Here is a 72,089-nt window from a genome sequence, read left to right as displayed (position 1 = left end):
GTGAGTGAATTTGGCCGAAAGTAAAAATTGTATCGCTCTGTGGTCAGTGTAAACAGTGGTATGTCTGCCATAAAGAAAGTGCCTAAATCTCGTGAAAGCCCATACAACACATAATGTTTCAAGTTCTGTAACGGAATAATTTCGCTCAGCAGGTGACAAAATGCGGCTTGCAAATGCGATGTTTTTAATTACTGTAGAACCATCTTCTTCAATTTCCTGGAAAATATGTACGCCTAAAGCGGTGTTGGAACTGTCAGTGGCAATGGAAAAATTTCTAGTAAGATCTGTGTGCGATAAAAGTGGTGCATTCAACAGAGCCTGTTTCAAATAACATTCTCGTGAGCAAAATTTTGCGTGTCAAAAGTAATGTTTGCGTTACTGTAATATGCAATCTGTGCTGTATCTGGTTAAAATCTATCGTACGTCCTGTTATTTACGGGAGGATGCTGTGGCATTTCGACTATTTGAACTGCTCTGTTATTTCTTACTGACGTATTACGCTATAGATGACACCTATTGTTTGGATCATTCATGATTATTCGTTGTTGCTGATGTTCTTGCTGCTGAAAAGATCGACTGTTATTAAATGTACGCTGAAAATTGTGCTCGTTATTTTTACGTCTGTCATGATAGTAATTTCTATACGGCGCATTGCGATACGAGTTGAAATAGTGTGTTGTCTGTACGTAGTTATTTCTTTGCTGCCATGCGTTACTATTTGTTGGGGCTGGGACTATACGTGCACGCGGCGAAACATTAAAGTTTGGTTGACCTTGTAGACTGCATTGTTGGTTAGGTATGCTAAGCGGTTGACTTTCATGCTATTGTGGTGAAAAACATCTATTGTTACAAAAATGTGGTTCCGATTGCTCAAAATTTTATACATACTGATGATTACGATTTTATCTGTAATTAAAATTACGGCGGTAGTTGTCATCACGAGAGTGCCTACTGAAAATTGTCACATTCGGTAAAATATTTGTCATATCCGGTTTTCATTACTTGTTTCTTAATACTAGGTAGAGCAATAGTTAAAGAGCAGTTTTGATAGATATAAAGGATAGTAGAAGAAAAGGCAGCAGTGCAGAAAACTAAAGATGAAACAGCACTACTACAGCTCGGGGCCCTATGCTCGCTACGGCACATATTCATTAAAGCGTAATGAATCCCCTGAGGTCATTTACGCTCTGCAAATAAATTTTAGCTTTTGTGTTACAGGCAATAGCGGTAAAAATCCAAAGGCAAATTGTTGTATCCGTGCTAATACAAATTTCTGCATTATAGGCAATGCTGATGAAAATGCAAAAATAAATTGTCGCATCTGGTTCAAAGCTAGCTTCTCCATTACAGGTAATAGCGGTGAATGTACAAAGATAAATTGTCATATACAGTGCAAATCGTGTACCTGTACGCTGTCATTATCAAATTCCTTACATTTTCTTACAAATGCAAATTGCTTGAAATCTACGTTCTCGGCACTCGGTTTGATAACACGTTCGGGTTTGTGAGTGAATCTGTTCGTCTGTGTCATTTCGGATTTCAAGTTGCATAGCTTTTCAGATTTTAAGTCGCGTGGCTTTCCGGATTTTAATTCGCGTATTCTCTGTAAATTGTTCGCATTATACACGCTGCGTGAGTCAGACAAATGTTCGCAAACTGGCGGATTCTGTGACGTATTGGTGACTGGAATAGTTTTCAACTCTGTTACTGTAACACTTTCGTCAATTTGGTTGATCTGTCGTGCAAATTTCTCGTCAACTTCCGTATTCGGAGTGTGTGAAACTTCCACTGACTCTAAATTAACCTCGTCGCGAATCTGTACTGCGTTTTTACGGCATTGTTCGGTGACTGCATTAATTTCGTGTATCAATGTTGCGTTTGCCGAACATTGTTCGGTGACTGCAATAATCTCGTCTTTATGTGATTCTGTTGTGTCTACACGTGTGCTACTTAATTCTTGTGCAAAAGTGCCAACTTCTTTATTACTGTTTTTAGCACAATCCTCAGTATCCTCACGTAATTGTTCTTTATTGTCCTGACATTGAACGGTAACAGCTGTAATCTGTTCACTAACTTGTTTCTTCTGTTCATTAACGTTGTCGTGTTTTTCGTTCTGCTGTTTAAAATTTTCAGAAAATTGTTTGTTCCGTTCTATAAATTCTTTGTGCTGCTCATCAAATTTTTCACAAATTTGGTCAAGTCGTTGCAACACTAGTGCCAAAAATCGATCAAAGCCAAAATTAGCGTTTATACTCTCTGTGCTGTTTAGTGGTGGATCTGGAATTCTCTCGCTTTCTGTAACCATTTGGTTATTCTGAGATTTACAAAAAGGTTTGCCAGACGAATGTACACTGTCGGTCATTATTTCTGAATTAAATGGATCCGTCGTACTTTCAGAACACTTTCCATTTTCGTTAGACAAATTTGTCTGTTCCTCACGTGAATTTATTAAACCAGTTGTGTTAAGCTGGGCAGCGCTCATTACAATAGTGCGTTCCGCGTCATCGATTGTCGACAAATCAACAGAGGACATAACCGAGTTCGTTTGTTCGTCATTAAGACAAAAATCATCATTAGTGGTTGGAATGCACTGATTGTTAGTGAACGCAGGATTGTCATCATTACGTTGCGTATCACAATTACTATCGGTCACGTTGTTTAAGTCGGTAATTTCATTCACAATACTTCGCGATACACTATTCACAGTCTTTCGCGGCATTTTTACAATAGTCAAAATTTTTCACAAAACAAATCAACACAGTGCAAAAGCAACACACAAATACAACAAAGCAACAAACTGCCGTTGACCTGTAGAGAGAAAGTCACAATATTATTAACAGCGTTGCGCTAAATCCTAATTATATCTAAGCAAACAAGAGCAGATATCTGACTGTTGTTCAAAAGACTCTCAACGAAATACGATCCTGGACTGGGTGTCGCCAAGTGTAACCTCCCCACCGTAATTTTTAAAGAAAGAAAATGGACAATACTTAATAGAAATGGGGAGCCAAGTGTAACCTCCCCACAAAATTTTTAAAGAAAAGGACGATACTAATTAGAAATGCTGATGGAGATGGGTCTATGCGTAACCTGCCCACAATGAAATGTACTGACAATGCCAACAAAAATGTGAAATTCGCAATCTGACTCAAATATAAATTCTTCACAAAATTTAAAGTCCGTTCAGTGACAAGAAAATACAATTAAACCGAAATATCGGTCTTTGGCCCTGTGTAAAACAATCAGAATTAAAGTCTTACCTCAGAATAAATGGATGTCACATATCTGCTCTTGTTGTTGTGCACCGCTTGGAGGAACTGCATTGCAAATAATAATAATATTCTTTTTTTGTGATTTTACTAAAAATTTTCTTCAAAAGGAGTGGAATGAATTGGGAAGTGCAACGAAATCTTGAGTTCAATAAAAAATTAAATTTCTGAGAAAATGCTTTTGAAATAAAAAATTATTATTGGGGGACTTGTTGGAGAATAATTACAATAAATAAAATTTTACATTATCTAATGATTATATTAATTAATGGTATACCTTATTCACCATCTTGACCAGTGTTGCCGACCGCCTACATCACACAACCGCACTGGGCTGCTACTACTAACCGACCGCTCTGCATGACGACAATTAGCGTACTGCACGCGACGACTACTGACAGAGTACTGCTCTCAACTAGACAGAGCTACAGACTCGCAACGACTGAACTGACTGACTCGCAACGACTGACTGACCGACTGAGAACCGCTCGCAACACTCGCGCGGTCAAGCGCATACTCTCTGGTCACAGATGCTACAATGCCTCGCCATCGCTGCTATGTTACATACGTGTTTCACCTTCGACAACTCAAATCTATTCGTGATAAATGTGTGTTTTTGCTAGCTCATACTAACTTTCAGGGCATAATATCTAAGGAACCATAAGGGAGGAAAAAATCGTAGATGCAAGTTTGTTGAAGATTTTATGCTCTACAAAATTTATACAGGCTACTTCAAGCGATATTTCCACTGGAAAGTAGGTAGACGGGGAAAACGATTTTGTCGTGATTTCAGCAGGTTTTTTGAATGTGGCCACATGTACACGAGCGCTCCAATGTCGAGACCTTTAATTTTTCATCGGGGAAGGGAGGGGGGAAGGAGGTGAAGTTCATGTAACATACTAAAAAACTGGAACTACAGGAATATTTGCGATCGCGGATTTATAGTTGCACTGGGCTACAGGGTGTTCGGAAATTCCCAATAAAAGCTCCAAGGAGTTGTAGCGGGGACTGAGTACATAATATTTTGAATAGGAACCCATGTCCGAGAACGTTCCCTTTCCGTTCTATGACGGTTTCAGTACAGCTGTTTAACCCACCCACCTCTGCTTGAGGAACTGAATTAGGCGTCACGCAGGACAGTTATTAATTAACAGTTCGAAAGGAAATATAACGAAACATCCACTGATCACTTCAATATATTTGTATTAACACATTACACCTTGCCTGCACGTCGGTGATTGTATATCAACATCGGAGTCATGCTGGGTGGCATTTGCGTTGCAGCAACAATCTTATGCTGTAACTTTTTGATCGTTATTTACACCGCCTCTCAAAATATGGAATGTAAAGTACTTGCAGTAGAAGCAATTTGCTCCACAGTATCGAAGATGAAGAAGCGGTCAAAGATTTCAAGGTATGCGTTTTAGAGCACGCCTTTGCTGAGGCTTTTTTGCTTCGAATGATCGTTGCTGTAATATCCGTGAATATGGACCATTCCTCCTGAGACACCCCGTGCAATTGCATCCGTCAGGTACATTTTAGAGCAATGATCCAACACAAACATCAACCTGGCGGAGTCATTTCAGGGTTTAGAATGCAGTTCGCGGTTCTGTTGCACCAACTGGTTGTCACCAACCCGACACCACGGCACCACAGCTATCGTTTCGTTCCCTATAGTGTTTTCTAAACCAGAACGTTTGTGTGTCACACAGTGGAAGATGAATATAAAACTGTCGTCAGCGTCAAAGTAGATGCCATCAAATTCGTACCACGTATTTTCTGATTCGCCCATCGGAAAAACCCAAGCCACAGAAGGTATTCGAATTACTAGAAAGTCATGCTGTTCTGGCATTGACGGCAACAGATCTCACTTTTCTACTTGTTGCGGATGGTTGCTCTATCGGTTCTGCCTGTGAGTGATTGTAATGGATAGCAAGTCTTGTGGAAGACGGAGAGAGAGAGGGAGAGAGAGAGAACGCTAAAAACTACCTGCTTTTCGAGCACATACGTAAGTCATACATGTTAACTGGCGCAAGGCAAATGTCGCGAACAACATACGAACATTTCAGCACATTTCCCAGGTGATCTGGAAGCGAGTAACTCATAGCGCAAAAATTCACAACTGCGACTGGTCACCATCGCAACTCTCTACGCTCTCCTACTGACTGGTGAATTATTCTTACCTTTGTGCCGAGGAAACTTCCTTGTCCACATTGATAACTAAAATTGAAATCTTGTGTTACCAGTCTCTTTAAAGGAAAACTGGTAACTTCGAATCCTCTTTTTCTGCAGGTGTCCATAACCGTACAACCATGATAAATGCTGGGAAGGAGTAGTTAGATTTACTACGTGTCAGAGCCGCGTTTGTCGACCTTCCGACTCTGGGCCACACCAACTTACGTTTCAAATTTTCGTGACACCCCTGCATACGACCTGTTTTCCTACATGCAGAAAAGCGAACACATTATGGTCATACAATACATTTTTATTATAATGCGTGTAATAATGTATTTCTTACGAATTCGGCTATTCCAAGAAATGATTTGGCGATAAATTTTTAAGATGTAGATGTTTTATCTGCGGAGGATGGGAACAAAAAAAAAAAAAAACTCAGCCTGAACACACCCTGAAGGCCCAACCGTTCCGACCGGCCACCGTGTCATCCTCAACTCACAGGCATTACATATTTAGGGATGTGCGTGAGGTCTTCAAATCGTCTCTTTGACAGTAAAATAGAAGGACTGTTAATACATTTCACATAGGGCTGTCATTGCAAATCGATCTGCCAATAGCAGTTCTGTCTTATCACGGAAACAATGTAATATCGATGCTGCAAATGTCCTTATAAACACAGCCAACCTCTCGCTTAGGGGCATAGGCTCCATCACGCAACACTGATTGATTACTCTATCACAAGTTATCCGGCCATCCCTAAACGCCTAATCTTTTCAGGTGCAAAACCCTTCCACCAGTGCCCGCCTCGCATTTCTTTCGACAACGAGCGTAATCCTCGTCGGTTAACAGAGGAGCCGCTAACGATGTAGTGGGCCTGGATAAGACTTTTGAACATCCCCTTACGTCTGACCTCATCATACTCTTCCAACTTATATTTTCACTGGCGTCCGTAAGGGATTCGTACTCTACATTACTTGTTGACCTCTTCGTTTCGCAATACGAAAACACCACTAAGTTCGTTTCATTGTCGATAGTTTGCTCAGCGGAGACCATGGGTCTGAAACGTATGAATCTTGGAACGTACTGCAGACGTTCGTTCCGGCTAATAGAATCGATTAAGGTTTAACATGTAAACATGACTACAGAAAAGTGGTTTCCGAAATTTTGGTCATCCCAATGTTGTGTCCCGCGTGGTCGCCGTCTGTATCGCGCCGTTCGTCTTGACTGCTCAGTACAAACATGGAAACTCGCAGCAGGTATCCGATTCTGTTAGCCCACCTTGATGCAGGGCTAGAAGCAATATTCACCACATTTCAGTATTGTCAAAACAGTTAATAAGTAGAATAGTGTTTGCCTCTGGTCAGGAGAAGCAGTAGGGGCTATTTGGTTCCATGGAGTATCGTCCTTGTGTCCTAGATATATAGCGAACTAAGAAAGAGTAATCAATTTCACCGTATTCATGCTGCTCCGAAACATCACTTCAACATCATAGACGGTATAAATTTATTTCGTCTATAATTTTAAGCGCTTTGGCAAGGGACCGACCTGTTCTGTGGGGCCTCATACGTTGCCCTACAATAGCGTGACAGACACTCTTGTCCGACATTTCTGCGTCCACCATAGAGGACTTTTTGTAATCAAGAAACGTATTTCACGTCTAATTCAGTAGTGCTTCGTTACAAGTGCCACATTTCCTTTTACGTAGTTACTGTCTAATGAATTTTAAAATTATTAGTCGCTACCAACGTATTCCCGCCATTTTGCCGTTCTTAGCACTTTCTACCAAAGATTAAGTGTACTGGACTCGTGAGAATTCGAACAACAGAGCATCGTGTGGCATACACAGGGCGCGGAAAACCAGTCTGACGAAGACAGTATCAACTGAAGGAATCTGAGTATAGAAAATACAGGTCGCAATTAAATCCTTAAACCACTATGCCAGCATGAAAACGGTGGTCAGTTTGAACATTTTCTATACATACTCATGTTAACTAAGTGGTGCCTCATTTTTCACTAATTTTGACCTTTTTGAGATATATCCAAACAAGAAACATGGACATGTGGGTGTCCTCATTCCTGAAGAAGTACTAGACGTGTTAGTGATGCTTTAAATTTATCTTGTTCTCATCGTGACGACTGGTTAGTCCAAACATTCTGTTTACGTTTACATTTTCTGTAAATTACCTATCATTTTGAACAAGGATAAATTACCTATAATTTTGAACAAGGACCTCCGTATGTCAGATTTCAATTACGTCCCTGCAGCACTGAAAACATACATATACGACTTTTAGTTGCCATACACAAATTCCTATGTTACATGCTGTCCTTCCGCCCTGCAATCTTGGTCAAACGGTTTCTTCACGCCCTGTATATCGGTGCTGAATGGCAAACCTCGCTCAAACGGCACTGTGTAAGTTATTCGCTTCATACGTTCGTTACACGTATGTCACTGAATGACACGCAGCCACGTTGTCCCCCAATGTTCCGCCACATCTCTGGAAAGCCAGCACGCGATCTACAAAATCACGAAACCAGTACCAGATGCGCATAGTGACACTGTACTGATTATAAGCACATTCAGACATTAATCGCAAATGCATATGATAGTAATTTAGAAGCCGAGTTTATCTTTCCGTTAATTCTCCGTCTACTGCAGTCCACAGAGCTCTGTCGCTGCATCAGCGGTCGATTGTTGCTGTTGGCGCTACAGAATGAAGGCAGTTACGTCCAGAGTTACTCCGGAGTAACTGGGCTTCTATTAAAGCAATGAAAACAAAGAAGTAACGGACGGGGCCACTAGGAATCAAACAGTACGTGTCTGTTAGTTTAATGCGGTGACAATTTTGAACGATGAGCTTTGTGATGCGATTGAGTTAACAGCAATTACACAAACCCAGGTTTTAAGTTGGGCCCTCCACAGACAAACTCACTAAAGTTATCGTCCTTGCCAAGTTTCATTTTATACGCAACTGAATTACACTATTTCTTATGAACTACACATAACCGAGCCAGTAATTCATGACGAAGTTGACTATTTCTACTGCCACTCTCGTATTTTTCTTAGGTAAGGAATGAGCAAAATGCTCACACGAGACAGCAGTCTTGTGTCTATCATGCAATCATCCAGGAAATAATTCCTCCAGCCACAGCAATTCCTTTTGCGACACAGGAATGATTTTACAATTACCTGTGCATGTAATTGATACTGAACTTTATAAACTGAATATTTAGCAAAAGGGCGAACCGAATTACGTACTGCGTAGTGTGAATGAATGCTGCAATTTTGGCGGCAACAAAGAACAACGAGCACAAAATACTAAGACTCGGCTGCAGATGTCTGCCATCATAGAGCCGTAGTGGCAGCTGAGACGTCCGTCAAGTCTTAATGGCGGCCACAGCGGCTGATGTCCGTTACAGACGTAGCGGCAGCCCAGACGGACGTGTGACGTCACATGGCACCCCTGTCTCCCTGGAGCACGCGCCACGTGTTTCGCTGTATCTAATCATTTATTTCGCCTGATCGAGCATATCATCACATTCGAACACCAGTATATTTTGTAGGTGTCAATATAACCAATATAAACCATCTTTATAATACCTTGTTACGACCAGAACGATTATTAACAATTTTACATTCAGTTTTTGTCGGGTACTTATTCGTTAGTTCCTGTCTTTCCTCATTCTACGATGATGAGCCTACAAACCAATTAGCTTTGGAAAGAGAACGATTATGTAGATTATTGTGGCTTATATCAGTTAATATCATTTTCTAGTGATGAATACGGTAGGTAGTTTCTGTTGGAACGAACGACGACTTTTTCAATTCGCTTTCCACGTCTGCAATCGAGTTTTAACCGCTATTTCACAGCAATAAAACGTTACCACTGCATGTTAACAAACCGGTGCTCGAAGCTCACATTACGTATGAGTATGCCGACACGATAATTAAGAAGCGATAAATCTTTATAGTTCGCCCTTTACTACTGCGAAATATTGCAGTGCTTTTATGTGCGGACAGGGTGTGTAAAGTAGTACACAATCGTATGCTGTCGAAAGGTGGAGGTGTTATACAAGCAAGACACCACAAGTCATTAGTAAAAGTCAGTAGCATTTTCCATTGAAGAATACGACGCGTAATTTCGATTGGAGAGAACGATACCTTTTCGAGTTTGTGTGTAGAAGACCTAACTCTAAATGCTGGTTTGTATAGACTACATACAGTTAGGCGTGCCCCAAAGAGGTAATTTACGGTTTAAAAGTTTACTCGCTTACAACTTCAGTAAACGTAAAGTTTGACTGGTGATTGTGCATATGTTATATTTTTTTCCCGTTTTCATTTTCTCCATAAAACCGCCATCATTCGCGAGAATAGAATGTTATGAACTGCCGATATTGTGGAGCGCCAGCAGCAACAATCAGTCGCTGAAGCAGCGTCAAAGCTCTGTGGGCCGCAGGAGACGGAGAATTAACGGAAAAAAGAAACCCAACCTTCTATATTTCTACGGTCTGCGATCGCGATTAAATGCATTGAAAGTCAGTACCGTGTCCTTGTGAATCCGACGCTGCTTTTACGATTTTGTGGAACCCGTGCTGGCGTCCGAGTGGCGTGGAGTAACATAGGCGGACGTCTCTTCTACAAGTCATTCAGTGACGTATGTGAGAAAAAGCAAACGTGAGCAGTGTTGTTGGAGCGATGTTTTGTCATCCGGCACCGTTACACATGACGTGCTGCCCGCAATCTCAAGAGCTCCGCACTCATTCCTCGATAAAATGAATATGCTTAAAACGGTACACCGAACGAGGTGATGCACCGGTTAGCACACTGGACTCGCATTCGGGAGGACCACGGTTAAAACCCGCATGCGGCCATCCTCATTTAGGTTTCCCGTATTTCCCCGCATCGCTTCAGGTCAATGCCGAGATGGTTTCTTTGAAAGGGCACTGCCGACTTCCTTCCCCGTCCTTCCCTAATGCGATGGCCTGGCTGTTTGGTTCCCTCCCCCGTCAAACTAACTAAAACGGTAAACAAGGTGACGATGTCTGCGACGCTGCTTCCACCATGCTTTAAACGTCATCAGGTCTCGGAGATCCTTTGTAGCTTCTCGACGCTAAGACAACAGCCGGCGTGGCGGTAGAAGTCGCTGCCGCACATTGTCATCTCTGCGGCCTGTCTTTCACGGAACTGATGTCCCTTGGTTATACCTGAATATAAATAACGTAATTAATTTTGCCTAAAACACTGCAGCGAATATTTACATTTATTACTGTCTTCTCGCATTGTCGTCCTAAACATAGTCAGGTTTCGTAATATCTTCACCGTTTTCCCATGTGTTTTTTTGGCCCTCGGCAAGCAAATGCACCATTAGCAGTGCAAAAAACTCACCGCCGTCAGACCAGCATCTGAGACGAATTTGCTAGCCTAGAAAACTGGTTATTATAGTTCGCAAGTATTCTGGAAGCGACAGAGCTTGGTCTATTATTGGCCACACTAAGACAATACATTTAGCATCCGAGCAGCTCCGTCGTTGTAGGAAGTTAAGGAATTTCGAGGGCTTACTTTTCGTCTGGCTCTAGCTTCGATACACTCTAAAAACATCTCAGCCGTTTGTATGTAACCGTTTTCAACTCTGTCGCCTTCATGTAATTATTCTGGCCTTACTCGTTTTCTAGGAGCTGACTGCTTGATATGTTGTCCTTATTATGGCATTTTCCATTCCGACGCGAAAAGAAAAAGTTTTTATTTTTTTCTCTCGTAGTATCAAGAGTTTAGTATCTGTGCAGATTATTTTTATTTTATTTTATTGGATAGTACTTCATTGAAGCTTCTCACTAGAATAATAGATTAAGTAGACTAAAAATATTACGCTTTTCTGGACAGATTCTTTTTTCCCCATTTAATACGACTCTTTTTGTTAGTGCAGATATCAACACACTTTGAAAGCGTGTAAATGGTAGACATTGTCCGATCGTGTTTTAACTCACCGGCCTACAAGCGCAAAACTTTAAGCTCCTCGTGGCTTTGTGTTCGCCTCGACAAACGGATCACGTGCTCTCTGTTGGCAACATGCTAGTATTATTCCTGCAGCGTCACACATCTCGAAATTCTACCGTAGTAGGTTTCGGTTTCACATTCTTGCCATATGTTAAAACAAACCCGAAAATTTTATGATGACCAAGAAAACAAAATTGTCATTTTTATTTCCTCTTATTAAACGTGTTATCGGTCGTGTTTCAACAGTCGACATCGCAAAGCTGTACCGCGATTTGTATATCTGTTTTATTACGCAAACTCTGTGATATCGATCCTGGAAATGTGCTTATAACCACAGCCAGCCTCTCGCTTAGGGCCAAGAGCTACGGCAAACAGTGGCCGTTGACGAGACACCCCCTGACTCTGTGCACAGCGGTCTGAATGGGTCTTTAGTCTTTGAGAAGTCCTGTCGCCGTGCTAAACGCCTAACGCCTTTTGGTGAAATGTGTTTGCAGCAGTGCCCATCGCGCACTTCTTTCCACAACGAGCGTAATCTTGATCGCTTAATAAGTCAGCTATGAACGCTTCAATGGCCGTGCACGAGGCTTTTGAACATCCATCTACCCGCAGTCCCCTCCACGCCTTCCACCGCATCATGATTTCACTGGCGTCTGTCAGTAATCCGTACTCTGCACTATTTGTTGATGTCTCCTGTTCATATTACACAGAGACTGATAAGTTCGGTTCGTCAAGGACAGGTGGATTGGAGAAACCATGCGTGTAAAAATTATGAAGCTCGGGACGTCGACGTTTGTTGACCCTAGCGAAGACGATTAATGTTTAACATGTAAGTACATGATTAGTGAAAAACGGTTTCCAAAATTTCATCTGAATGTGGAGATCTGCGTTTGCCGTACCGATCATTTTGACTGCTCAGTACAAACATGGAAACTTGCAGCTGGTGTTAGATACCTACATAGAGGACTTCAGCCAAATTTCAGTACAGTCAAAACCGTACAGAAATAGAACAAATGAGGGTAACTGGGCACCATAGGTTACTGTGTCGCAGGTATACATCGAGGTACAGAGAGCAGTCGGTATCACAGTATTCACCGGTCTCTGAGTCTTCACTTTCACATCACAGAAACTATAAAATTAATTCGTCTCTATGATAGGAGCAATGCGACCAACGCCAATAAAAGTTGTGTTTCATTTTCAGTGCATTGGGAAGTGCCCAGTCGTGCACTGTCTCTCGTTTCATTAATACCGATGCTGTAGGGACTCGTAATATGTTACCCCATAATAATGTGACAGACGCTTTTGTCACGACATTTATACATTCACTACTTCGGTCGAGGACTTTTTGTAATCAAGAAACGTACTTTACATTTCAAATAGTAGCACCTTGGTTAAACGTATCGCATTTTCTTTCATGTACTTACCGTGTACTAAATTTTAAAGTTGTATATCGCTACCAACGCATTCCGTCATTTTGCCGTTTCCAGCGCGTTCTATGGACTCGTGAGAAGTGGACTATCGTTATTTGCTACGACATACTTACGTTAATTAAGTAGTGGCTCATTTTTCTTAGACATCTTGAAACATTAAACATGGACATATTACTGTCTTCATTTCCAAAGAAGTACCGTCTGGTAGGTCGGCTAAGTATGATAAACGTATATGTGGTGTTTTAACTTTATCTTGTTCTCATCCTGAAGACTGGTTAGTCGAAAGTCTGTGTTCCAGGTAGATTTTCTGTCAATTACCATTCATTTTGAGTGAAGACGTCCCTATGTCAGATTTTAATTACGTTCCTGTAGCGCCGAAAATACGCATTTGCGACCCTTAGTTGCGTTACTCAAATTTCTATGTTTCCCACTGTCACTCCACCCTGCACGTTTGGTCAAATTGTTTTCTTTCACCCCGTATAACGTCGCTCAGCCAGCACCGCTTACAGTATTCACTTTTTCACATACGCTACACATACGTCATTGCTCGACTCCAACGCCCATCGTCCTCCTATATTCCGCCACGTCACTGGAACGCAATCACGCGACACGTAAAATCACGAAACCAGCATCAGATCCGCATAACTTAACTGTACTGATTACGAGCACATTTCGACGGCCGGCCGGTGTGGCCGTGCGGTTCTAGGCGCTTCAGTCTGGAACCGCGCGACCGCTACGGTCGCAGTTTCGAATCCTGCCTCGGGCATGGATGTGTGTCATGTCCTTAGGTTAGTTAGGTTTAAGTAGTTCAAAGTTCTAGGGGACTGGTGACCACAGATGTTAAGTCCCATAGTGCTCAGAGCCATTTGAACCATTTTTGAACGACATTTCGACGTTAATCACAAATGCAGATAGTGGTAATGTTCAAGCTGCATTTATTTTTTCGTTAATCTTCCACCTCCTGCAACTGAGAGAGCTTTGGCGCCGCCCGAGCGACTGCTGCTGTTACTGTCAGCATCGCGGAACGTTGGCGGTTTTAGCTCTCCGGCGAGATTTGACAGTTTCTGAAGTAAATAAAAACGGGAAAAAAATGTTCATCGTCGAAATCAGAGTGAATCCGTAGTTGATGCACCGATTTAATTTTCAATTTCTACCCACAGCAGAACCTCGAGTATCCCTCCAGTTGCGAGAGACACGTGTCCTATCCCACGTGTGAATCGCTCTCCTAGTCGCTGGCCAGTTGTGCCAATGTAAGCATCCGGACTGTGTTGTTTCGCACTCGGCACATTCATGGATGGCCTGGCCTTCTTGCCACAGCTGCCTCCAGCTGATGTTACCCTACACTACTGAGAAGGAGGCGATTGTGTGACAAATACTTCCGGAAAACACGCATAGAAATCGTCTAAAAATACCGTCGAAACGTTTTTATCCAAGCCAGTTAACTCATGTGATGCCGTTTTATTATGCTCACCTGGGTATGCGTTTTGCGGAATAGGCGTAGCGGAAAGGGGTGGGACGTGTCTACACTCCATGATTTTGAAGACGTATAATGCCTAGAAGAATTCCTCTAGAGTCAAGGCGAACTCTTAATCATGTACGTAGAATGATCGGATATGTTACCAGCCACTGGCTTGTAAACATGTAATAAAACAGTTGACAGCATCGTTTGTTTTTTATCAGTGTGAAATTTAAACCCAGTGTGAGAATCTGTGTTACTTCGTCGCAATGTGTCCAGCTGTTCACCTTCTGTTCCCACAAACTGCATTCGTTAAATGGTAACAGATGGAAAACGATCCGCTGAGGGCCTTTACACACTGCACATGAGAGGAGACACAGCGCATTCAAGTCAACAATCAATCCACCGAAGAGGCGGTAAACAGGAAAAAGCTTGCGTCAGCGATATTGTTGTGTCTTGCCGCTGATCAGCGCCGATCGCGACATCGAAGACAGTGAAAGCTTCATTTTACGGTGCTCGACTGCGCCGTCCGCTCCTCGCTGGCGAGTGTGAAGCTGTGGACACACACCACGTTTCATACGTTCGACCATACAGACACACATATGCTCAGCGCCTGCCTCTACCCCTGCTGTGCTGATGTTCGAAACCCAGTGGACTAGACAATTACATTATCAATGCCTGCAATCAAACACTGACTTCAACATCTCCTCTTGTATTTCAATTAACCTAATTTCCCCAAGATTCGCAATGTTAATGCGATAACTACCCTTGTTACGTTTGGCCAGATGGAACGACAGCAAACTTTTCAAACACTGTCCTGACAACTCTTTATTTTAACAAACGACAAAACTGCAACAATTCGAGGAATTCCTGTTCTTGCTGCATTGCGCCTCATTTAACTGGCCGCTTCCGCGGAAGACTGAATATCGGTTTGGCGGGAAGCACATAGCCATCTTACGTGTGGCACTGTGCTTCAAGAAGTAGCATCCGTAATCTCCGATTTTTACACGGAATAAAGAGCTATGACTTGTGTTTCATCCAGTACAGATATCGACACAATCTCGAGATAATAAGCGAGATGTACCAAAAAACGTTACCTGTAAATTCATAAAAGTGGGTCAGAGGTTAACTTTCTGTCGTGTCAAATATCTTCGCCACTCGTAGGGTTTTAGATCTGACGACCGACATAGCCTTCATCTCTACTTTCATCCAATCCAAGGATTTTGGAATACGTTGGCCGCGTAGAGTGTGCGGTCGTTTGGCTTGAAATTCTCTCTTTGGAAAGAGACTGTCCAGACATTCCTCAGCGCTCCGTCAGTGGGCAAACTGCAACGACTTTTGTTTCACGTGTGTCTGTCGTGGCCGGCAAGCACTTGCATCTTAAGCAGTACCGACAACTCACCACTGTCAACCCAGCCGTGAAAACGCATATGCAGATGTAGACACCTACTTTAGGGAATTTAGTTGTGTTCCATGCGCATCGCGTTCCATGACAGACAACCGGGCCGTTACAACATTGGCACTCGCGTCCTGTTTATTACGACCAACTCTCAAACCCCACGTGTTCAGCCCATACCGTCGCCAGATCTTGCCCTCATACTCTCCTCACTAAGATGATACGTTTAGCGTTTTGAAAGATTCCTCCTATTATCAAGTTTACGTGTTTAAAAGGCGTACTTTTTGTTCTGCTACAGCTTTAATAAACTTTTATAACAAATAAATAGCGTATAACTAGCCGGTCGTTTGGAACACGGCGGGTTACAAGTGCCAATCCCACAAATTTCCATAGCTTCGTTTTCTACGACAACAATCGTATCGCGCAACTTCTGCTGCCAAAGTGTTAACTTTGTAGTTGCACCTTCATCCGCGATGTAGTGCTGCAATATCTTACACATTCCGGCCACGTATCACTATCAAAGTTGCCTTGATGACGGCACAGAAGAAATATATAATTAATATCTTCTTTTACCAAATGTGTTCTCCACTCTCTGCTGCGGTTAAATAGTCTCCATACTAGAAAACTGTACTAGAATTGGCGGGCATCGTACATGTACGTAATCTTTGAAAACTGTGACCCGATTACGGGAAACACAGCTGCTGTACAAGAGTTGTTCTGTTCTATTAGAATTTTTAATTTGTCAGTGACACAATGAATTTTATGTAGTAAAGCGTTTGCCGTACTCGAGAACATTTCTATGAATGATGCATACTACGAGTCTTGTTTCGCTCAGACCGATGCTTCGATGTAAACATCGAAACTTCCGGCTACTCGTAAAGTTTTGGAGCCAGTGCAGATATGGTTTTTGACGCAGTATTTAGGTGCTTCCAGTTCAGTCAGAATTGGTAACAATTGAAGCTATGTTGTCTTCTGGTCAAAAGAAACTATAGTACCTCTTTGTTCCTGCATGAACAAACCCCACGAAAGAAAAAAAAAATGGCGCTTCGTGTCAGTATATTTAACGACGTCATTCGATTCTGTGTATGTCATTCACCTATCGCTACGTGTACTTCTTTATATCAGAACTAAGGAAGCGTCTCTAGTTAGTAACGGTAGCAAACTTTTCTCAACCGCTAAATCTCCGTTTTCAACCCGGAGGTCTCCCTACTAGCGAGACGATGAAGTGATTTGCCAGCTCGAGGTACATCTTCTGTTTTATTTTTTTATTTATTTACTTAGGGGAATAGACTGAAACAACATTCACAGCAAACACGGTAAGAAATGGTACGTTTTTCCGATTTAACAACAGCTAAGAAAAGCCTTCACGTCATCATCGTAACAGAAATTCTTTCCAGTTCACCGCTCTGTAATACGTCAGTATTATATAAACGGACAATTACAATGACGCTGTGCTTATAAATTGCCGCGGAAACAGCTTTGGACCGAAAATTCCGTTACAACTGGGAACGGAGTTGCTCGCGACGGCATTCTTGCGTCAGACGCTGCCCGTGTTCTTGGGACTTAAGCTTTGGTAACAGGTCAGGATTATTTTGAAAATGTCCATCGCCTTTTTTTCGGCACCGTGTCACTATCCTCATGGTGCCAGAGAAGGTGTCGTGCGGAAATGTTGCCTGCTTATTTTTCTGAGTATTGTGGCTTCCAATGCGCTCTCAAATTACGGAATACCATCACAAAGATACGCCTGTCTCTTTCAGTTCAAGTTATCTTGCTGTTGCACACCCCAGTTCCGACATCACTGAAGCCTGGGAAATGTGGCAACACACACGGCAACATTTCAGTTCAGTTGTCGACGGGTGGGCGAATTACACGAGACCTAGTACGGGAGAGGCCCCATCCGCTACTGTACCGAGGCAATCGAATATCACAAGCAGTGTTTCATTGACGCACTCAATCTTTCTGCTGGTCGTAGTGCGTCTGCTAAAACAGGTCAAAGCACATTTAATGCACGCGAACGAACAGCCCAGGAAAGGGTGTTGTATTCGAGAATGACCTGTAAGGAATGCTCCAGATGTGGACGTATTTCTAAAAAATTATCCCAATCTAGTATGACCTTTATTGTCTCTATCTGAACGGCCAACAGGCGCAACGTTAAACAGGGGCGAATCGTTTCTGCTGCCCACTCTCCCAAGTGCTGATAAGACGCAGCATTGCTAGACTTGAGTGATCGGAAGTTATCAGGTGCGCGGTCTTTGGCGCCAGTATAAGCAAATCGCAGGCCACAAGTATCGTTCGGCATCTCTCCACACACACACACACACAGTCGCAATTATCGGCTGAAATACAAGTTCAGCCTCCCTCCACTGTGTTGTTGTTGCTGTGGTCTTCAGTCCAGAGACTGGTTTGATGCAGCTCTCCGTGCACACAGTGAAGCTACATGCCCTCGGGAAAAATTACAGCTGTAGTTTCCTCTGGGTACAATGCGACAATTAAAACACGTGTGTACAAGATGACGAAATATTGGTTCGTTTGTAGTGTACACAAGTCCGTTGCACCCTCGATTGGTTTCATTAGTTGATATTCCCGCTAAACGCGAGGCACGCGGTCTTCAAAAATTCCGGTAATTTAGTGAAAATGCGAGGAGTACATATGTCGTTACCTTCGTGAGGAGATGTGTGCAGTCAATACCGGCGTGTTTGACCGTGTGAAGAACGGACAAGGAGTTTTGAGTGGTTTTCAATCTACTGAAAGAGTGGTGTACCGTTCCTGTGGACCGTAGCAGCAGAGAACAACAGATGGAGTGTGTCAGGCGCACACGCCGAATTTTCGGCGATTCGGTATGAGATTGCATTCCTATCGGAATAGTTGGTCATTTCTAAGGCGAGACGACACATGTGGCTCTTTCATTTTCTGTACATACAGAAACTCCGTTAGCGGAGTTTCCGCGTCTACACTGAGCGAGAATACATGCACACAGTTTAAGACGAACGCTTGGGTAAATATCTGGCCCGCAGTTGCTCAGCGACAGACGACGGCATATCTGGGGATCTACAATTTCGTTAGATGCAAACATCAGAACTTGCTGTTAGTACAGTGATCGCCGAGCCCTGTGGACGCAGTAAGCTGAAGCATGCGCCAGCCGAGTGGCAGGCAGGTGGGAACGTTTCACAGTGGGACCTGAGTGTTGGTCCGGATGTGCCGGCTCTGGGATTCCCTCCGGCAGGGCTGGCCGCTCAGCCGCAAAGGCGGCGTTAAGGCAGGTACCGGCGGGCTCCAGCCCGGGGTCTGGAGTGGGTGGCTCTGGACACTGGAGACAATCTGACGGAACGCACTTTAACAATACTGCATGCGGCCAGCACATCTGTTTTTCATAAACCGATCGAATACCACTTCCGATTCGTCATGTCAACACTTTCGTATCGATCGTCGAAATGCGGTTTCCGTTGCCTGATTTCTTATTGCACTTTAAAAATGAAAATCGATATCACAGCAATCCATCATTTAGCTGTTTCGAAGCACATTCGACACTGTTAAAGAATAAATATTCGACGCCTGAGGATGCGGTTAGCGCCCTCGTCACGGGTTACAGAGAATCGTGAAACCGCCTTCGGTTTCGCATACTGACGCTGTATTGACTCTGAAGACGTTTAATCGCTCCTTGAGATCTCAGTAGTGTAGAATCTGACTTTATCTTTCCGCCATTTCTTCTCCGTCTCCAGCAGTCGACAGAGCTTCGTCGGTGCCTCAGAGGCTGGCAGTTGATGCCAACGCTCCGAAATGTCTGTCGCGAGTAATGGCTCCTTTCTCACGTAAATGAAAACTGGAAGAAATGATAATAAATGCGCAACCACCAGCCAGACTTTGGGTTCGGCACAGTAATAAGCGAGTAAACTTGTAAACGGCAAGTTACGTCGGTAGGGCACACACAACTGCAACTACGCTACGTAAACCCACGTTTAGAGTTACGCCTTCGCAGACAAACTCGCAAAGTTATCTTCCTTCCCAAACGAAACAATGTATCCTATTCTTCACTAAAAACAGATACTGGCTTCGAGTAACCACTACTGGCGTTCTTATAACACTTGCACTTTGCAACATCAGATGATGCGTGCTGCGTTATATCGTCTGCCCGCATATTAAAACAGTTCAATGATTGTGACGAAGGAGATATAAAAAAATATCACCATCTGGGTTCATTATTATTGTCTCTGCGATCACACATGTCATGTGACCGTCGACCACCGGTTCCTTCACACGCGGTGATAACGATCTATTATCGTGAAACAGCGTCTGAATCTCGCACGCACGGAGGGGAAAGCGAATCGCAAAAGTCGTCGATCATCCCAACAGAAAGTAGCTATCGTGTTCGTCACTATTACCTGACAGTTGTTGTTGTTGTGGTCTTCAGTCCTGAGACTGGTTTGATGCAGCTCTCCATGCTACTCTATCCTGTGCAAGCTTCTTCATCTCCCAGTACCTACTGCAACCTACATCCTTCTGAATCTGCTTAGTGTATTCATCTCTTGGTCTCCCTCTACGATTTGTTCCCTCCACGCTGCCCTCCAATGCTAAATTTGTGATCCCTTAATGTCTCAAAACATGTCCTACCAACCGATCCCTTCTTCTAGTCAAGTTGTGCCACAAACTTCTCTTCTCCCCAATCCTATTCAATACCTCCTCATTAGTTATGTGATCTACCCACCTTATCTTCAGCATTCTTCTGTAGCACCACGTTTCGAAAGCTTCTATTCTCTTCTTGTCCAAACTATTTATCGTCCATGTTTCACTTCCATACATGGCTACACTCCATACAAATGCTTTCAGAAACGACTTCCTGACACTTAAATCTATACTGGATGCTAACAAATTTCTCTTCTTCAGAAACGATTTCCTTGCCATTGCCAGTCTACATTTTATATTCTCTCTACTTCGACCATCATCAGTTATTTTACTCCCTAAATAGCAAAACTCCTTTACTACTTTAAGTGTCTCATTTCCTGATCTAATTCCCTCAGCATCACCCGATTTAATTTGACTACATTCCATTATCCTCGTTTTGCTTTTGTTGATGTTCATCTTATATCCTCCTTTCAGGACACTGTCCATTCCGTTCAACTGATCTTCCAAATCCTTTGCTGTCTCTGACAGAATTACAATGTCATCGGCGAACCTCAAAGTTTTTACTTCTTCTCCATGAATTTTAATACCTACTCCGAATTTTTCTTTTGTTTCCTTTACTGCTTGCTCAATATACAGATTGAATAAAATCGGTGACAGGCTACAACCCTGTCTCACTCCTTTCCCAACCACTGCTTCCCATTCATGCCCCTCGACTCTTATAACTGCCATCCGGTTTCTGTACAAATTGTAAATATCATTTCGCTCCCTGTATTTTACCCCTGCCACCTTCAGAATTAGAGTATTCCAGTTAACATTGTCAAAAGCTTTATCTAAGTCTACAAATGCTAGAAATGTAGGTTTGCCTTTTCTTAATCTTTCTTCTAAGATAAGTCGTAAAGTTAGTATTGCCTCACATGTTCCAACATTTCTATGGAATGCAAACTGATCTTCCCCGAGGTCTGCTTCTACCAGTTTTTCCATTCGTCTGTAAAGAATTCGCGTTAGTATTTTGCAGCTGTGACTTATTAAACTGATAGTTCGGTAATTTTCACATCTGTCAACACCTGCTTTCTTTGGGATTGGAATTATTATATTCTTCTTGAAGTCTGAGGGTATTTCGCCTGTCTCATACATCTTGCTCACCAGATGGTAGAGTTTTGTCATGACTGGCTCTCCCAAGGCCATCAGTAGTTCTAATGGAATGTTGTCTACTCCTGGGGCCTTGTTTCGACTCAGGTCTTTCAGTGCTCTGTCAAACTCTTCACGCAGTATCTTATCTCCCATTTCATCTTCATCTACATCCTCTTCCATTTCCATAATATTGTCCTCAAGTACATCGCCCTTGTATAAACCCTCTATATACTCCTTCCACCTTTCTGCCTTCCCTTCTTTGCTTAGAACTGGGTTTCCATCTGAGCTCTTGATATTCATACAAGTGGTGCTCTTCTCTCCAAAGGTCTCTTTAATTTTCCTGTAGGCAGTATCTATCTTACCTCTAGTGAGACAAGCCTGTACATCCTTACATTTGTCCTCTAGCCATCCCTGCTTAGCCATTTTGCACTTCCTGTCGATCTCATTTTTGAGACGTTTGTATTCCTTTTTGCCTACTTCATTTACTGCATTTTTATATTTTCTCCTTTCATCAATTAAATTCAATATTTCTACTGTTACCCAAGGATTTCTACTAGCCCTCGTCTTTTTACCTACTTGATCCTCTGCTGCCTTCACTACTTCATCCCTCAGAGCTACCCATTCTTCTTCTACTGTATTTCTTTCCCCCATTCCTGTCAATTGTTCCCTTATGCTCTCCCTGAAACTCTCTACAACCTCTGGTTCTTTCAGTTTATCCAGGTCCCATCTCTTTAAATTCCCACCTTTTTGCAGTTTCTTCAATTTCAATCTGCAGTTCATAACCAATAGATTGTGGTCAGAATCCACATCTGCCCCTGGAAATGTCTTACAATTTAAAACCTGGTTCCTAAATCTCTTTCTTACCATTATATAATCTGTCTGATACCTTTTAGTATGTCCAGGATTCTTCCATGTATACAACCTTCTTTTATGATTCTTGAACCAAGTGTTAGCTATGATTAAGTTATGCTCTGTGCAAAATTCTACAAGACGGCTTCCTCTTTCATTCCTCCCCCCAATCCATATTCACCTACTATGTTTCCTTCTCTCCCTTTTCCTACTGACGAATTCCAGTCACCCATGACTATTAAATTTTCGTCTCCCTTCACTACCTGAATAATTTCTTTTATCTCGTCATACATTTCATCTATTTCTTCAGCATCTGCAGAGCTAGTTGGCATATAAACTTGTACTACTGTAGTAGGCATGGGCTTCGTATCTATCTTGGCCACAATAATGCGTTCACTATGCTGTTTGTAGTAGCTAACCCGCACTCCTATTTTTTTTATTCATTATTAAACCTACTCCTGCATTACCCCTATTTGATTTTGTATTTATAACCTTGTAATCACCTGACCAAAAGTCTTGTTCCTCCTGCCACCGAACTTCACTAATTCCCACTATATCTAACTTTAACCTATCCATTTCTCTTTTTAAATTTTCTAACCTACCTGCCCGATTAAGGGATCTGACATTCCACACTCCGATCCGTAGAACGCCATTTTTCTTTCTCCTGATAACGACGTCCTCTTGAGTAGTCCCCGCCCGGAGATCCGAAAGGGGGACTGTTTTACCTCCAGAATATTTTATCCAAGAGGACGCCATTATCATTTAATCATATAGTAAAGCTGCATGTCGTACTGCATGCTGTTTAACTGTCCTGCCACATGGTGAAGATGGTGGATCTTGTGTCTAGAAATCCTGCATACTCGGTTCGGTAGACAAACAATCAAACAACTCGTATTAATGAGTTTTATTACAACAAAATAAATACAATACATAACTTTGATAGATGTGTGGAAGCAAAGGGAGACATACAAAACAAACAATCTTCTTCGTCTGTGCTACATAATGATTCCTAACGAAGTGGCTAACGTAGAAGCTGCTACCGAAGTGGGCTCCCACCATTCAGGCGCGGCGCTTATGTCCCCTTCACATAGGAGCCGCTGCTGTAGCGTTGTCGTCCTGGAGGGAGGTCGGTCAGCGTGCGATTGGCTGTCCTCTCCTCACCGCCTTCTCTTCCCTCACACTGCCGATTGGCGTGCCGGCGCTGACTTTATGCACTAACAGTCAAGAGGAAGGCTTGGGCATTATATAAGATTTTAAAAGTTGAACAAATTTAAACTGGAAGTCAAATCTGACCTGCAGTTTCAGTATCCTAATCACAGGAAGCTGCGAAATGAGAAACATCTCATCTGCATCAGGGGATGTGTAGATTGTGCCAAATGTCCTTTTAACACTCGCCTTACGAGTGTACTTCTTCCAGATGGAGACTGAGTTATCACTGTAATCTGATCACCAGCGATGATGTTCTTATTCCCACAAGTTCTAAAGAAATAACGGTTTTTATATAATTTAACGAATATTAAAAGGTGTACTACTTGGCTTCCGCCGTTTTTCCCCAACATTTGAGGCATTAAAGAATTAAATTCGTTACTCATGTATCATTCGACGTATTTTCCATCGCTGGCCTCTACTTTCTCTCATCTTTCGGGCAGTGTACGAATCCCACGTCCAAAAAAATTTCATCTTTTGTAGCGATCCAAATTGTGACTTCTTCATGGGGACAGAAGTGTTGGTCAGCCAGGCCATGCGCCATTGATCTAAACAGGTGATAGTCAGAGGGAGCCAAGTCTGGAGAATATGGCGGGTGGGGTAGGATGTAAGAGGTCCAAGCAGATGTAATTTCTATGTATTGCTCACGCGCTGCCTGTGATATGTAAGGTATAAGAATCTCAGACCAGAGAGCAGTGTTGACTGCTACTGAAGAAATTGTTAAACCGAACGGTAATTTACAAAATTGATAACAGCCACCAAAACAGAGAAATGCTGTGTACTTTCTGCAGTTCGGATGAAGCTGAATTTGCCAAAATCCCGATTTCAAATCTAACGTGGAATAAATAGCATTACCATGAAATTTCTGTAGTTGAATGCACCACCCATATCTTACTAGAATTTTTTCCATTGCCACCGACAGTTCTAACACCGCTTTAGGCGTACACATTTTTCAGGAAATTGAAGAAGAGGGTACTACAGTAATTAAAAACATCGTCTTTGCGAGTCGCATTCTGTCACTTGCTGAACGCAATTACTCTGTTACAGAACTTGAAACATTATGTGTTGATGGGCATTTACAAGATTTAGGCATTTTCTTTATGGAAGACATACAACCGTTTACACAGGTCATAGAGCTATACAGTTTTTACTTTCCGCAAAATTTACACACGACAGATTAAGCAGATGGAAACTTTATTTACAGGAATTTAATTTTACAATTGTTCACATTCCCGGTACACAAAATATTGTAGCAGACTCTCTATCCCGTTCTCTCAGCAACAATCATCAAGACATCGCAACCAACTCCTGCCAAGCGAATTTTAGCGTCATGTATATTCAACAAGTTGCATTCGAAAATTTTATTTCGTCATCATTACGAGCCATAGCACAAGAACAGAAAAAAGACAACGTATGGAAAGAAATTAAACGCCTTTGGCAAGATAAGAATAATGTTACCATCAGAAACCATTACACTGTATGCAATAACATTCTGTTTCGCCACTCTCACCCTGACAGCAACAATTGGTTATTATGCATTCCTGACGAACTTGTTAACAAATTAATCTGGTATACTCATTTAAGTTACGCACATTACGGAGCCAGAAAATGTTTTCTTATACTGAGACAGAACTGTTATTTTGCCAACATGGAGAAACGTATTCGACGAGTTTTTGCGTCATGTAAAATCTGCCAGAAAGCTAAATCAGACACGACTTCACATATTCCTCCGTTACATCCCATTGTACCCGTTAAATTGAGACACATGGTCGCTGTAGATATTTTTGGTCCGATTCCCAGAACTAATAGAGGTTTTTGCTATATCTTTGTCGCTGTTGAACTCACTTCGAAATTTGTTACCATCACTCCGTTACGCAAAGCTACTGCTAAAACTATTTCGAATGCATTTGTAAAAGATTTTTTATCTCATGTAGAGCATGTATTGAAAGTAATTTCCGACAATGGACCGCAATTTCGATCTGCTATATGGACACATATGTTACGAGCAAGAAACATTTCTCCGATCTATATATCCAGGTATCACGCTTCTTCGAACCCTTGTGAACGACTAATGAAAGAAATTGGTAAACTATGTAAAATATACTGCCATAAAAAACATATTGATTGGGATACACACATACTGTCATTCCTCACCCCAATGTAGTAAACGTCGAAACTTTGAGAACCAGAAAAAGCAAGGGCAATCACCATGTCTCCAATATTAAACCCTTTATTGAATGAATATACTTTATGATTTATCACACTGTAATGCCATTTGCAGATATTTGTATGAACACTTACTGATGATTATCATATTTTTGCCTGGCAAGTGCGTGGCAAGGTAAGGTTAGCAGGTCGCTTTTCTTGTCGTTATATATCAGACCGTGCACATTTTCCATTTTTTGTATATGTATGATTGTTTTCCTATCGAAAGTAGAATTTTTGTCTGTATGCACTTTGTAATCTTTAAGATATAACAAACACCAGTTGACTTTGACATTTTTCCTTATGATATCTCAATATCTTGACTATTCTACATTTTTTGCCACTACATTATGATACCATGTGTACATTTTTTGCACTTGAAAACTGTCTATGTTTTTGACCTAATACGTTTTCTGTCATGTTATGCGGTATGCTTAATTATACAACTATAAACAAGTTTTTATCTAATGGGTATATGGTTTAAATGCAAGATATTAATCCTTATTCATCATTTTCAGAAAGCAAACAAACCACAGTGGTTTACTCTGAAATGGAATTTCACATTCGGAATGAACGAAAGGAAATGCAATATCTTGTCATGAAGAGTAAATGGATCAGAATTAACAAGCATTAACCAGAATATACTACACACATTGTATGATAGCAGTCTTGACTAATTATTTTTCTTTCAGTATACGAGGTGATTGAGCAAGCTGTCAGATAGAACTACACATCTTAGTTTTAGTGATGAAATATGCTAGAAATAAGAAACTCTATAGTATGAATAGTTGTATGAACTAAATGGTAATATGAATAATGGATAATGAAGTGTCTATTTTTTGCAGATGATAATAAATGATGATGAATAGTTGTATGAAGAATATGCTAATGTGAATAATGAGGTTTTTCTTTGCAGGTGATGATAGTGATGAAGTTATGGTAATATGAATAATGAAGTTTTTCTTTGCAGATGATGATAATGATTAAGTTTATATATCTACTATTAGTTAAGAGATGCTATGTAGTTATTTAAGTATTTGTTGCACTTCGTTTTGACAGTATGTCCTATGTCGCATGGTATAATGACTGAATGTTTTGGAAAGGACAGCTAGAGCACATACATATTGAGTACACGTTTCATTACCTGTTAATTCGAAGTTCACTACTTTTCAGCATAATATGCATTTCTTCTTTCAGCTCAATAATCCATTTTTTATTTTTTCCAGGAGAAGCTATTCATGAAATTAATGTGCTATAAGCAGTTAGTCATTAAACCTGTTCTAGTACTTGCATTTTTTTTACCGGTTTGTGTGTATCATTCATGGTTGTGATCACATGTACTCTACTTGTTTCATAACATTGCTACAGCTGACACATGACGAATGACGTTATTAATCCTTATTTCCAGCAATAAGTCAAAAGCAAATATTTCCATATCCCAGCAATTAATTATCGATCTCAATGCAATGAATTGCTAGCAAGAAAAAAATTATTACCAGTCCCAACTATTACCAGTATACAACCAAATAATGCTACCAGTTGAAGATATATTTCTAGTCGTAAATATAATGCAAATTTCTCAGATGTATTGAATCCATTATATCTATGTATTATTGGACCACAGACCTTGAGTAATAGTTACAGTGTGTTACATTTTAAATATGTCCTATGTCACTTGAATGATGAGTTCTGAGTAATACTGAATGATGTTTTGCAATAATGCATAAATGCTATGCCAATAATTTCTATAAATAATAATTTTGTTATATTCTATAAATGCTATGCCAATAATTAACTCTTGTTTTGAATGATGAGTTCTGAATAATACTGAATAATGTTTTGTAAAACTATATGAATACTTTGTAACTGGCCAATGAGTGCCAATAGTTACCGCAATCAGATGAGTTATGAATAGTGTTTTGTAATATAAATAGCCAATGAATGCCAGTAATTGTTCAGATCGGTTGATAGTGTAATTCTCAACGATGATTAGCATAAGACTTAATGTCTTTCACCTTCTGACCTAATTACCAGAAATTACTGCAATATCCGTTTGTCCTGTCCATCCTCATGATCATGGAGCACTATATTTGGTTTTTGCACTAATTCTACATTGATGTAAGGGTATGGATTCTACAATAATGTGGTGTTGACATATCAAGCCGTCCAACACCTTGAACGATGGAGATGTCATTATGGTTCTACTGTTTGGTGTACCTAATGTACTACCAAAATGATAACATTGAATATTAATACAACATTTCAGTGTCTTGGCTGCACTGATAAATACTTCAGGGAAGAGAACTTCAGATTGTCTCACTTGGTGTTGTGCTTCTGTAGAAAGATATGGACTTTCAGTGCAGCTACGTGCAACCTACTGTGCTACAACCATGATGCAATGCTTCCCATTCCTTTCCTAGTTCTTGAAATATGCTAAAGATGTCTACAGTGAGTGTGCACTTTATTTCACTCCATGATGTGTTGTAAATATGCTAAAGACTTCTACAGTGAGTGTGCACTTTATTTCACTCCATGATATGTTGTAAACATGCTAAAGACCTCTACAGTGCGTGTGCACTTTATTTCGTTTTTAGGGTAATCAATTCTTGTAAAATGCTAAAGATTTTTACAGTGCGTGTGCACTTTTTTTCATTTGTTAATAAGATCAGGTGTCCTAAAAATACTAAAGACGTATAAAGTGTGTGTGCACTTTATGTCATTTGTTAATATATTTTGTATTCAGTGCTTGTGCACTTTATTTCACTTCATGATATGTTATGTAAAAATGCTAAAGACTTATACAGTGCGTGTGCACTTTGTTATTTGTTAATATCTTTTACACTCATTGCATATACTTTTTGTCATTTTTTGATATATTCTGTACTCAGTGCGTGTGCACTCTATTTCATTACTTAATATGTTCTGCACTTATCAATAATGTATATACTCTGTGACTGTAGACTTAGTAACTAAATATATTTTAGAAAAATTTGTTGCTCATGGCAAGTCCAATTGACTCACCATCGCTGCCAAATTTTTGCCCCCCCAGTGGAGGCTTATGTAAGAGGTCCGAGCAGATGTAATTTCAATGTATTGCTCACGCGCTGCCTGCGACATGCAAGGTATAAGAGAATCTCAGACCAGAGAGCCTTGTTTAGACTCAGGTCTTTCAGTGTAGTGTAGTAGTGAACCTGATGTCGTCTAGTGGAAGCATACGGTGTAGTCTAGTAGGAGTGAACACAGCATAGTCTGGTATGTGAATGCTGTAGGTAGTCTAGAAGGTAAAAGCGACGTACGAGGCGTGTTTGTCAAGTAAGTACCGCTTTGAAATTAAAAAAAGACGTGCTAAGTTATCTCAGTAATTTTATTATTACTTGAAAGCCTGTACCTTAATCTACGCACTGACGCCATTACAGTCTGATTCTTCCTTGTTTACGTTGCGTACTGAGTGTTTAAGGTGGCTGCGATAATCGTGAGTCCCACCGACTGTGAAGTACGGACTGTTATAAGATTTCTTTGTGCTAAAGGCCTAAAAGCGATCGATATTCGTCGTGAGATCTGCGCAGTTTGCGGAGAAAACATTATGAGTGATGAAATGGTAAGAAAGTGGGTGAGAGCATTTAAAGATGGCCCCACAAATGTGCACGACGAACAACGGAGTGGGCGTCCTTCGGTCGTTAATGAAAGTTTGGTGCAGGAAGTGGACAGTAAGGTGAGAGAAAACAGACGCTTTACGATTTCCTCCTTGCGGGATGACTTTCCTGTTTCTCGTAGTGTTTTGTATGGCATTGTGACCGACCACTCGTAATACCGAAAACTGTGCGCACGTTGGGTACCGAAAATGTTGACGGATGTGCACAAAACCGAACGTTTAGACAGTGCATTGACTTTCCTTGAGCGGGACCACAACGACGGTGATGATTTCTTAAGACAAATCGTTGCGGGCGACGAAACGTGGGTGGCGTACGTCACACCAGAATCAAAGCAACAGTCTTCCATGGAGGTTGAGCAAGGGCATTGTTTTGCTGCAAGACAATGCCCGTCCTCATGCGGCGAATCGGACCAAAGATCTCATCACATCTTTTCGATGGGAAACTCTAGATCATACTCCATACAGCCCCGATCATGCGCCCAGTGACTGCCATCTGTTCCTGCACTTGAAACACCTTGGCGGTCAGCGTCTTCAGGACGATGGGGAAGTCAAAACAGTGGTGATGCAGTGGTTAACAAGTCAGGCGGCAGACTTCTAGGAGGAGGGTATTCGAAAACTGGTACAACGCTATGACAAGTGCCTCAATATTGACGGAAATTATGTAGAAAAGTAGATTAAGGTAGAGGCTTTCATGTTGTTGTTGTTGTGGTCTTCAGTCCTGAGACTGGTTTGATGCAGCTCTCCTTGCTACTCTATCCTGCACAAGCTTCTTCATCTCCCAGTACCTACTGCAACCTACATCCTTCTGAATCTGCTTAGTGTATTCCTCTCTTGGTCTCCCTCTACGATTTTTACCCTCCACGCTGCCCTCCAATGCTATATTTGTGATCCCTTGATGCCTCAAAACATGTCCTACCAACCGATCCCTTCTTCTAGTCAAGTTGTGCCACAAACTTCTCTTCTCCCCAATCCTATTCAATACCTCCTCATTAGTTATGTGATCTACCCACCTTATCTTCAGCATTCTTCTGTAGCACCACATTTCGAAAGCTTCTATTCTCTTCTTGTCCAAACTGGTTATCGTCCATGTTTCACTTCCATACATGGCTACACTCCATACAAATACTTTCAGAAACGACTTCCTGACACTTAAATCTATACTCGATGTTAACAAATTTCTCTTCTTCAGAAACGATTTCCTTGCCATTGCCAGTCTACATTTTATATTCTCTCTACTTCGACCATCATCAGTTATTTTACTCCCTAAATAGCAAAACTGCTTTACTACTTTAAGTGTCTCATTTCCTAATCTAATCCCCTCAGCATCACCCGATTTAATTTGACTACATTCCATTATCCTCGTTTTGCTTTTGTTGAAGTTCATCTTATATCCTCCTTTCAAGACACTGTCCATTCCGTTCAACTGCTCTTCCAAGTCATTTGCTGTCTCTGACAGCGAACCTCAAAGTTTTTATTTCTTCTCCATGAATTTTAATACCTACTCCGAATTTTTCTTTTGTTTCCTTTACTGCTTGCCGAATATACAGATTGAATAACATCGGGGAGAGGCTACAACCCTGTCTCACTCCTTTCCCAACCACTGCTTCCCTTTCATGGCCCTCGACTCTTATAACTGCCATCTGGTTTCTGTACAAATTGTAAATAGCCTTTCGCTCCTTGTATTTTACCCCCGCCACCTTCAGAATTTCAAAGAGAGTATTCCAGTTAACGTTGTCAAAAGCTTTCTCTAAGTCTACAAATGCTAGAAACGTAGGTTTGCCTTTTCTTAACCTTTCTTCTAAGATAAGTCGTAAAGTTAGTATTGCCTCACGTGTTCCAACACTTCTACGGAATCCAAGCTGATCTTCTCCGAGGTCTGCTTCTACCAGTTTTTCCATTCGTCTGTAAAGAATTCGCGTTAGTATTTTGCAGCTGTGACTTATTAAACTGATACTTCGGTAATTTTCACATCTGTCAACACCTGCTTTCTTTGGGATTGGAATTATTACATTCTTCTTGAAGTCTGTGGGTATTTCGCCTGTCTCATACACCTTGCTCACCAGATGGTAGAGTTTTGTCATGACTGGCTCTCCCAAGGCCATCAGTAGTTCTAATGGAATGTTGTCTACTCCCGGGGCCTTGTTTCGACTCAGGTCTTTCAGTGCTCTGTCAAACTCTTCACGCAGTATCTTATCTCCCATTTCATCTTCATCTACATCCTTTTCCATTTCCATAATATTGTCCTCAAGTACATCGCCCTTGTATAAACCCTCTATATACTCCTTCCACCTTTCTGCCTTCCCTTCTTTGCTTAGAACTGGGTTGCCATCTGAGCTCTTGATATTCATACAAGTGGTTCTCTTCTCTCCAAAGGTCTCTTTAATTTTCCTGTAGGCAGTATCTATCTTACCCCTAGTGAGACAAGCCTCTACATCCTTACATTTGTCCTCTAGCCATCCCTGCTTAGGCATTTTGCACTTCCTGTCGATCTCATTTTTGAGACGTTTGTATTCCTTTTTGCCTGCTTCATTTACTGCATTTTTATATTTTCTCCTTTCATCAATTAAATTCAATATTTCTTCTGTTACCCAAGGGTTTCTATTAGCCCTCGTCTTTTTACCTACTTGATCCTCTGCTGCCTTCACTACTTCATCCCTCAGAGCTACCCATTCTTCTTCTACTGTATTTCTTTCCCCCATTCCTGTCAATTGTTCCCTTATGCTCTCCCTGAAACTCTCTACAACCTCTGGTTCTTTCAGTTTATCCAGGTCCCATCTCCTTAAATTCCCACCTTTTTGCAGTTTCTTCAGTTTCAATCTGCAGCTCATAACCAATAGATTGTGGTCAGAATCCACATCTGCCCCTGGAAATGTCTTAACATTTAAAACCTGGTTCCTAAATCTCTGTCTTACCATTATATAATCTATCTGATACCTTTTAGTATCTCCAGGATTCTTCCAGGTATACAACCTTCTTTTATGATTCTTGAACCAAGTGTTAGCTATGATTAAATTATGCTCTGTGCAAAATTCTACCAGACGGCTTCCTCTTTCATTTCTTCCCCCCAATCCATATTCACCTACTATGTTTCCTTCTCTCCCTTTTCCTACTGACGAATTCCAGTCACCCATGACTATTAAATTTTCGTTTCCCTTCATTACCTGAATAATTTCTTTTATCTCGTCATACATTTCATCAATTTCTTCATGATCTGCAGAGCTAGTTGGCATATAAACTTGTACTACTGTAGTAGGCATGGGCTTCGTATCTATCTTGGCCACAATAATGCGTTCACTATGCTGTTTGTAGTAGCTAACCCGCACTCCTATTTTTTTATTCATTATTAAACCTACTCCTGCATTACCCCTATTTGATTTTGTATTTAAACCCCTGTAATCACCTGACCAAAAGTCTTGTTCCTCCTGCCACCGAACTTCACTAATTCCCACTATATCAAACTTTAACCTATCCATTTCCCTTTTTAAATTTTCTAACCTACCTGCCAGATTAAGGGATCTGACATTCCACACTCTGATCCGTAGAATGCCAGTTTTCTTTCTCCTGATAACGACGTCCTCTTGAGTAGTCCCCACCCGGAGATCCAAATGGGGGACTATTTTACCTCCGGAATATTTTACCCAAGAGGACGCCATCATCATTTAATCATACAGTAAAGCTGCATGTCCTCGGGAAAAATTACTTCTGTTGTTTCCCCTTGCTTTCAGCCGTTCGCAGGACCAGCACAGCAAGGCCGTTTTGGTTAATGTTACATGGCCAGATCAGTCAATCATCCAGACTGTTGCCCCTGCAACTACTGAAAAGGCTGCTGCCCCTCTTCAGGAACCACACGTTTGTCTGGCCTCTCAACAGATACCCCTCCGTTGTGGTTGCACCTACGGTACGACCATCTGTATCGCTGAGGCACGCAAGCCTCCCCACCAACGATAAGGTCCATGGTTCATGGGCTTTCATGTAAAAACAAAATTGTTGAGATATCTTAGCACGTCTTTTTTTAATTTCATAGCGGTACTTACTTTAAAAACACGCCCCTAGTTTAATAGGAGACTACGGCATGATATAGTAGTCAAGACAATGCACTTTCTTTAATATTTTATTGAATTTTGGTCCATAAGACAATAAGTTCATCCTGTTTGGTTGTTGACAGCTACAAGTTACAATTATTTAAGAGACATTACATTACCTTGTTAGAATAAAGTTTTCAGAACAAAAATCTTTCGGTGAACCAGCTGGAATGTGCAGATTAAAACACATATCACATAAAACACACTTTGAAACAGCGCAGAATATGTTCCGTCTGAGTGTTGTATCTATAAATTAACTACAATAGAATTAAAATAGTAAAATTGAAGTAAATTCAGTGATCGCTTTAATAACTTGCACATTGTTATCACTGAAGTGTGAAACTACATTGTGTGGTAACTGGATGAACTTAACCGCTACATATTTCTTTTTTTTTCTTTTTTTTTTTCTTTTTTTTTTCTGGCACAGCTTAATACTTGGTAGAAAGAAACAACAGACAGTTTAGATCTATAATGGAATAATGGTTACAGGCGCAACATGGTGCCACATTGACACTGATTCTATGCAGATGAGGCAGGAAAACATGTGTCCAAATCGCGTCCTGCAATGGTAGTGGTCCCGAGGTGGTCTGTTAGGGAAATACGGCGCAGTGTATTGGTAGGCTAGAAGGTGTAGACGACGTAGTCGGTGCGGAAGCGCCGGCTGTCCACGGAGTACTGGTTGTCCGCCTGGCACTCGTAGTAGCCGGCGTCGCGCTGCATCGCCGGGTCGATCTCCATCTTGGAGCGCACCGTGTCGTTGCCCGAAGTCCACTCTCGCACCTGCAACCGCCATACCACTACATTCTTCACGTGTACACTCGTCAGGAGGCGTGGCTCTAAAACAGAGGTGGCCAGGGTATTTCAAAATAGCTTCCTGCATAAGCTAATAAGAAGGGACATTAAACAGCCATGTAAAAAACCATGGATCACTGAGGGGATTAAAGTATCTTCTGAAAGGGAAGTGTACGAGGCGTGTTTTTTTTAAGTAGCGTTTTGTCACACTGCGACCGCAGAGCTGCGGTCGGCGTTCTGCGCATGCGCACTGGGTTCCTACATCTGTTGTCTACGCACTGGCGCCATTACAGTCTGATTCTTCCTTGTTTACGTTGTGTACTGAGTGTTTAAGGTGCCTCCGATAATCGTGAGTCCCGCCGACTGTGAAGTACGGGCTGTTATAAGATTTATTACAGGGGAACCTCCCCATCGCCGCCGCACCCCCCCCCCCCCCCCCCCCTGAGACGCGATACACTTCTGCCAATGTCGTTTCCACTGTTGATAACATTGCTCGGAGTCTTCAGTTGTGATTTTGTTCGGTTGCCGTGCCATTTCCGCCTCGATGGCTTCCACATCTCCCAAGTGCCGCCCCCGAAGCACCATTTTGCATTTCGGGAACGTGAAGAAGTCACATGGGGCTAAATCGGGTGAATAAGGCGGGTGGTCTGTCACGGTGGTTGAGCTTCGGATCGAAAACTCGCGCACAACGAGCGACGTGTGAGCGGGCGCATTGTCGTGATGGAGGATCCACCTGCCCCCTTTTGCCAACTCCGGGCGAACTGGGGCCACACGGGCTCTGACATGTGTCAGAACTTCAAGGTAAAAATTTCCGTTCACTCTCTGGCCGGGAGGGACAAATTCCTTGTGAACAATGCCCCTAGAATCAAAGAGTACAATCAACACTGTCTTCACATTGGACCTTGATTTTCGCGACTTTTTTGTTCTCGGTTCTCCTGCTAGTTTCCATTCCTCGCTTTGAGATTTGAGCTCCACAACGAATTCGTAAAACCAGGACTCGTCTCCAGTGATGACTCGGTTGAGAAAGTCCCCTTGTTCCTCTGCTTCCAACCAATCCTCACAGCACTCGACCCTCTTTGCTTTCTGTTCTGGCGTCAAGAGCTTCGGTACGATTTTCGCACACAATTTCTTCATTTCAAGTTTTTGTGTCAGGATTTCGTGAAGGATTGTTTTGGGGACTGACAGCTCGTCAGCAATCATTCTGACTGTCAATCTACGGTCTTTAAGAACACAAGCCCGAATTCGTTCAACATCTGCATCGGAACTCGATGTCGACGGGCGTCCTGGGCGAGGGTGACCGTTGCATCGTGGAACCTTTTTAACCACTTGTTCACGGTCGGTTCGTTCAGAGAATTGTCTCCCTAAACCTGTTTCAAGCACACAATAGTCTCACGGCCATTCTTGCCTACCTTTGCAAGGTGTTGACGTGCTGTTCCTCAATCAGAGAGAGCTCCGTGCCTACGGCAGGAGACAAAGGGTGACTGTCAACAAGCTGCCGCACACTCCCACCTCCACGCAGAGTGCTCTGACTCGAACTGAGCGTTGATGGGATTGATTACAGCAGTAGTCCCACCTGGCCGTGACTGCAACTTGTAACTAAAGACATTATTCAACTTTTATACGTATTTTCCGGACAAACCTCACATAAGTTGGCACAGTGGATAGGCCTTGAAAAACTGATCACAGATCAATCGAGAAAACAGGAAGAAGTTGTGTGGAACTATGAAAAAAATAAGCAAAATATACAAACTGAGTAGTCCATGCACAATATAGGTAACATCAAGGATAATGTGAGCTCAGGAGCTCCGAGGTCCCGTGGTTAGCGTGAGCAGCTGCCGAACGAGAGGTCCTTGGTTCAAGTCTTCCCTCGAGGGAAAAGTTAAATTTTTTATTTTCAGACAATTATCAAAGTTCAGGCACTCACACATAATCAACTTCGCTCTCCAAAATTCCAGGACTTGTTCAGATTTGCTTGGACATATGCAGGATTTGACGGTCTACACACGGAAACATTTGGAAACGTAAAAAACATATGTTTAGACAGAGCACAGGGAAAACTATGCGACAGTGAAACTGTTGCATTCATTTGTTGCAGTTTGTGACAAACTCTTATGTTTTCATCACTTTTTTGGGAGTGATTATCACATCCACAAGAAAGCCTAAATCGGGCAAGGTAGAAGAATCTTTTTACCCATTCGCCAAGTGTACAAGTTAGGTGGGTCGACAACATATTCCTGTCATGTGACGCACATGCCGTCACCAGTGTCGTATAGAATATATCAGACGTGTTTTCCTGTGGAGGAATCGGTTGACCTATGACCTGGCGATCAAATGTTTTCGGTTCCCATTGGAGAGGCACGTCCTTTCGTCTAGTAATCGCACGGTTTTGCGGTGCGGTCGCAAAACACAGACACTAAACTTATTACAGTAAACAGAGACGTCAATGAACGAACGGACAGATCATAACTTTGCGAAAATAAAGAAAGTAAACTTTTTACTCGAGGGAAGACTTGAAGCAAGGACCTCTCGTTCCGCAGCTGCTCACACTAACCATGCGACCACGGCGCTCCTGAGCTTATACTGTCCTTGATGTTGCCTATCTTGCGCATGGACTACTCAGTTTGTATATTTTGCTTATTTTTTCATTGTTCCACACAACTTCTTCTTGTTTTCTCGATTGATCTGTGTTCAGTTTTTCAAGGCCTATGCACTGCGCCAACTAAATCTGACGGGGGTGCGATGGGGAAGTTCCCTAAAGGCCTAAAAGCTATTGATATTCATCGTGAGATCTGTGGAGTTTACGGAGAAAACATTATGAGCGATGGAATGGTAAGAAAGTGGGTGAGAGCATTTAAAGATGGCCGCACAAATGTGCACGATGAACAACGGAGTGGGCGTCCTTCGGTCATTAATGAAAGTTTTGTGCAGGAAGTGGACAATAAGGTGAGAGAAAACAGACGCTTTACGATTTCCTCCTTGCGGGATGACTTTCCTAATGTTTCTCATAGTGTTTCGTATGGTATTGTGACCGAGCACCTGAACTACCAAAAATTGTGCGCACGTTGAGTACCGAAAATGTTGACGGATGTGCACAAAACCAAACGTTTAGACAGTGCTTTGACTTTGCTTGAGCGGTACCACAACGACGGTGACGATTTCTTAAGCCAAATTGTTACGGGCGAAGAAACAGGTGTGGCCTACGTCACACCAGAATCAAAGCAACAGTCCATGGAATGGCGACATTCAGATTCACCCAGAAATGTGAAGTTTAAGCAAACAATTTGTGCCCTAAAAATCATATGCACAATTTTTTGGCACTGAAAAGGGGTATTGCTTGAGGAATTTCTGCCTGCAGCTTACTGTAACACATTGCACAATCTGCACCGTTCAATTCAGAACAAAAGACGTGGCAAGTTGAGAAAGGGCATCGTTCTGCTGCAAGACAATTCCCGTCCTCATGTGGCGAATCAGACCAAAGATCTCATCACATCTTTTCGATGGGAATCTCCAGATCATCCTCCGTACAGCCCTGATCTTGCACCCAGTGACTGCCATCTGTTCTTGCACTTGAAGAAACACCTGGGCGGTCAGCGTCTTCGAGACGATGACGAAGTCAAAACAGTGGTGATGCAGTGGTTAACAAGTCAGGCGGCAGGCTTCTATGAGGAGGGTATTCAAAAACTGGTACAACGTTATGACAAGTGCCTCAATATTGACAGAAATTATGTAGAAAAGAATATTAACTTATAGGCTTTCATGTAAAAGTAAAATTATTGAGATGTCTTAGCACGTCTTTTTTTAATTTCAAAACGGTATTTACTTAAGAAAACACGCCTCGTATCTTTTGGTAAGAACAAGTAGAGACCCTGCAGTAGCTGCGCACTACAAAAAGTGCTCAAAATTACTAAGAAATGTTATTAAAAAGTCAAGGAACTTGCACATAATGTCAGAAATCGGTATGTCTGACCACAGAGTTAAGGCAGTATGGAATACAGTGACGCAAGATAGAGGACAGCCAACTACAGGAGAGGATCACATTACTACTGAATTGAATGGAAGGGTTGTAAATGTCTTGAATGGAAGTGTTGCAAATGTCAAGTCACTGGTAGCAAACGTATTTAATAATCATTTGTTAAACATAGTAGCAAGAATAGGGACCAACAGTTCACAAGAAATATCACAGTAATATGTTGAAGAAATAACTCTCATAAAATTAAAGCATATGTTTGTACCACCACTTTCTAGTTCTGAAATTAAGAGGGTCATACATTCTCTCAAGAATAAAAGCTCTTCTGGTTTTGATGGTGTTTCCAGTAGAGTACTAAAGATTCTTTCCCATAAAATAAGTCCGATATTGTCCGAAATACCTAATGCATCACTAACACAAGGCCTTTTTACAGAGAGACTGAAATATGGCATTGTTAAACCCCTCTTTAAGAAAGGTGATAAGAGAGACGTCAGTAACTACCGACCTCTTTCACTGCTGACATCATTTACAAAATTTTTGAGAAGGTGATGTATTCTAGAATAGTGTCTCGCCTTGGCAACAATTATATCCTCAGCAAGTCACAGTTTGGGTTTCAGAAGGGTTGCTCTACTGAGAATGCCATTCACATGTTCACACACCAGATATTACAAGCATTAAACAACACAATAGCACCGGTATGCATTTTGTGTGATCTATCCGAGGCATTTGATTGTGTGAATCACAGTATTGTGTGTATTAAACCGGGAGCCTAGAAACGATGGAGAGGCTTCGTCTCGCTGTAGCCCTCAGTGGTTCCCAACCCCACAGCAGTCCACCCACCCCGCCGCCGCCCCACATCGAACCTAGGGTTATTGTGTGGTTCGTCCCCCAGTGGACACACCTTCCACTGTCTAAGGACTCTTCCACGCATACAAGTTTCTTTGGTTCTTAAACCAAGTGTTAGCTGTGATTAAGTTATGCTCTGTGCAAAAATCTATCAGGCGGCTTCCTCTTCCATTCCTTACCCCCAGCCCACATTCATCTGATATTATTAAAAAAATTGAAAAGGTTAGACTGACTCTTGGGGGGGACAAAACCTGAGAGAAAGAAATGTGCACCATGTTAAAAAGAAACCGGAGTTTTTATTGAACAGAGAAAGAAACGAAACTGAGAATTACTAACTTCCTGCTGCAAGTACAGCTCTTCCAAAAGAAGTGTCACCCTTGGAAATTTTAGAACCTGCATAATTCAATAACATTTAGAAATCTGTAACTCTGATTAGGGAAAAAATCTTGAAGTAGCCCATATTCCAGTTCAGCTTTAAGGCCAGACATTAATTTTGTCCCATCACACTGCTCGCTCCGTTTTTTTAAGGGAGAGGTCGTCCACTGGCGACATTTATTCTTCTTCTTCTCCTTCTTATGATGATGATGATAGTGGTGGTGGTGGTGGTGGTGGTCAGCTCCTTGTAATAAAATAAGTGCCGCACATGGGACGACTACTAAACACTTCTGCCCACGTAATGTCGGCCGGTGAAACCATAATTAAAACGCTACTTTATAACAATATCAAAATGGCTACATCGCCGGCAAGTTAACAAAGCCAGCTGCAATTCCACATGGGCGAATCCCTTGGCCTCAAGCACTTCCTTTGCTGAGGATGAGAAGTTGAACGCCAATGCATTGGCGACCACACGCACACACACACACACACACACACACACATGCCCGAGGGAGGACTCGAGCCGGCCGGTGTGGCCGAGCGGTTCTAGGCGCTTCAGTCTGGAACCGCGCGACAGCTACGGTCGCAGGTTCGAATCCTGCCTTGGGCATGGATGTGTGTGATGTCCTTAGGTTAGTTAGGTTTAAGTAGTTCTAAGTTCTAGGGGACTGATGACCTCAGATGTTGAGTCCCATAGTGTTCAGAGCCATTTGAACCATTTTTTGGAGGACTGGAACCTCGGCGATGGGGGAGGGGGGGGGGGGGGGGTGCGTGAACCGTTGCAAGGCGCCCACACCACGCCGATGCGCTTAAAGATGAACGACCACTAGCTGTGGTGTCTGTGCACTAATATGTGTGGCCGTGGCCTGTGTTTGTGTAACAGCTCTTGCTTGTTTGCCAGTAAATAAGTAACTGTAATAATGGAACGACGACTTGCCGTGAAGTTTTACATGAAACTTGGAAAAAAGGATTTTGGAACCTATTTTTTACTAAAAGAAGTGTCTAGCGAGTACTGTTTATCACATACGCCAGTTTTCAAGTGCTTCAAGCGTTTCCAAGTTGGCCCAGAAGCCGTTCAAGATGACTCCCGCCCGGGACACCATTCAGTGTCAAAAACGGATGAAAATATCAAAAAAGTAGGTAATCAGTGTCGATTGAGTATTTGGTTATTTGATAGTCCTGAAACTGCATGAACTGATAAAACTACACAAGGCAAATCTTACATAACCAGTTTAACGTGACAAAAATGTGTGCGAAACTGGTTCCGGAAATTCTCGGGATGGGTCAAGAAGAAGCTCGTGTAAATGTTTGTACCGACACTTTGAATACCACTAAAATGGGCCTGATTAAAGATTGATAACATGTGACAAATATTGCTTTTTCGCTTATGATCCAGTAACTAAGCGCCAGTCCATGCAATGGAAGGGTCCAACTTCACTGAGAGTGAAAGAAACTGGGTCGAGCAAATCAAGATTCAAAGCGATCATGATTGCCTTTTCCCGGTATTAATTGAATTGTGTATCTTCTGTGTGTCCCTTGAAGACAGATTACTAATCAACATTACTATTTTGAGGTTCGTGCTCAACTGTACGTTCAGCGCGCTAGTTTGGTGGCATAAGGATAGAGCAGAGAGGTTAACAGCAACAAGATAGGTTGAGCTAGAATTAAACGTGAAAGAGGTTGAGTAGATAAGACATGTACCTACGAGCCACTAGCTCAAAACCCAGTGTACAGTAAATATATTCCATCCCGGAAAGCGTTAGAAATAGGACGTATGAGATACTCATCTGCAAAAGGTACCACATTCATAAAATCTGATTTAACAGGAGAGAAAAAAAACGTTTTACAAACACAGTAGAATCACGATATGTTTCGTTTCTTTGTTTTTATATTCAGACAGATATTGAGACACATTACACAAAGTATCTGTGTTAAATGTTTGTTTAATTGATACTGCATAAATAAAAGTTTATTTGGTACCTTTCGGCAGAAAATTAATTTCGGGAACTGTTACTCCGGAGTTCCTGTTGGTGATTCACTGCATTCATCTGACGTATCAAACTCGATAATTTAATTAAAAACTCACACAGAACATAGAAAACTGCCAGACACGTTCTTACAACATACAATATCATGTAAATAAATGTCGGCCATGTTGACTGTGACGTCATTATCAAGAAGAGCAACATTGGCTGTCGGTGTGTGGTACTTCTTGTAAACGATTTAAAACTGGATTTGGTACTCTTCGCCATGAACAAGAAGTCTTAAGGGGAAATATGTAACATATATGGTACGTTTTGGCATACAGTTCTTGTTACAAAAGAATGGTTTTAAGTAGTGCAGCCACATATCATCTCATTTTTCAAATTTTCAGATTTGGTACCTTTTGGAAATAAGTTTCTCATATGTCCATATGAAGCTTTTTGCTTCATTTGAGCGTTCCTGTCGTGTTCCTGACAAGGGAACTTCCCCATCGCACCCCCCTCAGATTTAGTTATAAGTTGGCACAGTGGATAGGCCTTGAAAAACTGAACACAGATCAATCGAGAAAACAGGAAGAAGTTGTTTGGAACTATGATAAAAATAAGCAAAATATACAAACTGAGTAGTCCATGTGCATGATAGGCAACATCTAGGATAACCCGAAGCAAGGGGCACCGTGGTCCCGTGGTTAGCGTGAGCAGCTGCGGAGTGAGAGGTCCTTGGTTCAAGTCTTCCCTCGAGTGAAAATTTTAATTTTTTATTTTCAGATAATTATTATCTTTCCGTCCTTTGGGAGTGATTATCACATCCACAAGAAAACCTAAATCGGGCAAGGTAGAAGAATCTTTTTACCCATTCGCCAAGTGTACAGTTAGGTGGATCGACAACATATTCCCCTCATGTGACGCACATGCCGTCACCAGTGTCGTATACAATATATCAGACGTGTTTTCTTGTGGAGGAATCGGTTGACCTATGACCTTGCGATCACATGTTTTCGGTTCCCATTGGAGAGGCACGTCCTTTCGTCTAATAATAGCAAAGTTTTGCGGTGCGGTCGCAAAACACAGACTCTAAACTTATTACAGTGAACAGAGACGTCAATGAACGAACGGACAGATTATAACTTTGCGAAAACAGAGAAGATAAACTTTTCACTCGAGGGAAGACTTGAACCAAGGACCTCTCGTTCCGCAGTTGCTCACACTAACCATGCGACCACGGCGCTCCTGAGCTCATTCTGTCCTTTGCATATCTTGCACATGGCCTACTCAGTTTGTACATTTTGCTTATTTTTTTTTCATAGTTCCACACAACTTCTTCCTGTTTTCTCGATTGATCTGTGTTCAGTTTTTCAAGGCCTATCCACTGTGCCAACTTATAACTAAATCTGAGGGGGGGGTGCGATGGGGAGGTTCCCTTGTGAGTACTGAACATTCCTCGTGGGACATGCGTCAGCATACTTTGTGAATTCGATTACAGCGGATAAAGCAAACGCGAAAGTAATACAAAATGAATTAACTGTAACTGAAAGTGAATTGGTTACGGTAGCGAAGACTGTATTAAATGGAATTTTAGCGTTTCAGACAACAGTATCTTTGGGACATACGAGTGTAATTTTGAACATGAAATACATTTCTGGGATTTTTTTGAATATTCATTTCTGCTACCCTCTGCAGTGATCTGGAATTCTGTCAGTTAGCAAATGAAAAAGACCAAGCTAATATAATGGCCGCACATCTTATTCAGCCAGTAAAGTACGTGAAGACCCACTCCATCCCTTACTTTTCTGAGAATTTCGAAAAACTTGCACCATTTTAGATTGTAGAACGCTTTCTCCAGCTTGACAGATCCTACGATTGTATCTTGTCTTTTCTTCAGTCGCGCTATTATTATCAACCACAACGTCAGAACTGCCTCATGGTGTCTTCACCTTCCTTAAAGACAAACTGTTCGTCATCACAGATCCTCATTTTCCTTTTCCAATCTTCTGTATATTATTCTTGTCAGCAACTTGAATGCATGAGCTGTTTGTGCCATAATTCTCGCACTTGTCGGCTCTTGATGGCTTGGAATCAGGTGAATGATGTTTTTCTGAAATCTGATGGTTTGTCGTCACACTCAGACATGCCTCACACCAATGTGAATAGTCGTTTCGTTGCCACTTCCCCCAATGATTTTAATAATTTCGATGGAATGTTATTTTTCCCTTCTGCCTTATTTGATTTTAAGTCTTCCAGGGCTCTTTTAAAATCTCCTGTCTCTTCCCTAGCGACTCCTGTTTCTTCATCTGTCACGTCATCAGATAAGTCCTCCCCCTCATACAAACGCGCGATCTATCTATCGGCTTTCTCCTCTGCATTTAACAGTGGAATTCCCATTGCACTGATGTTACCGCACATGCTTTTAATTTCACCGAACGTTGTTTTGAATTTTCTGTATGCTAAGTCAGCCCTTCCGACAGTCATTTCCTTTTCGGTTCCTTCACCTTTTTAATGCAGCTACTTCACTTTAGCTTTGTATTTGTGTATTCTTTAATTTTCCTGAACATTGTTGTACTCCCTTCTTTTGTCCATCAACTGAAGTATGTCTTCTGTTACGCATGGTCGTTTGACAGTAACCTTCTTCGTGCCTATGTTTTTCTCCCCATCTTCTGTGACTGCCCTTTTCAGATATATCCTTTTCCTCTTCATTATCGCAGTATCTATAGCCTCAGAGAACATAAGAACTTAGACCGAGCGAGGTGGCGCAGTGGTTAGCACACTGGACTCGCATTCGGGAGGACGACGGTTCAATCCCGTCTCCGGCCATCCTGATTTAGGTTTTCCGTGATTTCCCTAAATCGTTTCAGGCAAATGCCGGGATGGTTCCTTTGAAAGGGCACGGCCGATTTCCATCCCAATCCTTCCCTAACCCGAGCATGCGCTCCGTCTCTAATGACCTCGTTGTCGACGGGACGTTAAACCCTAACCACCACCACCACCAACATAAGAACTTAGCCAGCCGGAGTGGCCGAGAGGTTCTAGGTGCTTCAGTCTGGAACCGCGCGACCGCTACGGTCGCAGGTTCGAATCCTGCCTCGGGCATGGATGTGTGTGATGTTCTTAGGTTAGTTAGGTTTAAGCAGTTCTAAGTTCTAGGGGACTGATGACCTAAGATGTTAAGTCCCATAGTGCTCAGAGCCATTTGAACCATTTGAACATGCACGCAGCCACACAATGATGGAAGGAAAAAAAGTTTATCGCGTACTATCAGTCGGGGCGTGGAACGTCAGAAGTTTGAACATGGGAGGCAAGCTAGAAAAACAGAAAACGGAAATGCTAAGGCTGAATCTAAATACAGAGGGCATCAGTGAAGTGAAATGAAAAGAAGACAAGGAATGCTGGTCAGGTGAGTACAGCGTAATATCGACAGCAGCAAAATGGACAGAGTGTGAGTTACAGTCAGGAAAAGCATATGAGGATTCTGAATGGGTAATTCAATTCGTTAAGTGATATGAAAATCTAATAGTCATGGGGGATTGGAATACTCTTGTACGGGAAGGAGCAGAAGAAACGGTTGCGGGAGAATATCGGCTTGGTAGTCGGAATGAGAGGAGAAATATTAATTGAGTTCTGTAATAAATTTTGCTAGTAACAGCGAATAATCCGTGCAATAATCATAAGAGGAGGTGGTACACTTGGGAAACGCAGGGAGATACAGCAAGATTTTCAGTTAGGTCACCCAGGAGCAGATATAGACTCGGACCACAATTTAGTATTGATAAAGAGTAGGCTAAAGTTCACGAGAGTAGTCAGGAAGAATCAGTGTGCAAAGACGTGATATACGGAAGTACTAAGGAACGAAAAGTTCTTATGTTCAAATGGTTCAAATTGCTCTGAGCACTATGGGACTTAACATCTGAGGTCATCAGTCCCCTAGAACTTAGAACTACTTAAACCTAACTAACCTGAGGACATCACACACATCCATGCCCGAGGCAGGATTCGAACCTGCGACCGTAGCAGCAGCAGCAGCCGCGCAGTATTAGCCGAGCGGTCTCAGGCGCTGCAGTCACGGACTGTGCGGCTGCTCCTGGCGGAGGTTCGAGTCCTCCCTCGGGCATGGGTGTGTGTGTTTGTCCTTAGGATAATTTAGGATAAGTAGTGTGTAAGCTTAGGGACTCATGACCTTAGCAGTTAAGTCTCATAACATTTCACACACATTTGAACATTTTTGTAGCAGCAGCGCTGTTCCGGACTGAAGCACCTAGAACCTCTCGGTCACAGCGGCCGGCCAGTTATGCTGCCTCAAGAGATACTCGACTAGCAACATTTCAAAACTCATTATGTCCACCGGTGGACAAAATTGAGTTTTATATGAACTCTTGTATTTTCTCATCCTTACTAGACACTCATACAACCAGATCCTGTCGAAACGCATTTTAAACCTGCAAAAAGAGCTTTCAAAAGTAACAAATTCAAAAATCATTCCGTAGTGCACTTTCTAGTAGTGTGAGTCAAAGCTCTGACGTAAATCTTTTGAGCTGACCAACAACGACCAAATGGTATTTGTTTTCAGTATTGCGACATTGTTGTGTGTGCTTTTATATACTGGGTGATCAAAAAGTCAGTATAAATTTGAAAACTGAATAAATCACGGAATAATGTAGATAGAGAGGTAAAAATTGACACACATGCTTGGAAATACATGGGGTTTTATTAGAACAAAAAAAAGTTCACAAAATGTCCGACAGATGGCGCTGGACAGCAAAACGTCAGTGACTGCGCACGACAATCGTCTATAAAAGGAGCTGTAATGAGAGAATCAGATGCGCCAGCAGTCGCAGCATGTTGACGTTACCTGAAAAGGCGCTTTTAGTGAAGCTGTATTATCAGAATGGGGAATGTGCTAGTTCAGCGTTACGATCCTGTCGCCATAGGAAGGGGATTCGAACGGGTAAAGGTCCGTTGACAAATGCAGCTGTGGCGAGAATGATTTCGAAGTCCGAAGCCACGGGTTGTTTAGACGATAGACCCCGTAGTGGCCGACAGAGCACAAGGCGTAATGCTGCTGAGACAGTTCAGGAAGAAATGGAGGCTGTAGCGGGTTCGTCTATGCACGGGGAAGTCAGCGCTCGTGCAGTCGCTCGTCGCACCGGCATTCCATACACTACTCTTTGTTTGGCACTTAGGTGTACCCTCCGATGCTATCCGTACAAATCCCATCGGCTTCATGAACTGTTACCTGGCGATTTAGTGAAGCGGAGAGCATTTGCAGTGTGGGCATTTCAAAAAATGGCGGAGGATGACGATTGGTTAAGTAACGTGTTGTGAACCAACGAAGTTCATTTCACGCTCCGACGGTCTGTCAACGCCCACAACTACAGAATTTGGGCTACCGAAAATCCTAGAAATGTCGTGGAAACTCCATTGCACGACGAGAAAGTCACGGTATGGGTTGGATTTACCACATCTACCGTTATCGGGCCTTTTTTCTTCGAGGAAATGCGTGATTCTGGTTTTGTAACTGCTACCGTGACGGGTGAGAGGTACGCCGATATGTTACAGAATCGCATCATCCCCAGCCTGGCTGATAAACACCTGCTGGAACGTACGATGTTTATGCAGGATGGCGCTCCACCCTATATTGCTAGACGCGTGAAAGATCTCTTGCGCGTGACGTTTGGTAATGATCGTGTGCTCAGCCGCCACTTTCGTCATGCTTGGCCTCCTAGGTCCGCAGACCTCAGTCCGTGCGATTATTGCCTTTGGGGTTACCTGAAGTCTCAAGCGTATCGTGATCGACCGACATCTCTAGAGATGCTGAAAGACAACATCCGACGCCAATGCCTCACCATAATTCCGGACATGCTTTACAGTGCTGTTCACAACATTATTCCTCGACTACAGCTATTGCTGAGGAATGATGGTGAACATATTGAGCATTTCCTGCAAATAACATCATCTTTGCTTTGTCTTACTTTGTTATGCTAATTATTGCTATCTGATCAGATGAAGCGCCATCTGTCGGACGTTTTTTGAACTTTTGTATCTTTTTGGTTCTAATAAAACCCCATATCATTCCAAGCACGTGTGTCAATTTGTACCTCTCTATCTACATTATTCCGTGATTTATTCAGTTTTCAAATTTATACTGACTTTTTGGTGTTAAAAAGAACCATCCGATTTGGCACGTCTATATTTCAGAAACTAATAAACATATATAATTGATTTTGTTTTTTGATGAATAGGAAACTGAAAAAGTTTTTTTTCATAGTTTTTCATAGGTGTTCAATATGCCCCCCTTGAGATGCACAGGTATGTCAATGCGCTATTCAAATTGTTCCCACAGCGAGCATTTCTTGAGTTACAGCTTCCACAGCTGCTATTATGCGATGTCTCAGTTCATTCACTGTTGTTAGTAAAGGACGCACATAAACAGAGTTTTATGTAAACCCCCACAAGGAATAAGCTCATACAGTCTGGTCCGGTGACCTCGGAGGCCAGTAATGTGAGGCTGAACCATTTGGTGCAGTGCGACCGATTCACCGTTCGGTAATCCTTCGATTTAAAAATTACTGCGCTTCCAGAGGACAGTGTGGCGGTGCCCCATCCTGTTGGTAAATGAAGTCGTTCGAATCAGTCTCCGACTGTGGGAAAAGAAAGTTCTCAAGCATACCGAAATATGTGCTTTCTGTAACAGTGTTCACGGCTAAGAAAAATGGACTGTACACCTTTCTCCCGTGCAACTGCACAAAACACACCAAATTTTGGAGACTCCCTCTCATGTTGTACAACTTCATGTGGTTGTTCCGTACCCCATATTCTGACATTATGACGGTTCACCTTTTCATTTAAATCGAATGTTGCCTCGTCACTAAACACTAAGCGTGGAAGGAAACTGTCATCCTCCATCTTGCCAAGAACAAAATCGCAGAACTCGACACATCGTTGTGTGTCACCTTCAGGAAGAGCTTGTAGTAGCTGAATTTTGTACGGTTTCGTGTGTAAACGTCTACGCAACACACGCCAGTCGGACATCGGAGGCATGTTGAGCTGTCGAGCTGCACGGCGAACGTATTTCTGCGGACTGCTTGTGAAACTACGGCGGATGCGTTCGACGTCTGTGTCAGACACTCTGGGACGGCCGGGCGATTGGCCTTTTACGCAAACAACCTGCTTCTCGGAATTGTTCGTGCCATCGTCTGATGCTCTGTGCTGTTCGGAGGATGCACACCATACCTAGTGCGAAGGTCACGCTGAGCAGTTATTGCTGATACACACTGCGCAAAACATAGAACACAAAACACTCTCTGTTGCCCTGACACCGTTTTTACTAGAACTGATGTGGGCGCACACTGCTGCTACCTAGCGGAAACCATGCAAAGCTCGAATGTTTGGCCCTTCCAACAGTAAGTTGTTCGTGCACATATCTCAGATAACATAATGGTTATCATTTTTTAAATCGGATGATTCTTTTTGATTCACACTGTATATTATGACTTGCAATATACAAGCCAGATGTGAATTCTTAGTCATGTTAACATGGGGGGTATAATAGAAAGTGAATGTGTGAAGGTTGGAGAGGCAGTGAGTTATCGAACGAGAAGAAGAATGAAGAAGAAATCGAAAAGGAAACGTAACAAACCACACCTAGTTCACTGCAAAGGCCCTCATATCTTGAAAGTACAGTAAAAAATTACCTTGTTGTAAATACAATTTTAACTAAGCGTTTTGCGTCAAAATTGAAAAAAAAGAGAAAAAAATACTTTTCATTTCTGAATTTTGCGAATTTGCTCCTCTACACAGTTTGTAAATCTAATACTAGACTTAACTGTATTGTAGTACTAAACTTAATTGTGCTAAAAACTTTTGATGTATGATTTTTACCTCTGAATGTGAATCGTATGGCAGCGTTTTAAATTTTTAGATTCAGTCAACAGTTACAAGAAATTCTGAAAATCAAGTTTTTGTTGCCCCTGCAAGCAGATAGGCAAGCGCGACTAAGAGCCTGTGACCCTTTTAAGGGTTTAGTTATACTCGGGCGGTTTGATAAATCTGGTGAAAAAGCAAGAAAATATGTGTGTTTCGTGAATAACTCACCTTACTTCTCGACGTAGTTCCCTTCGAGGGATATATTCTTGGTCAAGAGATCCTCCACCTTTTCATCCCATCGGAAAACTAGGTTCTGTCAAACTCTGCAAAGTGCTCGTTGACTACAACACCTACGCTACGTCATCTGATGAAAACTTCCCAGAAAGCCAGTTTCAAGCTGGGGAACAGGCAGAAGCCACATGGCGGCTGCAAATAGGGTGGATGAGGAACCAATTCAGAGCCCTATTCGTGCACTTTCGTCATTGTTATTGCTGATGTGTGACATGGTGCATTATCCTGGTAAATGGAAATGCCGTGTGGCTAGGGCCTCCCGTCGGGTAAACCGTTCGCCTGGTGCAAGTCTTTCGAGTTGACGCCACTTCGGCGACTTGCGTGTCGATGGGTATGAAATGATGATGAAAGACACACAACAACCAGTCATCACGAGGCAGAGAAAATCCCTGGCCCCGCCGGGAATCGAACCCGGGACCCCGTGCGCGAGAAGCGAGAACGCTGCCGCAAGACCACGAGCTGCGGACATTATCCTGGTGAAAGAGCAGTTATGGTACTGCCTTTCTCAAGTAATCTTTTTGAGAATCCCAAAAAACAGTGGCCATCGGATTACCAGTCGACGAAGTGGTTTTTGCCTCCTTCCATGAACTTTCAACAGTCTTTTTACATTGTTTCGAGTGCCGTTTTCACTTTGATGCATAATGATCGATCCAAGTTTAATTAAAAGTCACAAAGGTGACTCAATTGGATGGCCTGCTGTCGTCTGAACCTATTTACATTCGTTAATGCAAAAGTAAATAGACTTTAATGATGGTGCAGAGTCCATATATCCAATTTTGTTTTGATTTGTGTGGCAGTGCATCCCTCCAAATGAAAATGTTTGATAATAGTACGACACTCGGTTTCTCCATTTTCGAACGTAGTCGAGACACAGATCTCTTCACATACACTATGATCAAAAGTATCCGGACACCTGGCTGAAAATGACTTACAAGTTCGCAGCAACGTCCATCGGTAATGCTGGCATTCAGTACGGTGTTGGCGCATCCTTACCCTTGATGACAGCTTGCACTCTCGCAGGCATACGTTCAGTCAGTTGCTGGAAGGTTTCTTGGGGAATGGCAGCCCATTCTTCACGGAGTGCTGCACTGAGGAGAGGTATTGCTGTCTGTCGGTGAGACCTGGCACGAAGGTGGCGTTCCAAAACATCCCAAAGGTGTTCTACAGGATTCAGGTCAGGAATCTGTGCAGGCCAGTCCATTACACATGTTAATGTCGTGTAACCACTTCGCCACAGCCCGTGCATTTTGAACAGGTGGTCGATCGTGAAAGTGCAATCGCCATCCCTGAATTGCTCTTCAACAGTGGGAATCAAGAAGGTGCTTAAAACATCAATCTAGGCCTGTGCTGTGATAGTGCCACGCAAAACAACATGCAGTGCAAGCCCCTCCATGTAAAACACGACCACACCGTAACACCACCGCCTCAGAATTATACTATTGGCACTAAACACGCTGGCAGATGGCGTTCACTGGGCATTCGCCATACCAACACCCAGCCGTCGGATCGCCCCATTGTGTACCGTGATTCGTCACTCCACACAACTTTTTTCCACTGTTCAAGCGTCCAATGTTTACGCTCCGTACACCGAGCGAGGCGTCGTTTGGCATTTACTGGCATGATGTGTGGCTTACGAGCAGCCGCTCTAACATGAAATCCACGTTCTCTCACGTCCCTCCTAACTGTCATAGTACCTGCAGTGGACCCTGATGCAGTTTGGAATTCCTGTGTGGTGGTCTGGATAGATGTCTGCCTATTACACATTACGACCCTCTTCAACTGTCAGCGGTCTCTGTCAGTCAACAGACGAGGTCGGCCAGTACGCTTTTGTGCTGTACGTGTCTCTTCACGTTTCCACTTCACTATCACATCGGAAACAGTGGACCTAGGGATGTTTAGGAATGTGGAAATCTCGCATAGAGACGTATGACACAAGTGACACTCAATCTCCTGACCACGTTCGAAGTCCTTGAGTTCCGCGGAGCACCTCATGTCAAGTGACGATGTCTTACGACTACTGAGATCGCTGATATGGAGTACCTGGCAGTAGATGGCAGCACAATACACCTAATATGAACAACACATGTTTTTGGGGGTGTTCGGTTACTTTTGATCACATAGTGTAGCTGTCATGAATTAGCTATATATGCTGTATGTTGTCGAATTTCTTTATACAATACCGGAACAGTTGACCTTACCGACCGTGAAGGCGCAAGAGAATGTTCCATTCTTTCGTAGAAATTTACCAGACTTAACTAATGAAGAGGTATTGAATAGAACTGGAGAGAAGGGTAATTTGTGCCACAACTTGACTGGAAGAGTGGATCGGTTGGTAGGACATGTTCTGAGGCATCAAGGGATCACCAATTTAGTATTGGAGGGCAGCGTGGAGGATGAAAACCATAGAGGGAGACTAAGGATTGAGTACGCTAAACAGATTCAGAAGAATGTAGGTTGCAGTAGGTACTGGGAGATGAAGAAGCTTGCACATGATAGAGTAGCATGGAGAGCTGCACCAAACCAGTCTCTAGACTGAAGACCGCAACAACAACAACAACAACCAAACCACATTGGTACAGATAATAATTAATGCAATTTAAAGTGTACAGTCCAGATGTAGTGACGTGGAACAGTGGACCTAGGGATGTTTAGGAATGTGGAAATCTCGCATAGAGACGTATGACACAAGTGACACGCAATCTCCTGACCACGTTCGAAGTCCTTGAGTTCCGCGGAACGCCTCATGTCAAGTGACGATGTCTTACGACTACTGAGATCGCTGATATGGAGTACCTGGCAGTAGATGGCAGCACAATGCACCTAATATGAACAACACATGTTTTTGGGGGTGTTCGGTTACTTTTGATCACATAGTGTAGCTGTCATGAATTAGCTATATATGCTGTATGTTGTCGAAATTCTTTATACAATACCGGAACAGTCGACCTTACCGACCGTGAAGGCGCAAGAGAATGTTCCATTCTTTCGTGGAAATTTACCAGACTTAACTAATGAAGAGGTATTGAATAGAACTGGAGAGAAGGGTAATTTGTGCCACAACTTGACTGGAAGAGTGGATCGGTTGGTAGGACATGTTCTGAGGCATCAAGGGATCACCAATTTAGTGTTGGAGGGCAGCGTGGAGGATGAAAACCGTAGAGGGAGACTAAGGATTGAGTACGATAAACAGATTCAGAAGAATGTAGGTTGCAGTAGGTACTGGGAGATGAAGAAGCTTGCACATGATAGAGTAGCATGGAGAGCTGCACCAAACCAGTCTCTAGACTGAAGACCGCAACAACAACAACAACCAAACCACATTGGTACAGATAATAATTAATGCAATTTAAAGTGTACAGTCCAGATGTAGTGACCTGGAAGTAGTCGTGGTCGAGCAGCTCGACGCCGTCCTTGAACCAGGTGATCTCCGGCCGCGGGTAGCCCTGCGCCATGCAGAAGAAGGAGATCTTGCGGCCCAGCATGTAGTCCTGCTCGAAGTGCGACGACTTGACGATGCGCGCGCCCTGCCGACAAGAGCACCAGGCACAGGCTCAGCATGGGTGGTCCCCTGAGGTTCTGCTCGGATCAGTCCTTCATCTACACTTACAAGGGAAACTCCCCATCACACTCTCATCAATTGAATGTTGAAATGGCCCATCAAAAACTGAACACACATCAAGTCTGAAAACAGGAAGATTTTGGACTGAACTGTGGAAAGGAGAAGCAAAATGGCCACAGTGAACGGTGTCGCGTCTGTAGTTTCCTGCAAGCGGATCAGGATGGGAGCTGGACGCTAAATCCAGTAATGAGGAGGCTCGTCCAACTCGAAGTCCTGGTGCTGGAAATTCTGTGCAGATAAGGGATCTCGGTGGGTAATGGACGTACAGTTCTGATGAAATAACTGATACGGAACACGAGGTAGAATAAGACCACTGTCGAACCCTAAGAGGCACCAACACATTGAATGTAAGTTGTGCAATCCTGCATCTACCCTGTGTAGCTAAGTGCCAGAGTAACTCAGGTTCAGTGTCTGAGGCATTTGTCGAAGGAATCTCCCTAGCAGCACCAGCGGCCCTGCTTATATTGGCTCGTCTGATGCCATCCCCCGCGATCACGACGTCTCCCGTGTCCTGTCGTCCCTCCAGAACATTCTGTCGTAGCTGGGCAAGTACACTACTGGCCATTAAAATTGCTACACCACGAAGATGACCTGCTACAGACGCGAAGTTTAACCGACAGGAAGAAGATGCTGGGATGTGCGAATGATTAGCTTTTCGGAGCATTCACACAAGGTTGGCGCCGATGGCGACACCTACAACGTGTTGAAGTGAGGAGAGTTTCCAACCGACTTCTCATACACAAACTGCAGTTGACCGGCGTTGCCTGGTGAAACGTTGTTGTGATGCCTCGTGTAAGGAGGACAAATGCGTACCATCACGTTTCCGACTTTGATACAGGTCGGATTGTAGCCTATCGCGATTGCGGTTTGTCGTATCGCGACATTTCTGGTCGCGTTGGTCGAGATCCAATGACTGTTAGCAGAATATGGAATCGGTGGGTTCAGGAGGGTAATACGGAACGCCGTACTGGTCCCCAACGGCCTCGTATCACTAGCAGTCGAGATCACAGGCATCTTAGCCGCACGGCTGTAACGGATCGCGCAGCCACGTCTCGATCCCCGAGTCAACAGATGGGGACGTTTGCAAGACAGCGATCATCAGCACGAACAATTCGACAACGTTTGCAGCAGCACGGACTATCAGCTCGAAAACCGTGGCTGCGGTTACCCTTGACGCTGCAACACAGACAGGAGCGCCTGCGACGGTGTACTCTCGACGACGAACCTGGGTGCACGAAAGGCAAAACGTCATTTTTTTCGAATGAATCCAGGTTCTGTTTACAGCATCACGACGGTCGCATCCGTGTTTGGCGACATCACAGTGAACGCACATTGGAAGCGTGTATTCGTCATCGCCATACTGGCGTATCACCAGGCGTGATGGTTGGGGTGCCATTGGTTACACGTCTCGGTCACCTCTTGTTCGCACTGACGGCACTTTGAACAGTGGAGATTACATTTCAGATGTGTTACGACCCTACCCTACATTACCCTTCATTTGACCCCTGCGAAACCCTACATTTCAGCAGGATAATGCTCGACCGCATGTTGCGGTCCTGTAGGGGCCTTTCTGGATACAGAAAATGTTCGACTCCTGCCCTGGCCAGCACATTCTCCAGATCTCTCACCAACTGAAAACGTCTGGTGGATGGTGGCCGAGCAATTGGCTCGTCACAATACGCCAGTCACTACTCTAGATGAACTGTGGTATCGTGTTGAAGCTGCATGGGCTGCTGTACCTGTACACGCCATCCAATCTCTGTTTGACTCAATGCCCAGCCGTATCGTGGCCGTTATTAGGGCGAGAGATGGTTGTTCTGGGTACTGATTTCTCAGGATCTATGCACCCAAATTGCGTGATAATGTAATGACATGTCAGTTCTAGTATAATGTATTTGTCCAATGAATACCCGTTTATCATCTGCATTTATTCTGGGTTGAGCAACTTTAGTGGCCAGTAGTGTAGCTCCAGTACCTTGACGTAGGAACGCAACCTCTCCTGCTTCCCAGCGCCCTGGCTGACGCTAGGTTGTTTTCCTACATGTTCATCTTATGCAGTGTTATGCATTTCTACTCACATCCGCGACACATTCGGGACAACGGTCCAGATTTAATTTTGTCGAGCGACACTTATGACATCGTCATTAGTGACCATCTTGTCACGGTTGCGTGGTCACAGTGGTAGACTAAGAAGGGGGAGATCCAGGTTCAAATCTCCCTCAGACCCCACTTTTTTTTTCACCAAATTATGAAGTGTCGTTCCGGTCATTGACACGTCTGACCGCTATATTCAAATTTGTGTACAGGGTGATGAACGATTTGCGTTAGGACATTCAAACTGCACTGTTGGCCACGGAGCATGATAGGAATTATTATGCCTTGTATGGTTTGGTGTCGAGACGAAGCCACTTTTATTTGGATGGGTTCGCCAGTAAGCATTTGGGGAATTGAGAATCCTGTCCATTATAATTATCCGGGCTGTTATGCCGTGGTCGGTTGATGAATTCTGTGGTGATTCCCAACGTTTCGTCTCCGACTGCGGGAGACATCTTCAAGGGGGTCCGTAGCTTAATGGAAGGTCCAACACACACACTGGCTCGCTACTGACTGCCGCTAAATTCCGTGTCCGCGCGCCCCCGCGCCGCTGCGTGACGTCACGTGTTTTGAAAACGTCAGTGCAATTGGCCGCTGTTGGGAATCACCACAGAATTCATCAACCGACCACGGCATAACAGCCCGGATAATTATAATGGACATGATATTTCCGGCCGTGAAAGTTTACATTTTAGTAATTGAGAATCCGCATTTCGCGATCGAGAAGTCTCTTCACCCTCAGTGATTCACTGTGTGGTGTGCAGTGTCCAGTCACAGAATAATCGGTACGACATTCCTCGATGGCACGGTGACTACCGAACGGTACGTGAAGGTTTTCCAAGATGATTTCATCGCTTTTATCCAAAGTGACCTTAATTTCGACAAGACGTGGTTCGTGCAAGACGGAGCTCGACCCCATCGCAGCAGGAGAGTGTTTGATGTCCTGGAGGAGCACTTTGGGGACTGCATTCCGGCTCTGGAGTACCCAGACGGCACTGGTATGGGCCTTGATTGGCCGCCATATTCTCCCGACCTCAACACCATCGACGCCTTTTTGTGGGAGCAAAAGACGAGGTGTACAGCAACAACCCCAAAACTTTTGCTAACCTGGAAACAGCCATTCAGGAGGTCACTGACGGCATCGAAGTTCCGACTCTTCAGCGGGTCATGCAGAATTTCGCTATACGTCTGCGCCACATCATTGCCAATGATAGCAGGCATATCGAACATGTCATAACGTAAATCCGAATATCTGTAGTGACGATTAAATGTGGAATGGTGTGTGTGCACGACGAAGTTTGTAACTAATTTACTTTTTTTACCCATATAGTTCAATGAGTACCCTGTGTTTGTTGTGGTACAATGTCCGTTTGCAACAGCAACGGGTAACGAAGGAAGCTCCGAACCTCTACACAGACGTACCTCCTATTTGTTCTACACAGGTACCACATGTTATGCGTCTTGCGTTCCGTTTTGTAAGTTTTCGCTCTTTGAATTCCTTTGTTGTAATATAGTTCACACGCATTTATTTGTTGTTTTTATTTCTTTGAGAGGGCTATGCACTATCTCGCCTGCTCTCACTGTGTATCACATTTACTTGCGACGGTAATACACACATCAAAAAAACTTTTGTATCACCTGGGTTCCGAGAGTTCCAGAACCTGTACAGAAAATTGGAATAGAGATCAATATAAACATCATTTCCGTCCTGTTTACTGCTCATGAAAACCACACATTGCATGCTGTACCGCCATACAGCCAGAGGTGGTGGTCCAGAATGCAGTACACACCAGTACCTCTAACACCCAGTAGCACCTCCTCTTGCATTGATGCGTGCCTGTATTCGTCGTGGCATACAATCTATAAGTTCATCAAGGCATTGTTGGTCCAGATTGTCCCATTCCTCAACGGCGATACGGCGTAGATCCCTCAGAGCGGTTGGTGGGTCACGTCGTCCATAAACAGCTCTTTTCAATCTGTCCCAGGGCGCATGATGGGGGCGCGAATTGTCGTACACGAAGCCGAATGCCTCCCCAATATGTTACCGATATGGTTGCACTATCACTCAGACTGTAGCGCCTTTAACCGCTTGGCCACCATTTGAGTCGTAACACGACGTCCTGTTGCTGCATGAAAGCATTATTCAACATGGTGGCATTGCTGTCAGGGTTCTTCCGATCCATAACCCCTAGGTAGCGGTCATCCATTGCAGTAGTAGCCCGCGGGTGGCCTGAAGGACGCATGTCATCGACAGTTCCTGTCTCTCTGTATCTCCTCCATGTCCGAACAACATCGCTTTGGTTCACTCCGAGACGCCTGCACACTTCCCTTCTTGAGAGCTTTTCCTGGCACGAAGTAACAATTCGGACACGATCGAACTGCGGTATTGACCGTCTAGGCATGGTTGAACTACAGACAACACGAGCCGTGTACCTCCTTCCTGGTGGAATGACTGGAACTGGTTCGACTGCCGGACCCCCTCCGTCTAATAGGCGCTGCTCTGGGCGGGTTTAGTGACATCCTGAACAGCCAAAGGGACTGTGCCTGTGATGCAGTATCCACAGTCAACGTCTATCTTCAGCAGTTCTGGGAACCGGGGAGATGCAAAACTTTTTTTGATGTGTGTGTATTCTTACCACATGACTCATATTCCGTGGTGCCTAGTGAGAGCAGGTGAGATGCCGCATAGATTTCTCACAGAAATGAAAACAGAAAATAAACAGGTGTGAACTTTTTCTACAACAAGGGAATTTAAGAGTGAAAACTTCCAAAATGGAAAGCAAGATGCATAAGTTGTGGCACCTGTGTGGAACAGATAACAGGTACGTACGTCTGGACGTCTCTTCCTTACATATCACTGTTGCAAATGGATGTTACACCATTACACATATAGAAATTTGAATACAGCGAACAGACACGTCAATGACCGGACAGACGCTCCGTAATTATGTGAAAAAAGATATTGAGCATGAGGAGATTGGAACGCAGATCTCCCCGTTTACAGTCTAACACAGTGACTACACAACCACGACACGACCGACGTTGACGCTGCTCGACAATCACAAATTAAATTTGGACCGTTTGCTGTTTCTGTTTTGCTTCTTTTATTCCCACAGCTCGGAACATCGTCTTCCTGTTTTCATGTTTGATCTGTGCTCAGCTTTTGAAGTGCTGTCAAATGGGCCAACTTACCACTAAATTAGGGGGGGGGGAGGAGGGGGTGCAATGAGAAGTTTCCCTTGTCAGTTCCATCCTCCACCGACACCGCAGCCTGCTAAGTGGTCCGAGTTCTCGATAAGTGAAATAAAAAAAATAAAAAAATGTTCAAATGTGTGTGAAATCTTATGGGACTTAACTGCTAAGGCCATCAGTCCCTAAGCTTACACGCTACTTAACCTAAATTATCCTAAGGACAAACACACACACCCATGCCCGAGGGAGGACTCGAACCTCCGCCGGGATCAGCCGCACAGTCCATGACTGCAGCGCCCTAGACCGCGCGGCTAAGTGAAATCCCAAGGAAGAAGTTCCGCTCCTTTTCTCTACAAAGGCAGATCTGCAAGTACTGCTTCTGTTGAACTATTTCCTTATTGTGAACGCCAGTAGTGTTATATTTCAGTCAGCAACTTGAACTAGAGCATGGAAAGAAATGAGGCAGGGTTGCCACAAGTTCTGGAAATCAAGGAATTTCAAACGTGTGAAGGAAGTATCAAATTTGAAAAAAAAAACTGGAAAAAATTCGTTTTTGTCCCAACATACGAAATTGTTTGTTTACTGAGCTGTCATGCATCGTCGCTGGCTGGACGCAGCTGAGAACGTGCGCCGCTTCCCTACTCCCTCCTTCCTACTGCTTCTCCCCATCCCCCCCCCCCCACCCTCATCTCGCAGTAAGTGCTGCCACCACATCTTTCCGCTAGCCTAGCAGCTGCCAACGGGAGGCAGTGAGGAGTGGTTTGTTTAGCCCCATTACACGATGCGCGTAGACTGTACACCTGTGCACCAGGGCTCCAAGCGTGCGTATCTGTTAACTACTTGCTGTTCATGTAGTCCTATTACACCATCCACGCGGGATATACTTGGCACATATTCGCAGTAGACAGTAATAGCACGCGAAACGCAAATAGAACCGTCTGCTCTGTTGTAAAGTCGTTCGTTCTACCAGGGAAAACAAAGGGGGGGGGGGGGGAGCGGGTAACACAGGAGCAGCATTCTTTCAAATTATTTACATGAACTCACAGTTCTTATTTAAAAAGAAATTGTTTTTATCATTATTTATTATGTAATTGTTATTTTCTTATGTAGGTTATTACTGTTCTGAATTGCAGGATCGGCAGATAGTTTTGTATTACGACACTTCATTACACAGGTATATGTACACTACTGCCCATTAAAATTGCCACACCACGAAGATGTGCTACAGACGCGAAATTTAACCGACAGGAAGAAGATGCTGTGATATGCAAATGATTAGCTTTTCAGAGCATTCACACAAGGTTGGCGCCGGTGGCGACACCTACAACGTGCTGACATGAGGAAAGTTTCCAACCGATTTCTCACACACCAACAGCAGTTGACCGGCGTTGGCTGGTGAACCGTTGTTGTGATGCCTCGTGAAAGGAGGACAAATGCGTACCATCACGTTTCCGACTTTGATACAGGTCGGATTGTCGCCTATCGCGGTTTATCGTATCGCGACATTGCTGCTCGCGTTAGTCGAGATCCAGTGACTGTTAGCAGAATATGGAATCGGTGGGTTCAGGAGGGTAATACGGAACGCCGTGCTGGATCCCAACGGCCTCGTATCACTAGCAGTCGAGACGACAGGCACCTTACGCGCATGGCTGTAACGGATCATGCAGCGACGTCTCGTTCCCTGAGTCAACAGATGGGGAAGTTTGCGAGACAACAACCATCTCCACGAACAGTTCAACGACGTTTGCAGCAGCACGGACTATCAGCTGGGAGACCGTGGCTGCGGTTACCCTTGACGCTGCATCACAGACAGGATCGTCTACGATGGTGTACTCAACGATGAATCTGGGTGCACGAATGGCAAAACGTCATTTTTTCGGATGAATCCAAGTCCTGCTTACAGCATTACGATGGTGGCATTCGTGTTTGGCGACATCGTGGTGAATGCACATTGGAAGCGTGTATTCGTCATCGCCATACTGGCGTATCACCCGACGTGATGGTATGGGGTGCGGTTACACGTCTCGGTCACCTCTTGTTCGCATTGACGGCACTTTGAACAGTGGACATTACATTTCAGATGTGTTACGACCCGTGACTCTACCCTTCATTCCATCCCTGCGAAACCCTATATTTCAGCAGGATAATGCACGACTGCATGTTGCAGGTGCTGTACGGACCTTTCTGGATACAGAAAATTTCGACTGCTGCCCTGGCCAGCACATTCGCCAGGTCTCTCACCAATTGAAAACGTCTGGTCAATGGTGGCCGAGCAACTGGCTCGTCACAATACGCCAGTCACTACTCTAGATGAACTGTGGTATCGTGTTGAAGCTGCGTGGGCAGCTGTACCTGTACACGCCATCCAAGCTCTTTTTGACTCAATGCCCGGGCGTATCAAGGGCGTTATTACGGCCAGTGGTGGTTGTTCTGTGTACTGATTTTTCAGGATCTATGCACCCAAATTGCGTGAAAATGTAATCACATGTCAGTTGTAGTATAATATATTTGTCCAATGAATACCCGTTTATCATTGCACTACTTCTTGGTGTAGCTATTTTAATGGCCAGTAGTGTATTTATACAGCATTTTGCACGTGGAGGACCCACTTGTTTTTTGAGCTATTGCCATGGCAGTGACAATAAACTCTCGGATTGAGGCAGAACGACAACGAAAATGAAAAGCCAGATGTAATGGAGTTCGACCCTGGCTGAGAGCAAGGAACGAAGTCAGAGGATTATGAAAGAAGTGGGGCCCGAAATCCGCAAGTATTTCGGAACTTCATGAGGTTGGACATGGCCTGTTTCAAGAAGCTGCTGTGTATGATAGAAGATGGAATTAGCAAGTGTGACACAGTCATCAGGGAAGCTGTCTCATCTTGTCTTAAGGAACAATTAAATCATATGTTTATATGTTTAGTGATCATACCAGCCTAGATCACTGGTAAAAATACCGGTACATGCCCTGTTAAGTTGCAGGCTAGTTGTAACGTTACGTTTCCTGGCGACTGGTTAATCTTTTAAGGGTCTGGCTTTTAGCCACAGAATAGCACAGCCCATCATTTCAAAAGTTGTTGTGAGTGTATGCACCGCAATTTGCAACACTTTAAACGATCAGAACTTAAAAAGTGCGCTTGCGTTATTTGTCCAAGTGTGGAAAATGGTATGCAATGTGCTACTCAGAGTTTTGCTGTCATCGCCTGTCGCGCTGGGCGAAACTTCAGAACTTTCTCACCATCACTGCCCGTTTCTCTTTTCTGGCATTCTGGAATACTGCAAGAGATTGCATTACGATACAAATCGAAAATCACTGTGTAACGTTGTATGCATATTACTGAGAAAGAAACGATTGCCAACATATCGTATTATGATTCAGCGGGTACATACATACATCTATCCTCGCTGTATACCTGAATTTAGACGCTTAACACCTCTTTGCTCCATTTCATTTCTACAATACGAAGTAATCAACAGAAAGAATGCTGTCACAAACAGCTAGTATACAAGACAGTATACTGACAAAAAAGAAAAAAAAATATATTTTTGCATTTATGAAAACCTGTGTTCGCACTACTTAACGGTGATATTCCTATTTACAGACTACATCACGTGTCCTGTGCTCTAAATATCTGTCATCGACCGGCGATACAACGTGATATGATAGGCTTAAAAGGGCGCAAGGCAGTCTCGATTTCAGTGGTTCGGAAATTAACTTGCTATGTTTGGTCGAATTCGAATGTACACTATGTGATCAAAAGTATCCGGGCACCCTCTAAAACACGTTTTTCGTATTAGGTGCGTTGTGCTGCCACCCACTGCCAGGTACTCAAAATTAGCGACCTCAGTACTCATTAGGCATGGGGTGCTCCTCCGAACTGACGGACTTGGAACGTGGTCAGGCGATTGGGTGTTACTTGTGTCATACGTCTGTACGCGAGATTTAGACACTCCTAAACATCCGTAGGTCTGCTGTTTCCGATGTGATAGTGAAGTGGAAACGTGAAGAGACACGTACAGCACAAAAGCGTACAGGCCGACCTCGTCTGTTGACTGACAGGAACTGCCGACAGTTGAAGAGGGTCGTAATGTGTAGTAGGCAGACATCTATCCTGACTGCCACACAGGAATTCCAAACTACATCAGGATCCACTGCAAGTACTATGACAGTTTGGCGGAAGGTGAGAAAACTCGGATTTCATGGCCGAGAAGCTGCTCATGAGCCACACATCACACCAGTAAATGTCGAACGACGCCCCGCTTGGCGTAAGGAGCGTAAACATTGGACGACTGAACAGTGGACAAACGTTGTGTGGAGTGACGAATCTTGGTACATAATGTGGCGATCCGATGGCACGGTGTGGGTATGGTGAATGCCCGGTGAACGTCATCTGCCAGCGTGTGTAGTGCCAACAGTAAAATTCGGAGGCGGTGGTGTTAATGTTTTTCTTGGAGGGGGTTTGCACCCCTTGTTTTGCGTGTCACTATCACAGCACAGGTCTACATTGATGTTTTAAGCACTTTCTTACTTCCCACTGTTAAAGAACAATTTTGGGGATGGCGATTGCTTCTTTCAACACGATCGAGCGCCTGTTCATGATGCACGGCCTGTGGTTACACGACAATAACATGTGTAATGGACTGGCCTGCACAGAGTCCTGACCTGAATCCTGTAGAACACCTTTGGGATGTTTTGGAACGCCCACTCCGTGCCAGGCCTCACCGACCGACATCGATACCTCTCCTCCGTGAAGAATGGGCTGCAATTCTGCAAGAAACCTTCCAGCACCTCATTGAATGGAAGCTGTCATCAAGGCTAAGGGTCGGCCAACACCATACTGAAATCCAGCATTACCGATGGAGGGCGTGACGAACTTGTCAGACAATTTCAGCTAGGTATCCGGGTACTTTTGATCACATAATTTATGCATTCGTAATATGAAAACATGTAGCGTATCGTAATACGAAAATGCGCATCGTACACGCTGTTGCACATCGAATATCTTTTCAAAACGCGTTTTTTTTAATTTTTATTTTTTTGCTTCCTCCTGGAGTTCGTTTTGTAAAAGTGCCAAGAAGTTCTATGCTGGTCTATAAAAGCTTAACTATTCAAAGAATTGTTAAGTTTTACAGTTGTAAGGGTAAGTACGAGTATACTGTCATTCAATACGGCAATAGTATATTTTCATCCGCGAAAAAACATATTTTTAACCGGGAAATCCGGGAATTTTTTCCTTTATCCGAGTATACACCCTGATAAGTGAACACGGGGTTCGTTTTCGACAGTGTTCAACAACGTGGGACCACCAGAAGACACCTGAGCATGATCCCAGTAGATGTGTTGAAACGGCGAATCTGTAGAGGAACTATGGGAAGGAATGTGAACTGTCCTCCAGATACAAAAACAGTCCGTCTTCAGGCCACAAGCGGCCCATTGGGACCATCCGACCGCCGTGTCATCATCAGATGAGGATGCGGATATGAGGAGAGTGTGGTCAGCACACCGCTCTCCCGGTCGTTGTGACGGTTTTCTTTGACCGGTGCCGCTACTATTCGGTCGAGTAGCTCCTCAATTGACATCACGAGGCTGAGCGCACCCAGAAAAATGGCAACAGCGCATGGCGGCCCGGATGGTCACCCATCCAAGTGCCGGGCACGCCCAACAGTGCTTCGGTGATCTGACGGGAACCGGTCTATCCACTGCGGCAAGGCCGTTGCCCACTCCAGATACAGATGGTGTCCAGTTCATTGAGAACAGCCGCTAAACCCAACCGACTGGTATGGGTGGTGAGTGCGGTGCTCACGTCTTTGTGGTTGTAGTAGGCCACGTCTCTGTGGTTGTAGTAGGCGTTCTGCTGGTGGGGGACCTCGTCCACGACGCGCGTGCGGTGCGCCAACCTGCGGACCGCGCCGCCGCCCGCCCGCTGGTTCCGGCCGCCCACGCCTCCCGCCACCCTGGCGCCAGCTCCGCCCCCGCGCACCGCCTCCGCCGCCCACGGCAGCAGCGCCGCCACCAGCGCTGCGATCACCAGCCAGCGGGCGACTCCTCTGCGCAGCCTCATGCCGCTGCCCCTGCAAACACCAAAGTTTCTGAATGCCCATCTGCCGCAACCTCACCACAGGATCGAAACCTATTCCAAAATGACTTGCAAGTTCAATCTTTAGTAAGGCTCATTTGAAAGAACATATACGAGAGGAAAAATAATGACTTATTTTGAGCATCAAGAGGTCGACATAAAAGGAATGTCTGGGAGTTGCAGAGATCAACCTTCTATGGGTTGTATGTACCCTTAAACTGGTACACCTGCCAAATATCGTGTAGGGCCCCGCGAGCACACAGAAATGACGCAACACGACGTCGGATGGACTCGACTAATGTCTGCAGTAGTGCTGGAGGGATTGAGTGATTGACTGATTTTAACAGGAGAGCTAAAACAGCTTAGTTCTGACCCGCCACTGCCCGCACCGATACTAGGTTTATTGTGCGGTATCGCTCCCTGTATATCTAGTAAAGCCAACCACTGCCCTTAAATAGTGTAAGGAGTCCCTCTACCATGTTTTCGTTAGACACAGTTTCTTCAGATCTAGTCGTCCCGAAGATTCTGTATCCTTTACTCTCCAATGCCATGCATTCAGAGATTAGGTGTGATGCAGTTTCTTCACCCTCATCACAGATCCTACATTTAGGGTCCTCTCCCATTATACCCATTGTGTGTAGGTGTTTTTTGAAATTCCCATGGCCGGTCATCAGTCCAGTCATGAGTTTGATCTCTTTCCTGTTCAATCACCGGCCGCGGTGGTCTCGCGGTTCTAGGCGCTCAGTCCGGAACCGCAGGACTGCTACGGTCGCAGGTTCGAATCCTGCCTCGGGCATGGATGTGTGTGATGTCCTTAGGTTAGTTAGGTTTAAGTAGTTCTAAGTTCTAGGGGACTGGTGACCTAAGATGTTAAGTCCCATAGTGCTCAGAGCCATTTTCCTGTTCAATCCCAGAATTACAGAGCTTCTTTTAAAACATGGCTTCGGCATAATTACCTTACCACGTTTTTGTTTATGGACCTCGGTCCAATATCCTACGTGCTGTTTCCTAAGCCAGTTCCGTAGTTCTAATTTGATCATAGCCTTGGTGATTGTCAAGACAGGTTCCGGTCCAATAAATGGAGTTGTTGCCCCCATACCAGCCAATCTATCGGCTTGTTCATTGCCACAGATCCCTGAATGGCCAGGGACCCACACTAGGTTCACACTTCCCCCTAGCTTCACCAAAGCCCTGTGACAATCTGCAACACTGTTAGATCTTTTTGCAGGAGCTGCCAATGATTTCAGGGCTGCCTGGCTGTCTGAGTAGATGTAGATGCTACGGTCATTGTAGCACCTACTCATATTCTGCTCCTCACATGCCCTGATTGCAGTAATTTCGGCTTGGAATACAGAGGCCAGCTTCCCTAGAGACATGCTGCTCTCCAGGCTTGGCTGAACCCCGTACAACCCTGCCCCAACGCCTTGATCTGTTTTCGACCCATCGGTTAACCAAACGATGTCCCCCGTATGGTGTCAAACTGTTTTCTCCCACTGCTCCCTACTTTCAATTATTATGTTGTAAGGCTTGTCGAAGTAGTCAGGAGTTATTATATAGTCAGCGGCATTTCCCCAGCCATACCTATATTTACCTCATTCACTATATTAGTGTGCGATTCTGGATATCCAAATGAGACCCAGTTTTGGCCAGTTTTAAGTCTGTATGCCCCAGCTGCTGCCTCCATCTTGACCCAAAGGTGAAAGTGGAGGCATATCCAGCATGGCTTCCATTCCAGCGATAGGTGTGCTGCAAATTCCGCCCGTTATCGCTAAGGAGGCCAATCTCCGCACCTTAGCAAGCTCTTCAGCAGCAACCTGCTGTTCTACCTTCTTCCACCACACTACGGCCCCATAGGAAATCCTAGGTCTAACCACTGTGGTGTATATCCAGTGCATACCCCAGGGGCAGTGCTGGAGGGAACTGACACCATGAATCCGTAAGAGTACAAGGGCCTGGGGATCTCTTCTCAACAGCACGTTACAACGCATCCCAGATATGTTCAATAAAGTTAATATCTGGGGAGTTTGGTGGCCAGCGGAAGTGTTTAAACTCAGAATAGTGTTCCTGGAGCCACTCTGTAACAATTCTGAACGTGTGGGGTGTCGCATTGTCCTGCTGGAATTTCCCAAGTCCGTCGGAATGCACAATAGACATGAATGGATGCAGATGATCAGACAGGATGCTTATGTAGGTGTTGCGGCGGTGTGGTTCCTTTCGCCCTTTTTAAAAGCACCTACCTGTGAGCTCGTTGCAGGAGATGGCCGGTAGGAAAGCCGAGCAGAAACCTACCACACTGCAGGTCGCACCACGCTACTTACAACGTAACTACACTACTGGCCATTAAAATTGCTACACCAAGAAGAAATGCAGATGATAAACGGGTATTCATTAAACAAATATAGCCGCTCGGGATTAGCCGAGCGGTCTAGGGCGCTGCAGTCATGGACTGTGCGGCTCGTCCCGGCGGAGGTTCGAGTCCTCCCTCAGGCATGGGTGTGTGTGTTTCTCCTTAGGATAATTTAGGTTAAGTAGTGTGTAAGCTTATGGACTGATGACCTTAGCAGTTAGGTTCCGTAAGATTCCACACAAACATTTTTTTTTTTTGACAAATATACATTTTCACGCAATTTAGGTGCATAGATCCTGAGAAATCAGTACCCAGAACAACCACCTCTGGCCGTAATAACGGCCTTCATACGCCTGGGCATTGAGTCAAACAGAGCTCGGATGGCGTGTACAGGTACAGCTGCCTACGCAGCTTCAACACGATACCACAGTTCATCAACAGCAGTGACTGGCGTATTGTGACGAGCCAGTTGCTCGGCCACCGTTGACCAAACGTTGTCAATTGGTGAGAGATCTGGAGAAAGTGCTGGCCGGGGCAGCAGTCGAACATTTTCTGTATCCAGAAAGGCCCGTACAGGACCTGGAACATGCGGTCGTGCATTATCCTGCTGAAATGAAGGCTTCGAAGGGATCGAATGAAGGGTAGAGCCACGGGTTGTAACATATCTGAAATGTAACGTCCACTGTTCAAAGTGACGGCAATGCGAACAAGAGGTGACTGAGAGGTGTAACCAATGGCACCCCATACCATCACGCCGGGTGATACGGCAGTATGGCGATGACGAATACACGCTTCCAATGTGCGTTTACCGCGATGTCGCCAAACACGGATGCGACCATCATGATGCTGCAAACAGAACCTGGATTCATCCGAAAAAATGAAGTTTTGTCATTCGTGCATCCAGTTTCGTCGTTGAGTACACCATCGCAGGCGCTCCTGTGTGTGATGCAGCGTCAAGGGTAACCGCAGCCACGGTCTCCGAGCTGATAGTCCGTGCTGCTGCAAACGTCGTCGAACTGTTCGTGCAGATGGTTTCTGTCTTGCAAACGTCCCCATCTGTTGACGCGGGGATCGAGACGTGGCTGCACGATCCGTTACAGCCGTGCGGATAAGATGCCTGTCATCTCGACTGCTAGTGATACGAGGCCGTTGAGATCCAGCACGGCGTTCCGTATTACCCTCCCGAATCCACCGATTCCATATTCTGCTAACAGTCATTGGATCTCGACCATCGCGAGCAGCAATGTCGCGATACGATAAACCGCAATTGCGATAGGCTACAATCCGACTTTTATCAAACTTGGTAACGTGATGATACGCATTTCTCCTCCTTACACGAGGCATCACAACAACGTTTCACCAGGGAACGCCGGTCAACTGCTGTTTGTGTGTGAGAAATCGGTTGGAAACTTTCCTCATGTCAGCACGTTGTAGGTGTCGCCACCGGCGCCTACGTTGTGTGAATGCTCTGAAAAGCTAATCATTTGCATATCACAGCATCTTCTTCCTGTCGTTTAAATTTCGCGTCTGTAGCACGCCAATTTCGTGGTGTAGCAATTTTAATGGCAGTAGTGTATTGTGCTACACTGTCGTAAAACTTTCTCACGCTAATTCGTACAGCGTTCATCAATAGAACAGTGATCTACATATTCACTTTACACCACATTCACGCATCATACACACAACTAAAAGCATACACAAAACTGTACAAACATGAACAAAATAAGAAATAAACAGAAATTCACAAAAATATTATCTTCACCTGTACCTTGAATGTCTCTTTGCACTTTGTACTCTGGTGGATGAAAGTTAGAACTATGTACTCGGCTTAACCCGCTTCAAAAAAATGGTTCAAATGGCCGCAGCGATTTCGGAGGCGTCCGCATCTCGTGGTCGTGTGGTAGCGTTCTCGCTTCCCACGCCCGGGTTCCCGGGTTCGATTCCCGGCGGGGTCAGGGATTTTGTCTGCCTCGTGATGACTGGGTGTTGTGTGCTGTCCCTAGGTTAGTAAGGTTTAAGTAGTTCTAAGTTCTAGGGGACTGATGACCATAGATGTTAAGTCCCATAGTGCGCAGAGCCATTTGAACCTTTTCGGAGGCTTGATGTTTTATTGGATTTCTGATATTCACGGTAAATCCGTGAAAAGGTCATACGGGAAAATTCCCACTTCATCACTACCTCGGAGATGCTGTGTCCTATCGCTCGCGCGCCGAATGTAACACCACGTTCGAACTCAATTAAATCTTGAGAACCTGCCATTGTAGCAGCAATGACCGACGTAACAGCTGCGCCAGACACTTGCCTTATGTAGACGTTTCCGACCGCAGCGCCGTATTCTGCCTGTTTACGTATCTCTGTATTTGAATATGCATGCTTATACCAGTTGGTTGGTTGGTTTTGGGGAAGGAGACCAGACAGCGTGGTCATCGGTCTCATCGGATTAGGGAAGGATGGGGAAGGAAGTCGGCCGTGCCCTTTCAGAGGAACCATCCCGGCATTTGCCTGGAGTGATTTAGGGAAATCACGGAAAACCTAAATCAGGACGGCCGGACGCGGGATTGAACCGTCGTCCTCCCGAATGCGAGTCCAGTGTCGAACCACTGCGCCACCTCGCTCGGTTTATACCAGTTCTTGTAGTGTGTTCACCGCAGAGCTTCTAGCCATTCGCAGGGCCCTCCGTTTTGTTCTTCAAGCCTCCCTCCACAGTGTTTTAATTTGTTCAGACTCAATGAGCAGCCTGCAGGCTATCGACCCACGCTACTCTCGTCACCTTTTGGTCTCTGCTATCCATGACCCTCCCTCTGCCCTTGAGCGTGCCGCCTGTTCAGTTGTCTTTCTCTGGGTCCCAAGCCCCTGACCGTTTGGCTAGAGAAGCAGATCCCCCCCTCCCATTTCCTTTCATGATTCGAACTGCAGATAGGCAGATCTACGTCAAATCTCTCTTTACCCAAAATTGGAATGCCATCTGGAGCACTACTGCTCACAGTAATAGACTCCGCACAATTAAAGAGTCTACTGCACTTTGGCACTCTTCTTTCCACTCCTCTCGGAAGGAGTCCACAGTTTTATGCCGTTTACGCATTGGTCATACCTGGCTCTCCTAGTGTTTCCTCCTACACAAAAACCCACCCCCACAATGTGGTTGTGGAGCCAAGCTGACGATATCGCACAGATTGGTGGAATGCCCCCCTCTTGCCGATTCCTTACTTTTAATATTAGTAGACGATCCACAAATGGTTGAATTGGTCCTGTTTCCTCTGTGAAAATGGTTTTTATTTCCAGATATAAGGTTCCACTTTAGTCTTGGAGCAGGGGCAGGTTGGTTGTGGTAGGGACTTCTTTTCCAGTCTGCTCGGTCTGTGACCCCATGACTGCCTCCTTTTATGCCTTTTACTGTGTGCGTTTAATGTCCATTATTTTATAATTTGATTCCCCTGACTGAATCCGTCCACTTTTAGTGGACACTCTTTCTTCTCTGACTAACTTGGGGAATCGCGAAAGTAATGACCTAGTCGTTTGGTCCCATAACCCCTCTCAATTAATCAGTCGAAATGGAACTCATCACTCAAGGCAGCTCTGCTCCAGTCAATGAGATTCCCGGGCGAAGACGTGTCTGCAGATGCCCTCGACAGCCGTGGCATACCAGGCTGACTCCAACGACCAGGTGTGATGGGTCTGGGGTGCCATTTCATTTCATAGGAGGCCCCTTTGGTTGCCACCCGTGCCACCCATAAAGCGCAGCAGAACATCTACGAAATTCTATACCGCGTTTTTCGGCCCTTAATGGCAAGCCATCCTAGGCTTACATTTCAGCAAGATAATGCCCGCCCGCACACCGTGAGACTTCCTACTTCCTGTCTTCATGCTTCCCAGACCCTACATCGGCCAGCAAGGTCACCGGATCTGTCCCCAATTTAGAATGTTTGGAATATTACGGGCAGAGCCCTCCACCTGGAATCGGATTTTGTCGATCTAAAGCGCAAGTTGGACAAAATTTGTTTGTTTGTCCTCAGGAGGACGTCCAACAGCTCTCTCCATCAATGCTAAGCCGCATTACTGCTTCCATAAGGGCCAGATGTTTACCAACGCATTGCTGACTTGCTCAGTTTGTGAGGCTCTTTGTCTTGAATAAATCATCCAACATTTCTGAAATTGTAGTCAATTGTTTGTCTGTACATCTAATCCACTTCTGCCGATTTCCGTGCCATTCGGATAATCTGCAAATCACATTTAACTGCCTGGCAGTTGGTTCATCGAACTATCTTCACTATTCTCTATCATTTCAATCTCGTATAGCGTGAGGAAAGAACGAACACCTATATCTTCCCGTACGAACTCTGATTTCCCTTATTCTATCATAGTGATCGTTTCTCCCTATGTAGAACAGCGCCAACAAAATATTTTCACATTCGGGAGAGAAAGTTGGTGATCGGAATTTCGTGAGAAGATTCCTCCGCAACGAAAAACGCCTGTGTTTTAATGATATCCATTCCAAATCCTGTATCATTTCAGTGACACTCTCTTCCCTATTTCGCTATAATACAAAACGTGCTGCCCTTCTTTGAACTGTTTCGATGTAATCCGTCAGTCCTATGTGGTAAGGATCTCACAGCAGTATTCTAAAAGAGGACGGATTAGCGTAGTGTAGGCGGTCTCCTTAGTAGGTCTGTTACATTTTCTAAGGGTCTTACCAATAAAACGCAGTCTTTGGTTAGCCTTTCCCACAACATTCTCTGTGTGTTCCTTCTAATTTAAGTTGTTCGTAGTAGTAATTCCTAGGTATTTAGTTGAATTTACAGCCTTTATATTTGGTTGATTTATCCTGTAACCGACGTTAAACGGATTCCTTTTAGCATTCAGGTGGATGACCACCTTCGTGGTGCATCATATTTTTTTTTTTATCTTTCTTTCTCTTATACTGTATTTCAGTTTCCCTCAAATCACTAGTTCAGATTTTTGGCAAATCTAGACCTAATGCTGGTCGATTTGATAGCCGATTAATGACCCTCGAAGTCGATGGGACGTTAGACCTAGTCTTCCTTTCTTCAGTAGGCAACTTTTCCATTTCCCACTCATAGTTTGACTACAATTCGGACCAAAATCCATTGTGTAATTTTTAGGGAGTCTAGTCTTTGCTGTTGCGCGGTCTAGCCGCGCGGTCCGGGAGGCCTTGCCATGGTTCGCGCGGCTT

General features: G+C 43.9%; 1 protein-coding gene across 1 annotated transcript; it reads right to left on the bottom strand.

Annotated features, from left to right (window-relative positions):
* Window positions 1-33,785: 33,785 nt before the first annotated feature.
* LOC126426554 (immunoglobulin domain-containing protein oig-1-like) lies at window positions 33,786-64,404 on the bottom strand (the record flags this gene model as incomplete). Its single annotated transcript, XM_050088455.1, has 3 exons — window positions 33,786-34,243; window positions 52,948-53,097; window positions 64,279-64,404. Coding segments are annotated over 3 exons (435 nt in total), but the record flags the coding sequence as incomplete, so codon positions are not given.
* Window positions 64,405-72,089: the final 7,685 nt, after the last annotated feature.

The sequence above is a fragment of the Schistocerca serialis genome, chromosome 11, assembly GCF_023864345.2.
Source record: "Schistocerca serialis cubense isolate TAMUIC-IGC-003099 chromosome 11, iqSchSeri2.2, whole genome shotgun sequence".
In the NCBI taxonomy this organism is placed as follows: domain Eukaryota; kingdom Metazoa; phylum Arthropoda; class Insecta; order Orthoptera; family Acrididae; genus Schistocerca; species Schistocerca serialis.
Note: the sequence above shows the minus strand (reverse complement) of the source record. Positions and strands in the feature narration are given on the sequence as shown.